At 45.8% G+C, this 60,845-nt stretch overlaps 1 protein-coding gene across 3 annotated transcripts; it reads right to left on the bottom strand.

Annotated features, from left to right (window-relative positions):
• Window positions 1-4,865: 4,865 nt before the first annotated feature.
• On the bottom strand, window positions 4,866-29,223 carry Mapk6 (mitogen-activated protein kinase 6). Of its 3 annotated transcripts, none has more exons than XM_021631624.2 (6): window positions 29,086-29,223; window positions 14,696-15,870; window positions 12,751-12,895; window positions 10,442-10,606; window positions 8,858-9,059; window positions 4,866-7,191 (listed from the first exon to the last, which is right to left on the bottom strand). In XM_021631624.2, the coding sequence occupies exons 2-6, from the start codon at window positions 15,248-15,250 to the stop codon at window positions 6,090-6,092; spliced, it is 2,169 nt and encodes a 722-aa protein (XP_021487299.1). In that variant the 5' UTR covers window positions 15,251-15,870; window positions 29,086-29,223; the 3' UTR covers window positions 4,866-6,089. The 3 variants fall into 3 exon arrangements, with proteins under 3 accessions (XP_021487299.1, XP_021487300.1, XP_021487301.1); XM_021631625.2 differs by lacking the exon at window positions 29,086-29,223 and adding an exon at window positions 28,409-28,706; XM_021631626.2 differs by lacking the exon at window positions 29,086-29,223 and adding an exon at window positions 28,440-28,706.
• Window positions 29,224-60,845: the final 31,622 nt, after the last annotated feature.

Below are 60,845 nucleotides of genomic sequence, written 5' to 3'. Positions count from 1 at the left end.
TCCCATCACCTGGCCTGCAGCAGTGCCAGGGTGGGGGTGGGGCTCCAGGTGCTGACAACTTGCACATAGGGGCATGTCTCCTTGGGGAGGCCAGGGGCACCTGTACACATCACGGCAAAACCTCTGTACAGCAATGCACAGCGCAGTAAGGTGGGTGATGAAATACCACCCCTTCCCTCAGAAACCCCATGACTACCCCATGCCTATTTAAGGAGTCCGTCTCAGGCCTGTGAGCCTGGAGTCAAGCTTGACAAGGAAACCCCTGCGGGTTCCAATACTTTTCTTCAATCGGCGAGTCCTGGTGCACAGAACGGAGAACTCCCCGGTGGGTTGGAAAGGTTTGAGTCTAGCCCTAACCCAGACATCGTAGAACCTGTGAGCGTGGTCTGCCGAGGGCTTTTGCGATGTCACAGGAAGGAATGAAGGGGCTTCCTCCCTCGGAGTAGCTTAGACCAAGAGTGAGCCGAGTGTAAATTCTACTCCTCTCCCTCACTGTGGTTCGTGGCCCTGTCTGAAGTCTGTCTGTCCCTAACAGATGGTTTTGCTCTGTATTTATTGAACAGCATAGAAAACATGGTATGGGAAAAGAACAACAACAAAAAAAACCTTTTACAGAAATCTTTAACGGGGAGCGGGTGGGGTGGGGGAGCCGGAGAGATGGCTCAGTGGTTAAGAGCACTCTAAAGCATCAAGATGCTGGGTTCAATTCCCAGCACCCACATGGTGGTTCCCAACAGCCTGTAACTCCAGTGTAATGGATATCATCACCTCTTCTGGCCTCTACAGGCATCAAGAACACATGTGGTGCACATGCAATCAGGCAACAACACACATGTAAAATTATCCTTTAACAGTTTTATCAGAAGTTACTGACCCCGAATAGCACTCAAAACCACAAACACATTACCAAACCATATCATCCATGTTACTTCCAGTATTCATGATAGATACTTGTTTTAGATTTACTTTCAGAGGCTAGAGAGACTGCAGTTAAGAGCACTGGCTTGCTAGTCCAGAGGGCCCAGGTTCAGTTCCAGGCTCCATGTGGGAAGCTCACATCCACCTGAAACTTCAGTGCCAGGGATCCAATGCCTACTTCTGGCTTCGGTGGGCACCAGGCACCCACATGGTGCACAGACACCAAACACCCGAACTAATATTTTTTTAAATGTATTTGTTTTGTGGGTATTGCACATGTGTCCAGTGCCCACAAAAGACAGGAGAGAATTGTTACGTTCCTGGAGCTGTAGTTTCAGGTGGCTATGAGCTGCCCCATGTGGGTGCTGGGAATGGGTCCCCTGGAAGGGCAGCGAGTGCCCTTAGCTGCTGAGCCAAACTTCCAGCCCCTAGAATTTCTCTTGGTGTGATGGCCTATACCTTTAAATCCTAGCACTCAGGAGGCAGAGACAGGTGGCTCTCCTGAGTCTGAGGGCAGCCTGGTCTACTTAAGTGAGTTCCGAAACAGCCAGGAAACATGTAGAAAGACCCTGCCTCAAAACAAAACACAAAAAGTAAAATAATAATAAGCCGCTTTCAATCTACTGGCCGTTTGCAGCACATGATTATCACACACATCCGTGTCACGGTGGGTCAGGGTCATGGACCCGAGTCCTTAAACCCCGAGTCTGCACTGAGCTTAGGTTGTAAAAGCTGACTCCAATGCATAACGTTGCTTATATTGGTCTCTTAAAGGCAGGTTAGACTTAAAACAGGCTGAGCACCCAGTAGGACAGCACACGGAGAACACAGCATTAGACGATCAGGACATTATTACTTGGCAGCAGGGCCCAGCGAGCGGTCAGTCTCTTTAAAGGGGGAAGCCACTGAAGGAACTGCTCCCTCAAGGCTCGACGCGGTGCTGTCACAATTGAACACACCATCCTGGTAGGTGCGCCCGGGTCGGATGGGTCGGCGGGCCCAGGCGCTTCCCCTCTCCTCGCCCAAAAGGAACTTTGAGCCAGGTGTGGCAGTGCCCATCAATAACCTTGGCACTCAGCAGGCAGGAGGCTCTCGCAGGCCAGCCTAGGCTGTCTAGATCCTGTGTCAAACAGAGACAAGGCGGCTCCACCAAGAGCCAGTGACAGGAAACGGTAACCCAGGACTCGGCCCTCCCTACCCCACGTCCAGTGGCCTCTACTCAGACCACAAACAGGCATGGGGTGAAATGACTGGAATGAAAATTGCCGTGCTTGGCACATCTGTGTAGGGGTGAAGCCTTTGCTGGTTCTGAACAGCAAACGGGAACTGAAAGGGTGAAATGAACACTTTGGGCTACTTGACTGGAATCAACTGTGTTCTGCATCACGCCACAGCATCTGTGTTTTTTAAAAGTTCTTTTGAATGGAGTTAACGACATAAGGAGCAGTCCTGTGTTGGCTTTTAACTCAAACAACAGCTAAGATGCTGGTTTCTATTTCTGTTTTTAAAACACCATTTGACTCACCATACTGATTCCTTAGACAATGGGTTGCAGTGTCAACTGCATGTCACACATTGCCTAATGACAGCGTGTTCTGAGAATCCACGTCGCTGGACGATTTCATCACCACGGACTTACAGAACTAGACGGGACAGGCAATCACTGTCACCTCTTGGTACAGCCAAGAAACAGGGCAATGTGCCACCACCCACAGCAGGCTGCTACATTTCTAAGTGCAGCTCAGGGCGGTGAGTAAACCATTAGCCAACTGTGTGAAGCTGGGCTGCCCCGCCTGCGTGGAGGACCTCTGTGCAATCCTTGCACGAAACTGGAGCTAAAGATTGTTGTGAGACACAGAGTGGGTGCGGGGAACCAAATTCACTCCCCTAAAAGTGCAGCAGCCTTCTCTGAACCACTCGGCCATCTTGCCAGCCCCAGAACTTCAGAACGTCTTTGTGCATCGTGGGACATACACTCGTGCCTGAGTGTGTGTCTACTACGTGGGGCAAGCACCTCTGAAGGCAACAAGTGGGCATTGGACACCCTGGAATTAGTTACAAACGCTTGTGAGCTGCCCCTGAGGGCCAGGAAATGAATCTGGATCAATGCACTAGCAGCCACTACTCTTTAAATGCGGAACCGTTTCTCTAGCTGCCAGTTGTCATCTTTTTGTTTCTCGTACGCATGAATGGTCTGTAGGCTGGCGCGCTGGCACCGGTGCACTCGGGAGGCTGACACAGGAGGGCCACAGATTTGAGGCCAGCTGGGCTGTTTAGTGAGACACTGACTCGAAGGACTAAAAGGTAGGGGCTGCAGAGATGGCCCGGGAATTCAGAGCACTGGGCACTCTTCCAGAGGACCCAGGTTTGGTTCCCAAGCGCTGGTGATGGCTCACCATCACTTATAGAATTTCAGTTTCAGGGGATCTAGCACTCTCCGGCTTCTTCAGACACCAGGCGTGCATGCAGTCAAAACACCCATACACATAAAATTCTTTTAAAATTACAACAAAAAATTTAAAAGCTAATTTTTTTTTTTTTACTCTGCTACCACAAGGATGAATGGAAGCCGTTTCTGCACATGGCGGAATCCATCAGCATTTCATACAATTCCTGTGATAACTGCAAATAAAATGCCTACAGAAATAAAAACACAAGACCTTCCAAAGGTCCTGAGTTCAATTCCCAGCAACCACATGGTGGTTCACAACCATCTATAATGAGATCTGGTGTCCTCTTCTGTCATGCAGGTATACATGCAGACAGAACTCTGTATACATAATAAATAAATAAATCTTAAAAAAAAAAAAAAAAAGTGTTCTTTAGTGACCGTAGAGTCACAAAACAGGGAAAAGTGAGAGTTATAAGACACAGAACAATAGATAAACTAATTCCCAACTAAAAGACGACATGGCCGAGTTTTAAAAATCTAATCAGATGACATATGCAAGCCTCACGCGCATGTCTTTCAAGATCCATCACTGCAGCGTGACCGGACTTTAAGTCAGTGTAGACCCAGCCGGCTTTGACCCTGCGGTAACCTACTTGCCTCTGCCTGCCTCTGACAGGACCACAGGCAGGAAGGCTGCCACCATAGCTCCCACCACAAAACTCATTTTAAACAGAGGAGCTGGGCTTGGTGACGTAGTTCAGATGGTCCTTGCTTCATATGCTCAGACCCTTGGTTCAATCCTCAGCACCACCTAACATAGGCACCTTCCTGCCTGTGACCCCAACAACTTGGGAGGCAGAGACAGGAGGATTCAAGGCCAGGCCAGCTGAGGCTACTTAAGACCAGGTCTCACAAACTAAGCAAACAAATACCCTACCTGGACTCCCACAAAGCAAGCATATTTTCTATAGTTTCAAAGTAATTATACTGTCTTCCTCCTCCACTCATGACTTTAACAGATCAAACAATTAAAGTCCAGCCACTACTGATGCTAAGGTGACCTTAACAAAATAAGCTCAGGAGCAAGTTTCCCAGGAAGCAAGCAAACCTTGGCTTCCCTCAGATGAGAGCATTTTTATTTACTTACAGACACGTGCTGTTGTGGGCCAGCTTGGCCTTCTAATCCTGATCCTCCTGCCACTACCTACTGAAGTCTGGGTCAGAACCATGTCAGTATGACCAGCTTTCAGGAGGTGATCTACGGAAGAACAGATACAGGTTTCTCTGCAAGGTTCAAAGCTTCCCCAGGCTGTAACAGCTCCCATTTAAATGTGTGAAGGTACACCAGCAAAAGGTTTTTTTGTCCAGACAAACTACCTTTTTGTCCTAGCCTCTTGGGATGAGCACTTCCATTAGGGATGACTAAGCTTCTGACTCTGTGATCTTATCTCCTGTAAGTGTTGCCAACGTACAGCATCCTGGGACATGTGTGGTCATGATGCAGTTTGGACACACCTGATGGTAATTTCCCTTCTAAAGAGTGAAACAGGAGCCGTACCTGCTGGCCATCTTTATTTGTCTTTTTCCTTCAAACAGGATAACCAAAGATACAGACAGGATTCAGCAAAAGAAAACAGATAAAACAAACTCTGAAAGACCGAGAAGTGACATGCTACATTTAACCTAATTTTATTCATGCTTGCCTAGGGATGGGAAATAGATCATTCAATAAAAACATACAGTAAAAACGGGGGCGGGGGAAGGCTTATCATGTACAATGTTTAAACTACAATAATGATGTACCTTAATTACTTCCATGCACACAAGTCTAACATTACAAGTTTTTAAAAAATAAACACAATTAAGACTTCTAGGAGCATTTTATAATAAATTCCTAATTTTTCTTTGTAGATAGATCAAGCACCTCCAAAATACAGATTCCTATACACAGTGAGTACTTTGCTTAACGTACATGGACAGCCTCAGGGCAAGCTGACATCACCCCATCAGCTTGGCAGGCAACAAACCAGAGTGCCAAATGGAAAAAAGGGCAGTTGCAAATAAACTTAGAACTAAGTTAACTTTTATAATTAAATACAGAAAATATACTGATTTGCTAAAAATAAATAAGATGTGATGTATTAACACTTCACTATAAAGAATGAATACCAGGACATTTATAAATGGTGAACGAGTCTCAATAGTTTACTACGATCAACGCTGGCTAGATAGAAGTGCATATGCCGTGGAGCACTATGGGTGGTTTATGTTTCGCCACATACTTTTGTTACCTTGAGGTAGATAACACATGTGTACCAAATTCGGCATTCGTTTTCAGTTGCTGCTGGTATCATGTGTCTCTTAAGAAATGTGTACAGTATGAAAAACTTGAAAATACTAATGAATGAAAAATGTTTCAGGAAAAAAATAGATCTTTTCATGCAATTATGTACAGTCTCACTGTGTAAGTTTCAAGGCGAGGTTTTGTTTCCCGTAAAGCAGGTCACTGGTCTATGAGAATGTATTCATCCTAGCGCATCTCGTCTCCTCCTGCACTGCATTGTTTTCCTCTAGTCTCTGTGTGCAAATGACATGCCAGTTCAAATGAAGACTAACTCACATGTAGGAAAAAAAGTCTGCGTTTTACAAACCGAGACCTAAGAAAAATCCTTGCAAATTAATGACACCTTCTGATTCAAGTAAAAAAATGACTTAAAACATTAGTGATAAAAAAGACACAATACATTTCATGAAGAACAAAGAAATGTCTGCTGAGTGTTTAGTTCAGATGTTTCAGAATGCTGCTGTATGTCTTGTGAGGAATTTGAGGGGAAGATTTCATGGTGGAAGGTGTTAACGTGGCCTGGATGGACTTGAGTGGAGACCCCACTGGACTGTGGAACTGCGGGGTGCCTATGGACTCTAGCTGCTTGCTCAGGAGAAACTCCCCACTGCCGCTCAGAAGGCCTGCCTCCCGTCCTCTCTCCCCACGCTTCCCTTCCTCGACCGGCTCAGTTTCTAGCATTTCAGAATCTTCCTTCCTGCTAAAGAACTTGTCCAAATAGCTGGTGTATGTGCTCTCCTTCTCCACGTGTTCATCCTTCCTGACCTCACAACAGAACTGACTGATGAGGAAACACTCCTCCCCACCGTTCACGAACTGGCTGTCCCAAGAGGACTGGTACAAGGCTTCCAGCTGAGCCAAATTAGCCATTCCCTTTTCCTGCTTCTCTCGGCTGACTGACTTGGAGATCAAGCTTTTCAGTTCTAGCTGGGACACAGAGCTATTCAAGTCATTTAACTTGTCAACTACATCTGCAGACTCATGCTGGGAACTAAGCTCAATAGTCCCTGCGATGAAGGAGTCAAAGTCAAAGGCCTGGCTCTTCTCCCTCTCCTTCTCAGACAGCTGCTGGGACGCTTCCTCCAGCGCCATCTGCGCTTTCACCAATCCGTTCCTCTCACACTTTGACTTGCCTTTCTTATCAGACTTCTCTTTACTTTGCTCTTTCCAGTTGGAAAGGTCTATAATAAGTTTGGGCTCATAGTAATGGTTAACCTCGCTCTCCCTCCACACCAGGTTATCTAAGTATGATGGCGACCTTGTTTTGTAGTTACAGGTGTGGCTACACTCCAGATCACAGTACTTGTTCTCGTGGTGATCTGGGTACTGCCAGCAAGGCTCAGCAGAGTAGCTAGTGTCAAAGGCGGGATCCTCTAGATACTTCTCTCGGTCTCCATCCAAGTATTTTCGAGGATCAACTTGAACTTCTTCTTCATCGGTGACATCAGACAGAGCTCTTGGGTCAAGCTGAACCTCATCTATATCGAAGTTGTTATGAATAGGCCAGTCATGCTCGGAAAACTGACAATCATGATACCTGAAGAAAACACAGGCATTAATCCATGTGGTGATTTCATTTCCAAATGCACAGTGTGCTCTCTGTGGAAATACAGAGTGCTTTTTGTTTGGCTTAGTTTTTAAGAGTCTCACTATGTAGCCAGGCTGACCTCACGCTTGCAATCATCCTGCCTCCGCCTCCCCAATACTGGTCTAGAGGTGGATGTTTCAGGGCCAGCTCCGAATGAGTGCCTTTAAAAGCACTGTGCCGGGTCTATAAGGGGTAAGAGGAGAGAAAGCCAGGAGCGGTCTCTCTCGCCAGGGTTTATCATCCTCACCTAGAAGCCGTGTTACTATTTAAAGCACCAGAAGGCAATCTGGTGACTGCATACAGCGTACCAAGTTCAAAAGGAACGCCAGGTCCTCCATTCTTAAGCAGGATGAGTTGCCACTTCTCATTCACAGCCTTTGCTCTCTATTGTACTCTTATCCACAGGTAATTATCTAGGACGATGGCATATCTATAATTCAACCCCGCAACCAGTTTCACTCACGTGCCCCAAATCTGTACCTCCAACTGCAAGCAGGTATTTTACAAACCTTGGTACCACTGATAACAAGGTAGCTGAGGAGTGAGGGGAAGGCTGGCTGGAATCTGTCATCATGGTATGTTTGTGTGTACGTGCTGTTTCTGTGTACTGACACAGCACAGTAAGGCAACTACACCACAGCCAAAGGGAGGCAGAGTGGCACAGCAACAGAGGCTGGAGGACAGGAAGGACTCAGAGATGCTGGTGACTTAAGTACACTAAAGAATGTACAGGTGAGGAAATACCTGGGTATACTGAGCTGGGTTTAGGGGATGGAAAATGACAGCTAGCAGATGCGGTGAGCATACAAACACCTCAACATTAAGGGGAGAAACACAGTGCTTCAACTCCCTCTGTTTTGTTGGCCTTGCAGCCAGAATGACCAGATCTCACCTTGAGAGCAGGTGTCACTGTGTTCAGCTTAACCATTTCTTTTAAAACACAAACATGAGAAGTGAAATCTCATTTGTGATTCTCAGTCCTGGCTAACAATCAAATCCCCTGAAGACCTTGACCCTGGTGAACTGTTACAGGCTGTTATAGCACCCCACCGAAAGCAGGATGATACAGCTTAACATGCCCAGAAATTCAGAAATACCAAAAGGAGGCTAAGGAAAGAAGTACTTTAGCGGGTATTACCCATTCTATCCACAGTATTAGACCACACAGGCCCTTTCATGAATCTAGTCTAAAATTTTACATCATCTAGAAAATAACTATCACATGTTTAAGAAATAAAAAAAAATTTCTATTCAGACATTGAGATACCTAGATCCAGGCTTTGTAAAGAGCATGTTTATCACCAAGCCCCAGGTTTTATTCCTATCATAAAAAAGATTAGGCGTGTAATTAAAACAATTTCTAAAAAATTTTGAATGAGTTTATAAAATCAGTAATTTAAAGTCAGATTTTCAAGCATCTTAAAATAGCAGTGTTCTCACATTTCTTCACCAGTACCTAGTGCTAAATTCCAAGAGAGCTATTTAATAAAAAGTGACTTAACACAACCCCAAAGGCAGCATTATTAAAATGGTAACACATCTATAAACATAAAGCACACAACATATGGCACAGTAAAAACTCAATAGTTGTTTTTCTAACTTAGAAAGAATTTACCTTTCCCAATTATAAATGTGACTATGTGTTTCATCCATAAGCAAAATATCATCAACTTCATCTTCTATGTGGAAAGGATGGCTTGAAATGGGCTCATCCGTTGGAAAAGCGTAGATGCTCATGTAAGGATGGGAAAGCGCTTCCTCTGCTGTCAGCCGGTCCATGGGGCTGAACGTCAGAATCTGTTCCAGGAAATCCAGTGCTGAGGGGAGGACGAGAGGTTTACAGACAGACTATTCACCTGAAGACGCCAACCAGCAGCCTCACTGAAAACAATGTGTCTAGCTTGGCATGGTGGTGCCCATTTTCACAGCAGTAGCCACTTTACAAGCTTGGATGCACCACACTTAACGTCAGGAGCTGACAATACAAAGGTATAAAGGAGACGAAGGTCTGGTAACCCTCTGCTTTCAGTGCTGAGGGCTAGGCCCAGAGTCTCCTGCACGCCAAGCAGGCTCTCTGCCACTGAGCGCCAGCCCAGAGGTGGACTGTATAACCTGACTATGGGATTCTGACAGCGCCGTGTGTGCGTGCACAGAAGTATACACACTCAGGATGACACGAGGGGGTTACCAGAAGGCCTGAGCACGCTAAGCAATCGGTATACTACTGAGCCAAAGTCACATTTAACTATTTTTTCCTTTTCTCAAAAAAGCTACCTTACTACAGAGTTAAGACTTTTGAATATATCGTTCCACAGAGATGAACTATCTTAACAGTTGATGTTACTTTTGATTCTCACCAAGTTTCTATAATATTCAAGATTGCACAAACTCACATCTAGCACTTCACACTCCCAGTTCCAATACATTGTTCCCTTGGATTAATATGTGGTCAAAAACATTTTGCTTGCATTTTGCTCTTTTTTTCCCTTGCCATGAAGATCTCTGCATTCCTCTGACTCAATTGTTTTTATACCTAAAATTTAGGCCAATGAGTAAAGGTGTTTACTGCCAAGCCCAACAACCTGAGTTTGATCCTCTGAACTCACACGGTGAAAGCTGACAATTTTTTTAAAGACTCAAGTGGTTGTTTGGTTTTATTTTAGGATATAGCTTGTTTTTCCCTTTTTATGTATGGGTGCTCTGCCTGCATGTATGTCTGTGTATGACATGCATGCCTGATACCCAGGGAGGTCTTGGGGTGAAAATTACCGACAGTAGCAAGCCACCACACTAGTGCTGAGAATTGAACCTCAGTCCTCTAGAAGAGCCAGCGCTATTATTAACCCCTAAGCCATCTGTACAGCCTCATAAAATAATTTTAATAAAGTATGTCCTACATTCCTAGGCATTCCTGGTTAGTGTAAACACTGAGAGAACTCCACTGCAGCTAATGGAAAACCAGTCATCTGGTATGCTAACCCACAGTAGGGGGAAGATAAACTGGAAATGGGTTTAGAGCCAAGGGACAGGTGTAGTTTCTAAATTCCAGGACAGCGAAGAAATAAAGCCTAAGGGCCAGGTCAAAAGGGGAATGCCTGAGCTAAAGGCCTGGATCCACCTCAACAACTACAGACAACTCAAAAGGGACGCAAGCTAAAGCCCCCACGGAGCCCAAGCGGTTACTCTCAAATCGCAATACCTTCTCGACTAATTCCCGGAAGCAGCTGAGTTAGCGGTTTGTGTGGCTCAGTCATGTCGTTTCTAATGTAAACTGGAATCACGCTGAGAAGCTCCTGCCGATCTTCCTCATGCACAACAGGAATAGACTCTAAGATCAGCTGCATCTGTTCAAGTTCATGTGCACCTGGGTGAAAGCAACACACCAGCAGTGTAAACAAACACCCACACTGGCCACTTTTCCGGCAATAAATACACACAAAGTCTTTGCTATTCTTCCCTTCAAAAAGTCAGTGGCCCCCTGTACTGAGTCTAGTTGTCCTTGCAGACCTGCTTTAAAGCCTAAGGTAAAGCTGAAATGACACTGCACGACTTCTGAGGAGCGATCACAAGGTAGCTCAGGTTTATGGGTGATTCATTAATGCAGTTCATGTTTATGGTCAACTCTTCCCCTCCCCCACAAAAAAGGTGTCTCATTATTCAATTTGTAAATAAAAACCTTCTCACCAAATGGTTCAGGTACAACTGAACATCCACGAGCAAAATACACTACACACAAACACCCCCCCAAAATAAGTCCTGATCTAAATGTAAAAAGCTAAAACTAGGCAGGAGGACGGTGGTGGTGCACACCTTTAATCCCAGCACTGGGGAGGCAGAGACAGGCAGATCTCTGTGAGTTCGAGGCCAGCCTGGTCTACAATATGAGTTCTAGGATAGTCAAGGATATACATAGAAACTCTGTCTCAAAAAACAAGCTAAAATTATAAAATGCTTTGAAGAAAAGATGGGAGCAAATATTTTGACCTTAAAGTAGAGAACAAGTTTTCCCAGACACGCTAACGCTAAAGACAAATCAGTTGGCCTTCATCAGAACTAAATGTTCTGTGCTTCAAAAGACACTGTGATAAAAGGAAAAGACAGTGCACACAGTATAGGAGAAAATATAAATTCTGATAAGAGACTCCATGTCCACAGTGTGTAAAAAAAATCTTATAAATATGGAAGACAATCCAATTAAAAAGTAAAGGATCTGGACATTCTACAAAGATATTAAAAAGGCCAGGAAGAAATGGGATATGGTAGCTCACACTTGTAATTCTAGCAGGCAGGAGGCTGAGGCAGGAGGCCCTGGTGTAAGAGCCTACACCAACAAGAGTCAGTAAGCTACTGAGATACTGTTGATACTTTCTTATACCCACTGATGGTCACAGTCAACAAAGACACTTCTTTAAAGCGCCGGCTGAGAGTGTGTAGAAAGGGGCCTTCCCGCTTTGGCAGCCGCTGGGGATGCACACAGCCACCTGAGGAAGTGGTCCACCCTTCAAAAGTCAGCCTGCTACCATGCATCACCCAGCGGGCCTGTGCCTGCATACACGTGCCCAAGAGAACTGAAGACATGCTCGCAAAAGTCCACAGCACCACTGTTCACAAAAGCCAAAAGAGTGGAGACCTGACACCCACCAACTGACGACGAACCAAAATGTTGCCCACACCCACACAGGGCACACATTCCAGCATAGGCCAAGTGAAACCCTGCCAAGCACCACGTGACTGAACCTCTAAAGCACTAGCACAAAAGCCCAATGCATGGATGGCTTCATCCACATGAAATGTCCAGAATAGGCAATCCACAGACAAAAAGTAGATGAGCGGATGCAGGAGCCGGGGAAACGGAAACAACTACTGTCAGAGGTTATCTCCAGAAGGATGGAGATGTCCTACAACCAGACACAACCACACAAATATAACACAAACACAATGAACCACACATATAATTTTGAGCAGTACTGGGGTTTGAACTGGAGGCTCCAAGAGTACTTGAACACTGAGCCATAGCACCAGCCAAAACACCCATTTTAAAGGAGGAGACTGTATGGTATGTGAATTGGGTGTGTTTTCCTTAAAACATACTGGCTTTTTCCTTGCTCTTTTAAGATAACAGCTTCCACACTGAGGACACCCCCACTGTCCAAAGGAAACCTGGAGAAGGGGGACAACAGAAATCTGTCGGATTTTCAACAGTGAATTCGCCAGGAAATGACTAATGCAAATCAGATACGATGTAACACAGTTTGCCAACAAAGAGCCTGGATCCATAAAACACTGAAGTTTAGAAATAAGCTGGCACATAATAGAACACCAGTTTAACTAAACAATAGAGCAACTGAGTATGTGAGTAAATGTTCTCATTTCTTAGCAACAGAAACACCATTTCATCTTTGCATTTGAGTATTCCAGACTATAGAAGTTCTCTGAAATCTTACAGCGGCTTGCCTTAGGAATAAATGCAAAATGACCTCTGATCCACTTTTTCCACAGAATACTGACCTGCAAAGAGGGTTTTACCAGTCAGCATTTCAGCAAAGATGCAGCCTGCAGCCCACATGTCAATGGCTTTAGTATAGTTATTAGGAGAAAGTAAAAGCCGTGGAGATCTGTACCATTTGGTAACCAATCCTTCAGAAAGATGACCCTGGAAAAGAAACACACAGACTTCAATACCCTTCATTTTAGAGAGGGGAAGAATCCTCCAAAAAAGCCATCAAGTTCTCAATTACTACTGTTGCGTTCTAAGCCTTCCTTCAAGGCTCTTACCATCCAGAGGCCATAACATTCCCTAAGAGATAGCCATCTCTCGGATGACTATCACAAAAAGTGCAGGAAATTCACCATTAAGGCCTTAATGCCAACTCTAGGTCAAGTTCAACTTGTTTCAGAAGAGAAACATGTTCACTCCAAGTTTTAACACACTTAAGGAGCAGGCCTGCTTTGGGTCTGAGGGAAAGGTGAGAGAGATAGCACCGAAGCTCCTAGTTATCACGAAGAGAGACCAGATTCTCCACCCCCAACCCACTCCTGACCTGTGTCCAGAGGGCCTTGTTCGCCCTCAGAACACTGAGACACTTTCCTGGTGGCTACTGTTTTGCAGGGCAGAGGCCTGCTTAAGGACACTGCCTAGGTGAACCCACAGGCTGAAGGTAGAGCTACAAGTAAAGGTCTAGGTGTGGCTCCTTCCAGGGCACTGTCCAAACCTCACTGTGTGCAGCAGGGACTCAACCTCTGTCAAAGGTTGTTTATTAATCTGCATGGGTGAGGGAGGAGGGAAGACTGCCAGCAACCACACACCACAGTACAAGTGTCCAGGTCCGAGAACAGCTTGGAAGAATCCATTCTCTTCGACAGTGTGAGTTCCAGGGACTGAACTAGGTCATCAGGCTTGCTTTACTGCAAGGAGCCTTTCTGCTAAGCCATCTAGCTGTCTCCCCAACCACCACCCCCAGCTCTTTTTTGAATGGAGTGACGATATCCAGCAAGACATCATGCATTAACAAAGATTTTTTTCAGACATGGCTTGGTTTGGAATGCCAAGTAACAGGACTTGCTCTCAGGGGTTCTTTGTCACCAATTCAGTTCTACTTTTTTATTTTACTTATTAAGACAGAGTCTTACTGTGTAGTTCTAGTTTGCCTGAACTCACTGTGTAGACCATCAGACTGGTCTTGACTTACACAAATCCACCTGTCTCTGCCTCCTGAGTGCTGGGATTAAATTAAAGATAATGCACAACCATGCCTAGCTTACTTTTTATATGTTAAACTGTAAGATTCTACCTAAGATTTTATTTAAAATAAAATTTTATTTTATTTATTTAAAAGCCAGAGTTTCGCTAGGAAAACACTATAAAGTTCTTATATCAAAAAAGTGTTGCTTAAAAAGGGAAGTTGCTATGAGGTGACTGTATTTTGCCTGCATTTAATTGCCAGTTGTTCATGTAAATTTAAATTTCAAACTAACTTCCATTTAAAGGAGGTATAGCCTACAGTACAGTATAGGGCAGTATAGCATCATCAAAAGGAAAACTTAAAAGTTGGTAAAGTTTCTCTATCTTTCAATTAGGACACAGACTCCATAAAAATATATTCTACTTTGAAATAAATAAAAATTTCAATTACAATAAATAACTCTATATGGCAGCACATGCTTGAAATCCCAATATTTAAGAGGCTGAAGACAGTGAGACTGAGGTTAGCCTAGACTACACCAAAGTCCAAGGCAGCATGATTATACAGCAAGACCCAATCTTAAAAACCAAGACAGTGGACACTTCAGAACTTCACTACTAACACACAGCCATGCACTTTGAGGAAGCTGTATTTAAGCAGGGGTCCACTTCACCTTCAATTCGATGCCTACAGACTATGAATGAAAGCAGACCTGCATCAGGAAGAGAAACATCAGTTTAAAAATTGGGTAAAGATAGCTTCCCACATACCTTATGGGAGTAATGAGGATCCATGATCCGTGCCAGACCAAAGTCACCTATCTTCAGCACCAAGTCTTCAGTGTTAATGAAAAGGTTAGCTGGCTTGAGATCTCTGTGCAGCACGTTTGCGGAATGAATATACTTGAGCCCGCGCAGCAGCTGATACATGAAGAGCCTGGCGTGCTCTTCCAGTAGAGGGCCCTGCTCCAGCACGTTCGCCAGGTCTGTCTCCATGTACTCCTGAACAATGTAGACGCTGTTCAGCTCCGTCAGAGAGCCCACATCGTCTGTTAGCTGGCTTCCGCTGGGACCAAGAATTTCAAACACTTTCACAATGTTATCGTGGTCAAGTCTTCTAATAATTTTGATTTCACGGAGAGCATGTTTGACGCTCTGGGGATCAGTGAGGACAATTTTCTTGATGGCTACTCTTTTGTCACAGTCATTGTCTACAGCAGAAAAAACCAGACCATTGCCTCCACAGCCCAATGGTTTTAAGTCCATGTACCTACAGCCCAGATCAAAACCATGAATGTTCATGAGACTCTCAAATTTCTCTGCCATTTTGAAACCCTTACAATTGCCTTTTCCTTTCAAATTGTTGAACTTGTGTAAACAAGGAAGAAAACTGGCATCAAAAGGAAAGATCTCTCAAAAAGGGGGAAAAACAATTACGTCTCCACAGCACGATGGTCTCTTGATGTTCATTGCAGACGCCAACCAGGCCCGCTGAGTTCCCCTCAGACTTAAAGCTCAAAAATCTCTATTCATACTGAGAATTAAAAAGATTGCAGTGCTCATAGTTCAAGGAAGGGCAGCAACTCTGCAGACATTTAAAGAAAACACTCAAGAAACTCAAACGGAATGAAATGACATACTATGCACTCAGATTTACTATGCTAACTGACTTAACATGGGACAAAACTGTGAATAAATATGCACCCGGCAGGCCCCCATGGACATCCTCTCACAGTGCAGATACATTCAGTGTTGGACTGGTCCTGAGCAGCATCCTAAGGCGCTGGGAAGCACTCGTTCCCTTTGCTTCCTCTCTTCCTTCGTTGCTGTACTTCAACAGGAAGCCCTGGTGATGTTGGCTGACAGGCGGCTCTTGTTAGTGATCAGGTGGCTCCAGCTCACCACAATCACAATCAAAGCTACCGTCCATCTTACTCTGATACAACCTGAGAGGAAAAAAAAAGAGAAATCACCACTGGAGAAAACACTCCGTTTCTGTACCACACAGCAGTGAGGCATTTAGTAGGGAAGGCCTAGAGCAGGCATGGTGCCATATGCTGTGAATCTGGGGAGGCCGAGGAAAGAGCATTGTTTGGAGCTCCAGGCCAGCCTGGGCTACAGTGTAAAGTCTCTCCATCTCTGTCTCTCCCTCAACCCATTCATCATGGTTCATCACACTTACTTAGTCAAGTGTAGGTTTCCCAGAGTTCACAGCACTGAATTCTCTGGAACAGGCTCATCAGGTTGGCATTTCAGAAATGGCAACCAGGGAACCAGTGAGTAAGAAGGTTTGGTGTGCAAATATCAGGACCTGAGCTCAACTCCTTAGTCCCGTGTAAAAAGCACTGTGTCAGGAGGACTGCTGGACCTTTTCAGGGATGTAAGTCAAAGAATGATAGAACAGGATGCTCTGCATCCTCTTCTGACCTCTGCATTCACACAGGCATCTGTTTGCACAAAAAGGTATGCACACACACCACACACACACCACACACACACACACCACATGAAATGCCAACCAGTATGGGAAACTTCATAATTTTTTATTTTATTTTTTGAGACAGGATTTCTCTGTGTAACAGAGCTCTGGCTGTCCTGGACTCACTTTGTAGAACAGGCTGACCTTGAACTCACCAAGATCTGCCTGCCTCTGCCTCTGGGATTAAAGGCACGTGCCACCACACCCAGCATCTTCATATTTATAAAACTATTTACAAGTAAAATTCTCTTGAAAGGTAAAATTCTAGCAGCACTTTCATAGCTGGAGCACTATGTCACTATCGATCAACTGTGTTGGCACCCAGGACACAAAGCCTCGCAACACAGAATGGACTTGTAGAGCACGCTCCGAAGTTGGTCAAGAGTGGGCAGCTCACGTGGGATGGACACCACTGGCTGCCAGGGAATTCAAACTACCTTAACATTTCCCCTGGACAAACTGGAGGCGAGGTGCGCTGGCCTGCACGCTCGTGTGCCCCACCATGCCTGGCTTTTACATGGGTGCTAAGCATTGGGCTGTTTCTCACGTTTGCACAGCAAGCACTTTATTCACAGCCATCGCTCAGGCCCTGAAAAAACATTTTAATATTCCATTAACATCAAGTTTGAAGAGGAATGCAAAAAAATATTTTTTAAACCACAAAAACAAAGAACTGGCAAAAACTGATTATTGAGACTAGTTTAAAATAGTAAAAGAAAGCTGGGCTTGGTAGTCCACACCTGTAATGCAACACTCAGGAGACAGAGGCAGGTGGCTCTCTGAGTTCAAAGCCAGCCTTGTTTAAATATCAAGTTCAGTCCAGCCAGTCTGAGATTGTCTCAGAAAATAAAAAATAAGTAACAGTAAAAGAACTTTAAAGCACCATGGCATAAACACACGAAGAAGAAATGAACAAGTAACACCCTTGGGCCCGACTATTTTCCCTTCAGGTAAGCTCCTTGAGAACTGCCTGCTTTCTTTTTATGTTGTTGGGTTGTTTGTTCATTCGGGTTTTTGTTTTGTTTTGTTTTTGGTAATGCTCCCATGCTATAGGAACTGGACTTCCTGTTCTAACTCTGGTCTGGAGTGTCTCGAAGGGCTGTACTGTGCAAGCTGACTTGTGAGCTAACAGCCTTAAAGGCAGAACTAGCTCTGCACGAACACACAGCTGCAAGCACACTGCGGCTTCTCAGGGTCAAGGAGTCCCCTAACCTGTCCACAGTGACAGCCTCTGAAAGCCACTGGGCTACTCCGCTCTTCCCCAGAGTCAAGTGAGCAGCCTGTGTTAACTGGAGCTCAGCGCCCTGGGAAGGAATGGGGTGAGACTGCTCTGTCTCCTCGGCTGGTACAATGGCATTGTTATCAAATTCACCCTTGTCTGTGATCAGTGCCTCAGACTCTCCAGTTACTGAGTTCCCAGGGCATAGGAGGCCACAACTTAGCTGCCTGCCCACAGGCAAGCCCTTGCTCCTCAGCCTAAGGGAGGGTCACCTGAAGAGTTATCCTTTCAGGAGCTGGATCTCAAGGAGGCCAGAGGTGGAAGCCAGTATTGGTGAACCATCTAGAAAGCAAGAGTCTCTTGGCTAAGTAAACATCAAGGCCTAACAGACTTGTTTCATGTAGTAGCAGTACTTAGCTACCATCCATCCATCCATCCATCATCTATCTTCCTCCTGTCTAAGACATCATGGGGCGAGGGGGCCACAGAAAGCCTCATTATGTAGCTCAGCTTGCCTGAACTCACTATGTGGACCAGGATGGCTTTGAACTCACTAAGTGCTGGGATTAAAGTTCTGCACCATCATACCTGGCTGGACTTTGCTTCTAAGATGCCATATTGACCTAAGACTAAAGAAACACTGGAACAAACACAGGACCACAAAACATTTGAGCAATTCTTCTTCAGATACCTTTGATGCCTAAGGATTCCCATCAGATTTTTGGGGCAGTTGGGATAGGTCAGTTGGGGCAGTTGGGATAGGTCAGATACCCCCAAATGTGGCGACTTATTTTAAATCACTATGCCACAATCCAACAGACTTGTTATCTAAGCTAGTGAAGATGCCACCTTAGCACCCACACTCGGTACACCACAGAGCTCACACTAGTAGCTACATGCCTCATCCCATGTCACATTTACCAACCTATTACAGACCGAAGCAGGTCACACATCTCACAGACACTCCCAAAGGAGTTGAAGTGTTATCTCAATCAGGACCCAGAAGCATAGAGAACCAAGACATGAACAGTTCTAAGAGTCTAAGAGTCAGTTCTTCCAGCTAGACATCTCATTCCGACAGAGAATCCTGAAGGCTCACAGCATGCCAGCACTGTCTTCAGACATTAAACTGTAGCTGAGAGAAACAAGAGAAACAGCCTGCTTTTGGGTCCTGACTCAGAGAAAGCCTGAGTCTGAGCACTCCCACTCCTGCTGTTTCCTACTTCCTTTCTTCTCTTCTACAGCATTCCCATTCTTCCCAAGGTTATTATTCTTCAGAGCCTCTACTCATTCTCTCCCGAGACACCAGCCCTCCCCCTGCTCTGGTGGCTGTCTGCTTTAAATTAAGAGGTTTTCAGACAAGGCAGTTTTACCAGCGTTTTCTGAGCAGAGCATCTGGCAGTTACTTACATGCCCTATCAACTGTACTGAATGAACAAAATGGCACTTCCAATGAGCTGATAAGAAGTTTTGGGAGAGATAAGCCCTATTCTCCTGTTTTTGCAGGATCAGAGGACTAGCCTGGCCACTGGAGACTGTGAGGGGACAGCCCCAGCATTACACTTTCAGGCATTCCTTCAGGAGCCTCACCCCACCGTGAACACGTCAACACGCTTGTCAACAGGAAAAAGCAAACGCTTTCAACCCCTGCGAGTGCAGAAGCAAAAACCACTTAAGCCTGTTACATTCCCCCTTTCCTGTGTGGAGGTGGAAGGACGGACTGGGTCAGAGAACTGTGCTCTCCATAACCACAGAAGCAGCCTCTGAAGGCCCAGGCAGCACCAAAGCACATGTCAGTCAGGCCTTCCTTCACATACTGTGACCCTAGCAGGGTCTAAGCCACCTGGACCCTCCTCAAACTTCAGGTGAAAATGACCACTGCTGCCTTGAGCTAAGCCTGTTTCTGGTACAGGACCTTACAAAAATTGTCTAGAATCAATGCCCTGACTCACACCAACTTGTATTCCCACCTACTCACAAGGCTGAAGCAGGAGAATCAGTAGTTCAAGATCTACACAACAAAACCCATCTCAAAAAATGTTAAAGAGACTGGAAGTATGGCTTTGCAGTCAAGCCCTCGCCCAGCACTCAGGAGGTCCTAAAGACAATTCCATCCTTAACTTCCGCTCCAGGGGAGCCAGTGAGCTCTTCTGACCTCCAGACACCAGGCACAAATGTGGGGCACACATTCAGGCAAAACAGCCAAACATAAAATAAATACAAAGTTTAAAAGATTCATTAAAATGTCAAGCCCTTCAGAAGAGAACATTTCATGGTTGCCTTGTGCCTGGCAACAAAGCAGAGCAGAATTTTCCACTGACAGGATTAAGGAGAAATCAAACTTCTAAGGAACAGTTAAATGGCCGCATGTGAAGACACCAGAGGCCGACCTGCACATGCCCTTTTCTATGGGTTATTAGTGAGTACAAAAGACTAAAGGCAAGTCATACGTGCTGTAACCGCACCTCTAAGCCCAGCACTCTGAGAGGCCCAGAAAGGACGACCACTGCAAGTTTGTGGCAGCCAGGCTACATATGGAGACCATCCTCAAAAGAAAAGGGGCTGGAAAACCCAAATGCAGCTCCCCTCTCAAAGTGGGGCCAAGACATGAAGTTGAGATAAAAGCCTCTGCAGTATTCCACATCTTCAGAGTAACAAGTTCTTCTCCTAAGGCTCAGCCAAGGAAACATGGGCTGCAAGGGAAAGAAAGAGAATAGCTCCTACAGTCAACGGAGCCAGTAGCTGGGCTAGAAGCAGAGAACTCCAAGGTTCAGGAATCTAATGGGCCTTCAGAGATACATGTCAGAACATTTCCAAAATAGATTAAAAAACAAACAAAATTAAAAGAAAAAAACACCAACTCACAAATGAATTCACGTCAATAGGACACACACGGACGGACACACACACACATACATACACGAACGGCTCTTAAAGCCAATCACAAAGTGTGTATCAGGGAAGAACAGAAAGACTAAGGGGTGGACATCACAGGAATGATACAGAAGCCTAGAAGAGGGACAGAGAAACAAGGCTGTCACCAGAGAAGAATGTGAGTTTATAAAGCTTACCACGGTTCACAGAATTTTCTGTGATGTCTACACTATTCTGCCCTGCAGGGTAGCCATAAGCCACAGCTGGTGACTAAGAAACTGCAATATGACTGACTCCACTGAAGCCTCCATCCATCCATCCACTCATTCACTGGCTTTTATGGTACCAGGGATTGAACCCTGAGCCTTGTGCATGCTAGAGAAGCAAAGCATTTTATCACAGAGCTAAAGACTCACTTCCATTAATTAAAGGGGAATGCTGTTAGTCCAGCACTGGGGAGGCAGAGACAAGTGGATCTATGTGAGCTCTTGGCCTGGTCTACATAGTGAGTTCTAGGACAGCCAGGCTACACAGAGAGACCCTGTCTCAAAATTAACAACAAAAAAGTTGGGTTTTGGTGATAGGTGCAGCTCAAAGATAAACTGTGCTTACCGAACACAAAGTCTTGTGTTCAACCCCAATTAACAAAATAACATGAATTATTAAAATGCCAACCTGTGGCTACCATGTTGTACAACTCTAACATATTTGCATATTCTAAAAGACACTTAGCAGGAAGGTGAAACTCATGATGCAGGGAAGAAAGAAGCCTTTGGAACCCAAGAAAAGGAATCAAGAACAAGAACACACAGGGCGGATACAACCGGTAGAGAGCCTGCATTAGGCTTGGTGAGAACCAAAACCCAGGGTCACACCCAGAACACAGGAGCCAAGCAGAAGGGAGGCGCCTACCTCGGCATTTACCCTGTCTCATTTATGTGCCAGGCATTCTCTTAGTGACAAATACCTCATTTTACAGATCCCAGATGCCCCCAAAACTGAGGTAATGCCATACAGCCACACAGAGTACAGTAGAGAAGATCTGGGCACACCAGTCTGATTCTGCAGTGAGAAGCTTCTATTTGCATGCTTAAAAAAAAAAACTTTTACAGCATAATGACCAAACACCCTGAAAACAGGTTAAAAGAAGCATTTATTTATTTTGACTCAATTTCAAAATGTCATTCTATCATGGAGTCCAAGACAGGGCAGAGCAGTGACCTATGGAGACTGAGGAGAGTTTGGGGCCAGGGCAAGGTATCACTCCAAAGCCATGTCCCTGATAACCTACTTCCTTCAAAGACCACCTCCCACTTTTAACCAGCTTCCAAAAATGCCACCAAATTACAAATCAATCAAGGGATTAAGATCAAATCAGAGCCCTCCCGTACATACCCAGATGTATGCTTTAATAATCTCCCAGGCAATTTCTTTTTTCTTTTTTGGTTTTTCAAGATAGGGTTTCTCTATGTAGCCCTGGCTGTCTGGACCCACTTTGTAGACCAGGCTGGCCTCGAACTCTCACAGTGCTGGGATTAAGGCGTGCGCCACCACACCGACTGCTTCTCTGAGTGTGCCCTTAAGTCCTCCCCATTTCTGCGCACAGCAAGCAGGCCAGTCTGCCAGGTACCTCCAGAACCAACAAAACCTGGAGATGAGGCCAAGGGCAAGACTACTACTGACCAGAGTAACTCAGAAAAACCTTGTTCATTTGTATTATTTTGGATCCAACTGAAAGAAACAGGAAGAAATGTGCAAAAATTCTTGCAACTTAGATTATCCTTTTTGATACAGGGCACCGCTTTCTAACATCCATTAAAAGAATATCTAGGCATAAAGTAAGTTAGTAAAAATCCTACCATCTCTTCAATTTGTACATAAAGAGAGAATTACCAAAGTTAGACTCATTATTATTTAGTCACAAACATCTAGATTAGGCTCGGAATACAACTCAGTTGGTAGTGTTTGCCTAACACACAGAAAGCCCCAGCCTGGGTCTCCAGCACCACACAAAACCAAGTGCAGTGGTGCATGCCTGTAACCTGACAGAAGCAGGAAGATCCAAGTTCAAGGCCAGCCTTGGCAACATAGTTACTCTCCAGTCACCAGGGTTACAACTACAACCTAAAAAAACAGAACAGAATAGAACAGAACAGAACGCCAGAGCTGGACTCCTTTAGTCCCAGCGCTCAGGAGGCAGAGGCAAGTGGATCACTGAGTTTGAAGGCAGCCTGATCTACAGAGCGATTTCCAGCACAGCCAGGGCTACACAGAGAAACCCTGTCTATAGGTATATAGATGATAGCTAGATAGACGATAGATAGATAGACAGACAGACAGACAGACAGATAGGAGTGGGAGAAATAGTCTTCCTCAGGAATGAGCACACGAGTTGGTTATTCAATACCAAGTGTTCAGCCCTGAAAACAGACATAGGAGTGACAGAATATAGACAGAATATAGAGCTATAGGTGCATAGATAGATAGATAGATAGATAAATGGATAGATATTCATTTCTCAGGGGCATCAGTCACTTGTCAAATACTTACTCATTACCACCCTGACCAGTTGCACCCTCACTGGACAGCACAAAACAGAGCTATATTCCAGCCCTATCACACAGACCCAGAAGGTGAACAGAACAGCCATGTTGCTCCTTCATCACACAAGTTCTAACCAACAGTGATTATATTCTCACCTTTAAATTCACTTTTTTTTTCAGGAGGGCTAGGAGACAAAACAACACACAAGACTTGGGTTTCCCAAACCAGTCACTAAGTAGCCGAAGGCCATTCATGTCTCTCTCAGCAGAACCTTTCAACTGGCAGTGCATTCAAATCACTGAGAATCTTGCTAACATGTAGCTTCTAATTCACTGGGCCTGGATTAGCAAACAGTATGAACCTCTAACCAGCGCCAAGTGACAGGGTCTTAGTTCATACCAGGCCTCAATTTACTTAACTGTCAAATGATGCAGCTGCAGCAAAATGCCCATGCCACCCTTTCAAACACTCGAGGGTAGTGTTATGGTTGCAGAGGTAGAATCCTTAAAGTAAATGTTAAGGTTCTTAGATCCTAAAACCTTTGTTACTTTTGTATATACGATCCCTCCATCTGTGCATACATTAGAGGTCAGAAGACAGCTATGGAATCGGTTCTGTCCTGTCACCCTCACATGAATTGCTGAGATCCACCTCAGGTCACCAGGCTTGCTCAGCAAGCACCTTCACCTGCTGAGCCACCTCATCTGACTAATTATTCTAACAACTTTTAAACCACTGAATTTAAATGAAAATCAAAGAAAAAACTTGATGTACTAATTTACTTTCTAGTGCTATGATAAACAGCATGGGATAAAAGCAACTGGGATGAAAGGGTTTATTTAATTTTAACTGCTCATAGTCTATCTATCATGAAGAAATGTCAGGGCATAAACTCAAAGCAGGATCCTGGAGGCAGGAACTCAAGCAGAAGCCATGCAGGAACTCTATTTATTGGCTTGCTCTCCACGGCTTAATGAGCCTGCTTTCTTGTTTGTTTGGGAGTACTTTGTGGTTTTATTTATTTAAAGACTCACTGTGTAGCCCAGGCTAGTCTGGAACTCGGGCATCTGCCTGCCTCTGACTGGGGAATGCTGGGAGATTAAAGGTGCACACCACAATGGTGGGCTGAGACTGCTTTTCTTTCTTTTTTCAAGATTTATTTATTATGTATACAATGTTCTGTCTGCATGTACACCTGCACGCCAGAAGAGGGCACCAGATCTCACTATAGATGGTTGTGAACCACCATAAGGTTGCTGGGAATTGCTCAGGACCTCTAGAAAGAGCAACCAGTACTCTTAACCTCTGGGCAATCTCTCCAGAACCCCAACTGCTTTCCTTATACCCCCCAGGACCACCTGCCCAGGGTTGGTGCTGCACCCAGTAAGCTGGGACCTCCCACACAAATCATTAATCAAGAAAACGCCCTACAGACTTGCCTACAAGCCAACTTGATGGAGGCGTTTTCTCAATTGAGGGTCTTCTTCCCAGATGATTACTTTGTCAAGTTGACAAAAAAGAAGGACAAATGATTTACTACATAAACATTCAAATTTCTAGAGGGTTGACTTGTTTAAAAGATAAAGGTTTAACGACTGCAGAAGCAGAGGAGGCAGTCCCTTGAGTCAAGGAGTTCAGAGCCAGCCCAGCAAACTTGTTCAGATCCTGTCTTTTAAAACAGCAAAGAAAGCAGGAGGCCGGAGAGATGGCCCAGTGGGTAAAGGCTACTGGACAGGCCCAGAGTTTGAGTCCCAGCACCCAAGTTGGGAGGCTAATAACTGCACATAATTCCAGGACCAGAGGATCTGACACCCTCTTCTAACCTCCTCTGGCACCTGCACACTTATGTGCAGGCATGAACATGCAAAAACAAAATTATAAAAACAATTTTTTTCAAGACTGGGTTTCTCTCTGTGTAGCCTTGGCTGTCCTGAACTCACTTTGTAGACCAGCCTGGCCTTGAACTCACAGAGATCCACCTGCCTCTGCCTCCTGAGTGCTGGGATTACCCAAATGCTGGGCATGAATGTGTGAGCCACCACACCCAGCAATAAAACTTAAAAAAAAAAAAAAAAAAAAAAAAAAAGGCAAAGCAAACAAACTCCAGCAGCCAAGCATGGTGTCACATGCCTATAATTTCATGAGGCTAAGGCAGAAGGATAACACATTTTTGGCAGGGCTGGGCTGTGTAGAGAACAGTCTCAAAAAAAAACAAAACAAAAAACAAACAAAAAAAGCAAAAAACAAAACAAAAACAAAATTGGAAGGGGTGCCTTATCAGAAGGATATACTATATTTTCCCAAACACACGATTCACAGAAAAGAGTGACGCTGGGTTCGCGGGAGTCACTGTCACCTTCATGGCATCAGCTCACATGAGCAGCTTGCTGGCAAAAAGCCAGGGTACAGTAGTGTCATTTTATATTTGTAAAGTCTGAGTACTCAGCAATAAAACTGACCGAGACCAGATACTGTACGCAGGTTACAGTGTAAGAGTACACAAACAGCCTGCCAGGGCCGGCAGAGTACTGCCAACAATGTCACAGAGAAATGACTTTAGAGGCATCTTCCCCATTTAACAGGGGCCCTGAACCCAAAGGAGCAGGGCAAACAAGGAACTGGAGAGCAGTGGAGGGCAGGCTCACAAACCTTAGAGAGAGCTGGTTCCTAACTCCTGATTATGCGCATCAGTTAATTACCTGCATTTAGAAAGCCCACACGCCCAACTTCTAAGTAATGGGATGCTTTCAAAATCAGTTGTAGATTCTTGTTTCCTTTAATAGGAGATACTAAGTATGAATTTATCTTTGTATAAAATTTATCTAAGTATAAAATTACCTGTGTAAAGCATGTAAGGCAATTTCAAAATATCTCCATAGACTTAATCAAATCCACAATACATTTACAGCCCAGGACACTTCCCAAACAACTTTCAGAAAATGAAGAGGACAGAGAAAATAACAAACGCGTGGGGAGATGGCTACTTACTTCCTCACTTAAGAAGCAAGCCTTCACCTTCAGGCAGTCGTGGTTTTAGGCTGGTCTCACTGTCTGGCTCCTGACTATCTGGCTCTGTAAGGCACTCTCCAGGTCGACCAGCTAGCTAGCTGCTCAGACAGCTCTGCTGGGCTCCGACTCAGGAGGGTTGGCTTTAAAGGTGAGCACAACCCCCACCTGCCCTCTGGCAATCTTGTTTTAAGCCAATCTGTTAAATGCAGGCCATGAAATATGTCCAAATATCTATTTTATCACCAAGCCTCAGCTTAAGTCCTAAATTTGGAACTATTCATTCAGTTTCTCTCTTCAAAATGATTAAAAACAGGGCTTGTAACAATGCCTGTTCCAACCTGTCTTTATTAAAATAGAAAATGCACAGGGCTGGAGCCAGGGCTCAGCAGTCACAAGCACTGGCTGCTCTTCCAGAGGCCCCAGATTTGATTCCTAGCACCCACACGGCGGCTTACAAGCCTCTGAGACTCCACTGCCAGGAGATCCAATGCCTTCCTTCTTCAGGCCTCTCTGAGGGTACCAGGCAAATGGTGCAAAGACACCTGTGTGCAGGCAAAACTCTCAGAATGATGATAATAACTTTAAAATACAGAAGATACATAGATATCACAAGAAAGTGTGTTTAACGGCTTCTACTCAACTCTGGTGGCATTTGTTCAACACTTAAACCAATACCTTCCAGACAAAGCTACTTTTACATAATCAATGAAACAGTCAAGTCCCACCAAGACTGAACTGTTTGTTCTGTCTGTCCTTTATAGATAACTTCCTAACAAATATCTCTTAATAGTAGCCAAAAGACCTGTTAGTATCAAACATTTAATTTCAGCAACTAACCAGCAACTAACTATCTTTTCTCTCAATAAGCGTTATACAATTGTACCTCTGCAGGATGGTGGATATCCTCTTAAAAGGCAAGTTAAGAAACTATTACTTTTTTTTTTTCCCAGAAAATCTATTCTTCAGAGAAACGAGAATTGCGATATGGGCAGAAACACTTTAGACTACTATGAAAAAAAAAAAAAGAAAGAAAGAAAGAAAAAAGCCACGTAGTAGCGGCTGTGGGCAGGGAGAGTCCCCACTCGGCCGGAAACTCGCAGTGCCGAGCCTCCTCCCACTGGCCCCGACCCCTTCCCAGGGCAGCCTGAGTCAGCAAGCCTACTAGTTTGTCAGTTAGGAGTTCCCACGATGCCTACACGAACTTATGTAAAATGCTGCAGCGCTCTCAGCTCTTACGCTCGTCATTAACACCGTTGTCTTTTCTACTGCAATACTAAATGTTCAAGTCAGTCCTCTCCAGATTCTTTTTTAATCGCAGAAAGTGGGCAGGCTGCTTTTCAATCCTCTTCTGCAAATGACTAAACTCCAAAATATCCTCGCTTAAAGCTGATTTCAAACAATGTTTCCTTTTCCAGGGTCTTTTTTTTTCCTGAACAGTAATACTGAAGCGATAAAACAGTCAACACAAAATCTGGCAAGCTTCCGAGACAATTACTGATTAGGACATCAGTAAGCAAGGTTTATGATGGAATTACACTAACTAATACAACATATATGTTAAGGCACCTTACAAACAGTTTTTTTTAACAACCACACGCTAAAGACGTGCTTCTTTCTACCCAATTCAAAATTATTTCTGAGCACTAAAATGTGTCATCTCTAAGAAGCTCTGCAGCTCATAATGGTGCACACGTGTTAAAACCCAGCAGGAAGCCGAGGCAGGGGACTCGATCCTCAGAGCCCAGCGGAGACGAACTACGTGGCGAGACTGTCTCAACAAACAAACAAAAAACCCTTTGCGGGCCGGACCCTGTTTAGACCCTACGTTCTCCTCTCCTCGGGTCGCTCTTTCCGACACACTTCCTCCGATGCTGAAGAGACGGAACGTTAAATTAGGGCCGAATTTTACCAAAATAAACACGCTAGAATAGCCAACAATTAGAGGGTCGTTCGGAAGCTGGCTGCTCTTCGTTGGGTGGCCCGTGAGGGCTCCCCGCACCCACCCACCCAGCCACCCCGCTCTGACAATCATCTCCGTCCGTAAAAAGTTAAGGCTGAGAACCTAACTGCCCCGGGACTCCCGGCAACGAGCGCCGACTGTTGAGACCCAGTGAGGAGACCTCCCAGCGCCCCCTCGCCGGCTCCCTCCGCCCCGCCTTTCCCACTCTCAAGGTGGGTCACGACACGGAAGCGCTCTCAGGGGGCCTGCCGCACGCAGCCCACCCCGGGGCACCTGAGCCTCGGGGAGCCCATGCCGGGCGGGAACAAAAGGCGGCCGAGCAGCCCTCCGCTCCACGCCAACTCCCCGAGCCCGGCGGGAACAGGCTCCAGGCCAGGAGGCCCGGAACCGGTAACGTACGTTTTCATCTGGGTGTTTTTCCGGATCGCACCTTAACGTCCGGGGAGATGTCAGGAGCCCCGTCTCAGGCCGGCCCCCGGCACCGCGTGGACCGCCTGCCACAAACTTGGGCGGACTTGAGGGCTGGGGCGGGCAGGGCGCTACGCAACGCGCCGGAGACTTTGCCCGGCCGGGAGTCAGCTGAGGCCGAGTCACCCGGGCGGGCGAGGGGGGAGGAGACAGGGGAGCGTTAGGGAGGCGGGCGAGCCCGGGAGGCAAGCCTCCGCAGCCCCAAGCGCTCCCGGACCACCGCCCTCGCCGGCGCGCCGCCGGGGACTCGAACCCGCGGAGCAGGGCGCGGGCGGCGGGGACTCGAACCCGCGCAACACAGCCCGGCGCAGGCGGCGGGGGCCGGCCTGCTCGATGCCTGCGGCCGGCGGCCCCGGCGAGGGGCGTGCCGGGTGGGAGGGGCGCGCCGGCCGCGCCGCCGGCCCCACGCGGGGGACCCGGCCCTCGCAGGCGGCCGCGCCGCCGGGGCCGAGCGGGCACACGGAACAAAAGCGCCTTTGTTGAGCGGCGGCCGCCCGGAGGGTCACACACAATGGACGCGGGAGCCGGCGCCGCCGCCGGGCCCTCCGCCGCCCCCTCCCGCGCCGGCCCGCACACGGACGGACACACACACACACACACACACTCACGGGACTCCTCCGACTCATCGAGAGAGTGCGAGGCCCGCGGACAGCCCCCAAGGTCGGCTCAGGTCTCCGGCTGTGCTGGCGGCAGCGGCGTCTCCGAGGCTCTCGCTTTGCCGCAGTCGCCGCCATGTAACCCCGACCCGCGAGAGAGGGCGCGGAGAGGAGGCGGGGCCTCGCCGCGGCACGCCCCCTCGCGTCACAGGCTCACTCCACGGCGGCCCCGCCCCCGCCCGGCCGCACGCGCCGGAATTTCCAACGCCCGTGACTGCGAGCGCCGCGGGGGCGGCGGGGGCCGCACGCGGCCTGCTGGCGGGTATGCCCCGGCCTCAGCTGAACCGCCGCCCGGGCCGTCGCACCGAGTGACCCGGCAGGGCGAGCCTCTGGACGGCAGCCGGGCCGCAGGCTGTCGGGAGGAAGAGGCCGAGGGCGAACGCGCTAGGCCTGGTGCTGGGCAGAGGAGCTCCCGCGGTGTAGGGAAGCTCCTGGGGTCGGGGCCGTCGGGGCCGTCGGGGCCTGCCCTCCGCCTCCGGGAGCGTCCGCTGTATCCCGGGAGGTGAAAGGGGCGAGGGGGCCTGAGGGAACCCAGACGGCAGAGTGGAGTAGTTGGGACAGGGAGCGCTAGACGGAGGTGTGCTGGGGAAGGTGCCCTTCCCGGGCCGAGGTGAAGCTTAAGTATTTAGGAAATTCGAGAGTGAAAAAACACAGGGCTTGCCTGGCAGCGGTCGTGCATGCGAGAGTTTCTCTACGAGTTCGAGGCCAGCCTAGTCTACATAGTGAGTTCCAGCACAGCCTGAGCTACCTGATAGACCCTGTCTCAAAAGGGAGTTGGTGGGGGGGGCATTGTTGTATCTCTGCAGCTCCGGAAGTGGAGACAAGAAGTATCAGTAGACAAGTAATCCTTGGCTGCAAAGTGAGTTCAAAGCCAGCTCGGCAACATGAGACCCTGTCTCACAAAGAGTAAGATAGAAGAAATTAGATAGCCGAGCGTGCCTTTAAATCCAGCACTACAGGAGGCAGAGGCAGGCTGGCGGATCTCTGCGAGTTCGAAGCCAGCCTGGTTTACAAATCGAGTACAGGACAGCCAGAGCTGCACAGAGGAACCCTGTCTCAAAGAAATTAGAGATTTGCTTAGCCCTTGTTATCAGTAATTGAGCATCCTAAAGAAAATCGGACCACGGCAGTCCATTTATCCACAGAATGCAGCAAGCCCCTTCAGAGATGATACAGTCACTTGAAATGAAGAGCCTGAGATGAGCTTCAATGCTTTCTGCTACAGAGATACATTAAAATATATACTTAGTGAGCTAGCATCTCACCATATAGCCCAGCCTGTCCCAGCACACCTAATCCTCCTGCCTTAGCTTCCCCAGTGCTTGGATTATAGGCTTAGGCTGCTGAGCCCAGCTCTATTATATTTAAAGCAATACCATCTGATACCAGGTGTGTAAAGGAGAGGGTGAGTAATGCCCAGGAGAACAGCATGGTTTCCAGCTGGTGACTGCAGCCTGCACTGTGCTGCCTAGCTCCACCGGCCCTGCTGTGTTCTCCCCTCAATCTTCCTCCAATGTCTGAACACCTGGAGGTGGTGAGAGCAAACAGTAAGCAGTATGCTTTCCCTCAAAAAGTTTATGTCTCCCCTGACTTCCATTAAAGCCAACCTTTTTGTTTTATAGCAATCAAGGAAGTCCATGATAAGTCTTTGTAGTATCTTAAAAGAGAGGTCAGGGGTGAGCTAGTTACAGGATCTGAGGGATTTGGTTTATGGCAGATCTTTCAGCGAGGGGACTTGATGGGGATTGAGTGATGTAACAGTTCAGGATGGGAAAGAGGAGAGTTTTGAACGAAGCCTAGGAGAGTGTAATGTTGAATAAACCGAATAATCTTGCTGAGGAGGTGGCTGTTTACCCTGATGAGTTTGGTCACTTCTGTATTCTGTCACCCTCCTTCCCCCCCAAATATAGGCTTTGAGGAAGTCCCTGGCTGAAAGTGCAATAAAATATTTGCAAATTCATCTTCCTGGATGACAATTTCTTGAAATTAGTCATGCGTACAAACCAGGTGTGGTGGCGAACGCTTGTCATCATAGCATTCTGCAGGCTGAGACAGGAGAATCTTGGGGTGAGGCCAACCCTTGGGGTTCATAAGACCTTGTCTCCAAAGCAGGCAATCAAGCAAAGAACGAGAAAGGGTAGTGGGGAGTGAAAATGACATTTTATCACATACATGTGGAATTGTCACCAAATTTATAGAAAGTAAAAGGTTTATGTGGCCGGCTGAATTGCATTCCTGTTAACACAGCTGGGCTTAGTTCTCAATCCTGTTGTCTGAGTGTATGTAGTCCAGTTCCACTAAGGTTTGCTTTGTTTTGAAGGGTGGGTTGTTTTGAAATATGGTCTGTCTGTGTAACCCCAACTGGCCTCAAACTCACGGTCGTCCCCCCTCAGCCTCCCCAGTGCTCCACACCTCAACACCCAAGGAGTTTTTGAAGTTGCGTTTGACAGTCATTTAATGGGTAGGGAAATCATTTCCGTGAGTCATGACCAGCAAATTTCATTCCCAGAACAACAAGAAACTGAATAAGAGAACATCCCCTATAACAAACAAAAAGGGTAACAGCGAAGCTTTCAGCTTTGTGCTGCATTTCAGTAGATCAAAATGCTGCCAGCCATGTTCTGAATTAAAATTCCTCTACAACCAGACATGAGCCAGGCCATTATTATGTACTGCTAAGAATGGTAAAACCAGGCCCTGTGGGCTGGAGAGATGGCTCAGTAAAAAGCACTGTTCTTCCAGAGGACCCAGATTTAATTCCCAGCACTCACATGGCAGCTCACAGCTATCTGTAGTTCAGGGGATCCAACACCCTTCTTAGCACATGGTACACAGGCATCTAAGAAGACAAAATGGATGCACCACCCCCCTTTTTTGTTTTCAAGACAGAGTTTCTCTGTGTAACCTTGGCTGTCCTAGAATTTGCTCTGTACATCAGGCTAGCCTTGGAACTCACAGATATCCTTCTGCCTCTGCCTCCGGAGTGCTGGGATAAAAAGTGATCACCACCACTGCCTGGTTTGGTGCATTCCTTTAATCCCAGAATTCAGAGGTGGGTGAGTTCAAGACCAGCCTAGTTAACATAGTGAGTTCTAGGACAGTCCAGGCTACACACAGAAATCCTTTCTAAAACAACAAAAAATTTTAAATCTCAATTTTAAAAACAAAAAAATAGCACTAGAAATTTCAAATAAAGTTTCAAGGTAGTGAAAAAAAACAATGAGGGAAATAGAGAAATGATTCAGAGGTTAAGAGCATTGGCTTTTCTTTCAGAGTACCAGGGTTTGGTTCCCGGCATCCACGTGGACATTCACAACCATCTTTAACTCCGGTTCCAGAGCTTGCATCATCCTCTCTTAGCCACCAAAGGCACCAGGAATGTACATGGTATACAGACATACATATAGCCAAAATATTCTTACACTTTTTTTTTTACTTAAAAGAATGATAAACTCAAAGCCAGACATGCCTTCAATCCCAATACCAGTTAAACAGAAGCAGGCAGAGCTCCCTCCCTGAGTTCTAGGCCAGCCTGGTCTACACAATGAAACCCTTCTTCAAAGTGAGAGGACAGGTCTGGCCCCCTCATCCCCCCCAAAAAAAGTCATCAGTTACAGGAACTAGGCCATAGGTCACCAAAACCAGGAATAAGAAAACCATAAAATTCACTACCCAAGGAAAAGCCTAGCGGTAACCACAAGAATGGGAAGGTATCTTATCTCAGGCTGAGGCATCTGTGCTGGGCAGCCCACCCACCAGACATTCTGAGGTCAATGTTACTCAGCCAATCACTCTAACAAGGTCGCCCTTACTGAATGTCATCCAATCTTATAACTGCTAAGCTGGGAATTCCTGATTCTTGCTCAAACCCCAATAAAAACCCTGCCATGCCCCTGCTCAGGGCTCACCTCTCTTATCCACTGTGTTGGTGATGGTGGAGAGACAGCTTAAGCCTGAACAAAGCTCTTTGCTCTTGCATAGGTGGTCTGGTTCCTGGTGGTCTTTGGGGATCTTAAGATCTGGACATAACAAAAGAAGCAATAAATAAAACCTTATCAAAATGTCTCATTGCTATGTTCTGATTTCAGAACTGTTAAATTGGGAGAACACAACATTGAAATATAAGGCATAAATAGCTGTGTGTAATGGAGCTCTGTGTGAAATGAATTTGCTTTTTTGCTCATGCTAGTTTGAAAGTCATGGTCGTAGAAGTCTGCAGGAGAGGCTGAACATGGCTGAAGGTGGCAGAATCACTTTCTGTACGGGCTACGTACAAGTTGAGCTGTTATGGAAGGCACAGTGGATGAGAGCCAGGGACAGCAAGGAAAGCTCAACAGGAAGAGAGCATTTTAACTGGCCTCAACTTGATCAAGTAGTAGCAGGGACAAAAGACATTCCCAAGTGAAAGAACAGAATGTAAGAAGGCATGAGCCTACAGTGTAGAAGAATATTAATTCAGAATATGCTGGTTCTGGCAAGAGATCACATCCAAAGACTTTCTAGGTCTGTGTGATCTGGCTAGAATGAAAACACGTTTAAAATCCAGGAGACAGACAAGCAGATCTGAGTTCAAGGCAAGCCTGGTATAGAGTAAGCTTCAGGTAAAGAAAAGCATAGATCCCGGCATGGTGGTACGTGCCTTTAATCCCAAATAATGAAGGAAAGATAGTTTACAGAAGGGAGCACCCGTGTTTGAAAGTGATGTCAAATTAAGTGGCAGAAACAGTGATGAATCAGAAAAAGACTTGACAAAACAGGGTAGCCCAACTCTCAAAAAAGAGAGGAAAGGGAAGCCACTTCAGGGGCAATGCAGAGAGAGGAAGCAATTTTACTAGGACAGTAACAGAAGGATGGGCTGCAGAGAACTCCAGTGAAAACTGGATGAGCCAGAGAATGAGAAGGAGCCAGATTAGAGCAGATTGTTGGTTGGAGTTAGTTTGAGGCCAAAGAAAGCAATTCAGAGGCGGAGATTGAGTAAGATAATTAGGAGAGAGTTTGATCCAGAACAGCTGAGTTGAACCAGCCAGCCCAGAGCTCAAAACGAGAAAGGGTGAGCTTATTCAGCAGTAAGTCTCAGAGGCTCCAGACATTCTAGGCCTAGGTTAGATGGTATGGGGGCTAGAAGCTTCTAGGACTAGGCCCGGGTTAGGAGACAGAGGCAGTAAGCCTCCAAGATGACAACTGAACCAGGCAAATAAAAGTTCTTTTTATACTACAGCCCACACTGAAAAACTCAAGTACAACAGGTCTGAGAAAGTTGGCGCCAGAAGGAGAAGGCTTTGATGGCCCTGCCAACAGTTTTAGATTTCATGCAAATGACACCAGGCAAGGAATTCAGCTGGTGCAACTGATTATCACTGATGGTGACGATGATGGCAATGTATGTGTGATGGTACCAATAGAACCCAAGGCTTCTGAACACTAAGCAGGCCCTCTGCAGCTGAGCTGCAGCCCCGGCCTGCACCTAGTTCTTTGACCTGAAATGGCTGATACTAATAGGAAGGGCAAATTGATAAAAGACTGAAGACCCTGAGAGAGCAGGAGGATCTACTCTTTCTGCCCAACTTGCCTTATACTATTAATGGTAGATGCTCTGAAAGGTGAGTACTTAATGCTCTGCCACCTGACTTTCCTAATAATTCCTGTTTTGGAGTCAGGTGAGACAAAGGAGCATGGGGTGAACAGATGAGAAGGAGACCATATATGCCCTATTATCTTACACTCCCCTCGTTAGAGCATTCTCCATGCCCACAAGCATAGATTTCTGACCGGCATCAGAGTTCACAGCTGTTAAGTCCAAGCTAAGCGCGCTGGCCGCAGATGAGTGAGTAGGGAGCTGGCAGCTCCCAGAGGCCAAGCTTTCCAGCAAAACCAGAGCTTGAAACACAAAGGAGCAGCTCGCTCTTCAGAACAAAACATACAAAAATGAACTCAGAAACTGTCACGTTGGTGAGTCGGGTGCTTATGTTTGCATGTAGAGTTGCTTTCCTACAACATAAAAATAAAACTTTTTTCTTTAGAACATACTAACAAATTGAAAAGGAAGGAACCTTATATTTTACTACATTTAGTAGCACTTCTTTTTTTCTTTTCTTTTCTTTTTTTTTTTTAATTGCAAGCACTGACCACCACATCTAGCTTAGTGTTTCATTTTTATGCTTTTTCAACAGAGGGCTTCAGAAAGCACTAGCATCGCTACCGTTAGGAAATCATCAGCCCAGCCTGCCATTTCCCCAGCCCCTGAAGAAGGTGGGTCAAAGAAAAACTCCCCACCTACCGGCACCCCCTCACTTCCTGAGCAAGCCAGAAGACACTAGCTCAGCTCTGAACTGAGGACCCAAGGCTGCTTCTAAGCCAGCTGCCACGCTTGAGACACCCTTCCTGCAGTAAACACACGCTGGCCTTCGTGATTCCTGGCCTTCATGATTCTGGGAGTTAGGTGGGGAGATAGGAACCAGTCAGTACTTACAGCACGGTTGCTGTGAGGGGCACAAATTAGAAATCAACTCTTAAGAACTCATCCCAGTCACAAGCAAGGACTGTGTGCCTTCCGAGCTCAGGAAAGCCAACAGCATTGAGAAAAGGAATAAGATTGGGACAAATACATGTTTACACAGAGTTTTTGTCAGCAATAACTTCACTCTGTCTCCTCGGAAGAGTCCAGCCCTCTAGGGTTACAGCTCAAAAAAGCTGATTCCAACTAGACTGATGGTCTCTGGCAACCAGTACTGGGCAGACTATGGTTGGCTAAACAGATGGTAATTAAGAACTCAGAGATGGCAGCGAGTGGTGGGACACGCCTGTAATCCCAGCACATGAGGCAGAGGTAGTCAGATCTCTGAGTTTGAATGAGTCCAGGACAGCCAAGGCTACTCAAGAAAAACCCTGTCTCAAAAACACAAACAAAACAGCAACAGCAAAACTCCGAGATGGCCAGGCAGTGGTGGCACAAGCCTTTAATCTCAGCACTCAGAAGGCAGATGAAGGGGCATCTCTAAGTTCTAGGCCAGCCTGGTCTACAGAGTTCCAGGACAGCCAGGGGCCACACAGAGAAACCCTGTCTTGAGGGTGAGGGAACCTCAAAGATGACTATGCTGAGCTGCACCCAAGACTCAGCCTGACTGGTATTCTCTGGTGATGTGTATAAAACTGTGTGTTTGACTCACTGTGGCTCTGATATTGGCTGTAGTAGGTTTTCGGTAAGTGTTGAAAATTGTTGACGGATATTACATTTGCCAGCTGTGTAATAAACTTAGGGATTTGGCAGCAATTGCTGCCACAGGGCCATCTCAGTCAGCCCTTAGTCAGTTTCTCATGGATGTAACACAGCGCAGGACACAAATCATGGCAAGTTACTTTGGCTCATGGTTTCCAAGGTTCCATGACCATCTCACTCTTGATCTAGTGTTTTGAGAGGCAGAAGGAAGAAACCAGGGACGTGATAGATCCTTGTAACAACACTTCCATCCCCAGTGGCCTACTCCTTCAAAGTAGGCCCTATTTTTAAAATTTCTAGCACCCCACATCCCCCCACCCCCAGCATCATCTACTGTGCTCCCTCAGTGGGTGGCTCTGTGCTGACATCAGAACCCTCACGGTCTAGTCATCTTCCAAAAGCCTGCAGCCTGAGAGCCTTGGGAACACCTTCCATCCAAACTGTAGTGGGGATCTGCCTGGTTATTTTATAGCCCCGGTGAATCTGTTATACCCTCTTTTATGGTTTCCCAGAAGAATTCAATGCATGATTCCTAGTGATGCGCCATCACTGTTTTGAACAAAATAATGCTTTCAGTTGCGTGTCTGCCTTCTCAGTAAGGAGGCTGTGGTACGGACTTCAGTGAACAGTCAGTATTAACTCAGGTTCTCTTCTTGGAACAAAGCATGGCTTCCCACTCATCTTGAGTACACGTCACATTAATGGCCTAAAAGAATTGTGGAGAGCTGCTTTCTTATTGAGTATTCAGGGGGAAAAACATGTTCTCTCCCTGGCCCTCACCTGGAGACAGAGATAAGAAGATGCTTCACCAAGTTTCTTAAAATTTGTTTGTGTGACCTTGGGCCATATCTGCCACAGGGAAGTGGTTTAAGAAAACAAGTTTGGCAGCTCCATGAACTTCTTTCTTGTATTGATATGACTTGATCTTGCTCTGCCTATAAAAAAGGAACTGTGGAATAAACTCGAGGCTGCAGTTGTTACTGACAGTCCTCTCGGGCTGATCCCATGTGACTTGTGTTATTTATTTCAATCCTTACTCGGGTACTATTCGACTCTGCCAGCGGGCTCTGGCAAAGAACTATTCCAAACACTTACAAAATAGAACTCAGCTCATTCGCGGCTCTCATTTCCGTTTCCACTCACATGACTTTGTGCAGTTTACCCATTCTTTAATGTGGATACATCCCCTTGGAGTATACATCACTGTGCTGGAGAACTTCAGGACATTTCCAGCCCAGTTACTTTTGCTATATGAGCTCATTTGCGGTCTCTGCAGCAGTGATTCATGAGAGCTCTGCTCAGAAAGCACCAGGAGCTGCTGGTGTTCATCTGGTGTCCTGACAGCAACAGCGATCACCATACCTGAAGATTGGCCCCACTCTGTGACTCCAGCCAAGCCATTTCATCTTATCTTAGGACAGTATAAATAGTGCCTGCCTCTCTTCTCTTGCAGAGTCATACTGAGGCTTTCATGAGCTACTGTGTAGAAAGCACCCTGGAAATGTAGAAGGGAAACACCTGCAGTGTTAGGGTCTCTAGCCAGAAGCATGTTCTTTCCACCATGGCTTCCTGACTAGCCAGATCTCTCTCCCCTTGCTGTATTCACTCAACAGCTACTTGAGTTCCTACTTTACCTAAGGTAGAACCTTTTCCCAGAGCTGGAGATTCGGTTCTGTGATCCAGCACCTGCCTTATATACATGTGGTTTGAGGCCCAGCAATGGGAGAGGGCAGATAACAACACAGCTTTCTCCAAACTTTCTGGGTAACATAGTTGGGAAGTTGTTTTCAGTGTTTAATGCATTGATTGACAGCAACATTTTTAAAGCATGGTGTGCATTGTTTTGCGCTTAGTTATTTCTCCAAGACATGATGAAATAGTGAAGCCTGACACATGCCCAAGCATGTGTGTGTCAGGGACAAAGGGCCTGCGTGTCTTCTTGGAAAGGAGATATGCTTTCTGTTCCCTGGGAAGCGAGTATGCCTTCTGCTCTTGGCCAGAAAGAAGGTCACAATGGATAGGGCTAAGAAGACTGGAAAAAGGGCAACTGGGGTGATGCCAGGGTGACTGACGACTTCTTCATTACCAGCACCCAGCACTGTCATGAGTGCGTTCACTTATACAAACTCAGCTTCCCCACCCCCACACACTCTGTAGCTTAGCCTGGGGTCCATTAGGGCAAAGAACAACCTCTCTTCCATCTGGAAGCCTTTGCTAAAGGGTTATAGATAGTGCTTCCAAAGCAAAGACGGAAGGCTAAATATTCTTGGGGGAAAGAGCAAGGGAACATTTACAAAGTGGCTTAGCTGGATAGCATAGCATGAAAGAAGGAAAAGAAAATAAATGGCTCCTTACTGCCTCCCTCTGTGACTCAGAGATTGCCCCTAAGAATAACCCCAGTCCCAGTTCCGGGATACTGACGAAGGCTCATCTTCAACGCTGTAAGTTCCGTGAGGGCCCAGGAACGGACAAGGACAAAGGCAAGGAGATGGAAACTAATTTTTATTTTTATTTTTTGGCCAGCAGAGGGGTGGTGGTGCTTCGCCGTTGTTGGTTTGTTTGAGACAGGATCTCACTATGTGGCCTAGACTAGTCTCAAACTTCAGATCCTCCTGCCTCACCTCTCCAGCGCTAGGATGACACGTGTGCTAGCTCCGCCCACGTCCCATCCCCTTTGGGAAACAGCAACTGTGCGTGCCAACAAGGGTGCTACCACCCGAACTGTATCTCCAGCCTTCTTTTCCTTTCGAAACAGGTTCTCTAATAAGCTTTCCAGGCTGGCCTTGAACTCTCTCTCTAGATTGCTCAGGTCTTGAACTTGGGACTACCCGTTCTTCAGTCAACGAAATTACAGGCCTGTGTCTCTAGGCCCAGTGGAAACTGTTTGTGGTCCTGGGGATGGACCCAGACCTCACTTATGATTGGCTAGGGCCCTTACCACTGAGCCCTCCTTCTGCCCGAGAACAGTAACACTGTGTGGAAATTCAAAAGACTGGCATGCTCAGTGGTGGGGCACAACCGAAGGCTCAGTTAGCTGTAGGGAAAGACGGGTTTCCCACTCTTCCCCCACTATTTACTTTTTTAAATATGAGTGTTTTGCCTGTATAGCTATCTATGTACCATGTCCATGCAGTGCCCAGAAAAGGGTGTTGAATCCCTTGGAACTGAGGTTACAGATGGCTGTGAGCCCCCATGTGGGTGCAGGGAATCTATGCTGGCTAGTTTTAGGTCAACTAGACAATCTAGAGTCGTTGGAGAGAGGAGGGACCCTCAGTTGAGAAAGTGCCTCAGTAAGATTTGCTGTAGGCAGGCCTACAAGGCATTTCTTAACTAGTGATTGGTGGGGGAGGGCTGAGCCTGTTGTGGGTGGTGCTGACAGGGTTGTGGTCCTGGGTTTTATAAGAAAGCAGGCTGAGCAAGCCATGGGAAGCAAGCCAGTAAGCAGCACCCTTCACGGCCTCTGCATCAGCTCCTGCCTGGTTCCTGCCCTGCTTGAGTTCCTGTCCTGACCTCCTTGGATGACCAACGGTGATGTGGTCATCACTGAGAAGCCCTTCCTCCCCAAGCTGCTTTGGTCGCGGTGTTTCATCACAGCAACAGAAACCCCACGACAGAAGTGAACCCAAGTCCTCTGGATAGCAGCCAGTGCTCTTAACCACGGAGCTCTCTCTCCAGCCACTCACGCCATTATTCTTAAGACTTACACATTTTATTGCCTCAGGAAAAAACGAAAAACAAGCTCAGCTTCCTGTTTTCAGGCTTGCCTCCCACCGAGTCTCTCCTAGAGACCCACGATGTGCAAACTCAAATGGATTTTCATCTTTTCAATATCAGCAATGACTGGCTCTTTCCTGTTTCTTTAGTCATTCAGTATTCATTCAAGCTTTTTATTTTTAATGTATTTCAGACCTTCAGCTGGGGATGCGGCTTACTTGTGGAGTTTTTGCTTAGCATGCAGGAAGCCCTGGGTTCAAATCTTATTACTGTAGAAGAGAAAAGGGGGCAGGGGCCTGGCGAGATGGCTCAGCCAGTAAGAGCAGTGGTTGCTTCCGCAGGGGACCAGGGTTTGATTCCCATTGCCCATGTGGTAGCTTACAGCCATCTGTAAGAGAGCAGGCTATGCAGTAGGCCAGTAAGCTGCACACCCCTGTGCCCTCTGCTTCAGCTCCTGCTGATCCAGCTCCAAACCCCTTCTTCTGAATTGTCTGTCCCAGGCATACACAGAGTACACGTATATATGCAGAAAAAACAAAAACCACTCATATACATAAAATAAAATAAATAAGGAAAAGCTTTTCCCACATAGAGTGATTTTCCCCCATATGTGTTTAAGAGAGAACCTGTGTTTCATTTCAGGGCTCTCATGTGCTGAACAATTAGAGACTAAGTTGCCTACGTGACCCCTGTGGTGGACATTCAGGCCGCTGGCTAACTCTCTCTTTCGGGTGCGTAGCTGCTCAGATTGTGATTGCACATGGCTGTCACAATCATTTCCTTCAGGGTTTGTCTTATCTGCAGAGAGCAACGCTGCCCAGAGAGAGACACCTTTCCCCAGTGGCCACAATCCACTGACAAAGTCACGGCAAAACACAGCAAGAGCCAGGGATGTTAGCCTGGGATGCTGTGGGCCTTTCTGTTTAAGGGCTCCCTGGTGGGGTTAGCTCAGGCCATCAGTCTGCATCTCACTGCCACTCCTCCTTCAGCCCAATCCTTCCCCCTCCCTCCCGTCCGCAGACGTAGCCCAGCAGCTTTCTCTAATAGATATCTGTCTCAGTCTGCTTCCTGACAAACCCGAACTCGGAGGAGGTGTGGCAAGTCATCGACCAGGCAGGGGTTGGAGCCAGCCCACTGACCTCTGGCAAGCAGACCACAGGTACCTAGAGTGATGCGTGCAGCACAGAGAGCCTTTGGTACAAGACAAGCAATGAGAATGATACTTTGAAAGCATGCTTTTGCTCACTAACATATATATATATATATTTAATTGTGTGTCTGGGTTTGTGCCTGTGAATGCTGGTGCCCATAAAGGCCAGGTGTCAGGTCCCCACACCTGATCTAGGTGCTAGAAATCAAACTCAGGTCCTTTGCAAGAGCAGTAAACACTCTTAATCCCTAAGCCATGTCTTCAGCACCCTCAGTCTTATCTATCTATCTATCTATCTATCTATCTATTTATTTTTGTAAAGGCAAGGTCTCAAGTAGTTTGGGCTAGCTTCAAGCTTCCTACGTAGCCAAGGATAAGCTTGAACTCCTGATCCTCCTGCCTCCACTTTCTGGGTGCTGTAGGCATGTGCTATCGTAGCCATCTTGAAAATCCTTTTTTCTTTTCAACACCAAAGAAGAGAGTACTGGAGGAATAGAGAGGCAAGACAGACACAAGGAATAGACAAATGGCAGCTATAAATCCCTCATGTGAAATGACTCAGCCAGGTGGGTCAGCCTTTGTCACCTACCACACCACCAGGGGGTGGGGGGCAGGGCACAACAGCTACATTACCGTGTGGCGTGCTCTTCCGGGCCCAGGAGCACAGGTCCTCACTTATCAGCACTTAACTACTTATTCCTTCTACCGGTGTCCAACCTGACAGCAAGAGACCAGTGCGAGACTGGGTGTGTGTTTTTATCACACCCCCAAGAAACCATCTGGTGACAAAAACTGGATACTTTGGAACCCTTCTTTGGCGAGTGATTCATTCTAGCAGGAATGGACATGTGTTTGGGTGAGTGTTTTGATTGTCTCACCCCTCAGGCGTCACCCTGAGGTTCTGGAGTATTCCACTAGCATAGAATCTTGCAGAATGTTGCATCAGGCATGGAATCCACTGTCTACATCGCTCATGAGCTGCATGAGCACTTGCTTGGGCGCCTTACCCTGCAGAGATGGAATGCCGCTTTCCAAGCTGCGTGGGGACAGAAAAAATAAAAAAGAAACGTTTACTATGGATGCTATGTCTCCAGCAGGGAGAGCACGTGGGCCTAGGAAGCAAACTATGGAAGTAGGGTTAAGCCTGCCTTGCTATCACTCCCCTGAGTCCCAGATCCACCCCCGAGGGGCAAAGGGACCTGTTTCCTGAAATGGGTCTTTTTCCACCAGGTGATCTAGCAGAAGTCCCTAACAGTAGCGGTTGCCTGGGCACTTGTGTGCCTGGTATACAGAGGGAAGGGGACAGTCCCGTTAAGGACATTACTCTCAGCATCAGGTCCCTTCACATCCAACAGCTCTAAACTCAGGCCTGGGCCAGGAAGATGGCTCAGCTGGTAATGTGTTTGCCTTGGAGTCTGAGCATCGGAATCCATGTAAAAGACCAGGCGTGGCAGCAAGTGCTTGTAATGGTGGAGCAGGAGGCTCTCATGGAACTCACTGGCCGACCAGCGTAACCTACTAAATGATTTCCCAGTCAGTGAGAGACCCCATCTCAAAAGCCAGCACAGCCAGGGATGGCGGCACACACCTTCAATACCAGTACTCGGGGGAGGCAGGAGCAGGCAGATCTCTGTGAGTTTGAGGCCAGCCTGATCCGCAGAGCAAATTCCAGAACAGCCTGGACTACGTGAAGAAACCTGTCTCAAAATACCAAAAAGCAAAACTAAAACAAGGTAATGTCTCCTGAAGGACAAACCTGAGGTCCTCTAGCCTGCATATGCACATTCGTATATGAGCACACATGTAAATATGTACACATGTAACACAATAAAAAATGAATCCCAGCCCTTTCAGCCTGGTTTGGGGCAACGCTGAGTGGCTTTGTGGTTCTGGAGCTCCTCATGGGTCAATTAAGGCTGCCTCGTCCTTAGGGCTTGTGCTTGCTTCCTCCTACCCTTCCACAGGTGTCCATTTCAAAGGCATTCTGTAACAAACATCCTGGATGCTAGCCTCTGACTCAGAGGCTTCTTCCTGTGGAGTCAAAGCTCTGAAGACGCCCTGCTGCCCCTAGGACTGTAATGTGTTTTTTCTTACTAATGAGAACACTCAGAGCATTCCAGAAAAACCATCGAAATCAGGAATTAACAAGTTTGCACCTGATCCCCAGGTGCCACTGAATCTGTCATAGGTCTTAATAGTACCCTGTGTGTTTGTTCCTGGGGGGCTTTCTGTCTGTGTACACAGGTCATCAGGTGTCACCTTATTTTGAGACAGGGTCTCTCGCTGGCCTGGGAGTCTCCAAATGGGGGAGGCCAACCGGAGCACCTCAGGATCTCCACCTCCCCAGCTCTGAGATTACAAGGGGACACCACCTTGCCTGGCTTTTCCACACGGGTCCTGGGGACTGAACCCATACCCTCATGCTGGCAAGGCAAGCACTTTACCCACTAAGCTGGCCTTCTAGCCCTAATAATATCTTTCTAGTGAACAGATCCTTCCAGAAATCACACCAACATTTAGAAGGCATGATTCTCCATTGTTTGCTGTTTTGTTCTGTTTTTCGATTCTACGAGCAGAAGCATGTGTATGCACATGCGCATGGAGTGCATGAGGACAGCTTTGTGGAGTTACGGCATCCCTTCTCTCCTTCCATCTCTCTGTGGGTTCTGGGGACTGCATCATGAGCAACACTATCCACTGAGCTACCTCTCCAGTTCCTCTGGTCCTTTTCAACATTGAGTAGTTCCTTAGTCAATCTTTTACTTTATATAATATTTACATACGCAGTGTTAGAGAATATTCACCTATGTAGCAGTCCAGGATAGCCTCAACTTCTGCCTCTACTTCCCAAGTGCCACAGGTATACACTACCATGTATGGCCTTTTTTTTTTTTTTAATTTCATGACCCTACAGTTTTCAAGACTATAGGCCATTTCTTATAGAATGTCTTTGAGTTTAGGCTTATCTTGCAATGGAGAAGCTGTGAGGGCAGGTCTCTGGCAATGGAGTTCACTGACTGTACCATTGCCTTTTTTTTTTTTTTTTTTTTTTTCAGACAGGGTTTCTCTATGTAACCTTGGCTGTCCTGGACTTGCTTTGTAGACCAGGCTGGACTAGAACTCACAGAGCTCCGCTTGCCTCTGCCTCCCTGAGTGCTGGGGTTATAGACAAAAACTGAAGTTTTATCATGATTAGGTTATGGACCTTTTTCCAGATTATCAAAGAAGCCATTTCTCGTTTCATCCTAGCAGGTGACACATGACACTGATTTCTTCTGTCACAAAGATGGGTAACTGTGGTCACTTGATTAGCTGGAGAGTGTCAGGCTTCCCCACAGTGAAATTACCTTTTTCCTTTGTAATTAAGTGTTTGTAGGGACATATATTATTAAAACTATCTAAATGTCCTACTCTTGATGAGACTTTCAGTGTCTCAGTATCTGCAGTGGTTGGGGCCTCTTCTTTCATTCAGCAGCTCATTTCAATCTATCACTTCATTATTTTATTTATTTGTTGATTTATTTGGTTTTGCTTTACTTTGTTTGTCAAGACAAAGTCTCTCTGTGTAGCCCCGGCTGTCCTAGAACTGGCTCTGTAGGCCAGCCTGTCTTGAATTCACAGAAATCTGCCTGACTCTGCCTCCCAAGTGCTGGGATTAAAGACGTGTGCCACTCTGCCTGACTTACTTCATTGTTTTAATTTTCCAGACTTTCCACCTTGGGCCAGCAGTATCCCCTGCACACCGGCCTCCTTCAGTCAGGCATTTTCTAAGGAGTTTTGGTTTTCTTAGAAGCCAAGAACCGAGCCTCAAATGTGTTACTTACTCTTCTGGCTGTTCGTGGGCCCACCGACACGGAGAGGGAATATAGGAAATACACGAATGTATGTGCCTATAAATAATAATGCACACATTTAGAGCTATCGCTACTTCTAGACTCCTCTGTGTGTATCCAAAATAATACCACTGTCACCTCCAAGTCTAGTCCCTCTCCGAGCAGCTTCAGTCCTCTCATTTCCTATGCAGGCAGTGGCTATCTCTACTGGCAAGAGGCCCAGGACCCCAAGACTTATCTAATCAGTGATTCCCTGTGTTAACCGCCTCCCCTGACAGCCTGTGATATTGTCAAATATAGACTTGGCCATGACAGAGAGATCCACAAACCTCTGTAATTTCCCGAGTGACATGGCTGCCGAGTGAATCTTTTGTTCTTCGTATTTGGTCATTGACCCCGGTTCCTGACTCAGTGATCTTCAGACTTCTGTAATTTCCTGAGTTACTGGCACATCTAACCCAGGGCCCCTAAATCCTTGGGAATTTCCCTAAGATAGGCACATTCTCTTTTGTAAAGAGGCAGCTCTTGACATGTTCCCGGATAGCCTCGAGATGGGGCCGGTTGCCAGGGGAACCAGCCACGTGATCAAAAGGAGCAAGAGCTGCTAAAGGTGGAACTGGTCGAGAATGGCCAGTGCTGTAAGCAATACTGCTTCCTAATGAAGCATCCAAAAACTTCGGAGGACAAAGCCTGGGAAGCTTTGGGTAGCTGACCAAGGAGGTGGGGACTCAGAGGGCACAGCATCACTGTAACCTTCTGTCTTCCGTCTAGCCATCAACTACATTTCTTGTTCTAGGCTTTCTCACACATGGACAGTCATCAGCAACGTGTGCTTCCCTGAGCACGTGAGCTGCCCTGACTCAGCGAAGCCAACCTAAGGAAGACCCGTGGGAACTCGAAGCAACCCAGGGACAGCTTGAGAAGGGGGATAGTCTACGGCGCCGCACCTTCGGCCTGTGGGTTTGGCCTCCTATTGAAGTGTAGGAGTCGCAGTCTGTGTCCACTGAGGAACCTGCTGTCAGAGTGTTGAATGTGTGGCGGGGAGTTGGAAAGACACAGTTCTTTCTCCTATGTCTTGCACTGTGTCCATGTTCCTTCTTTTCCCTGCCCCTTTCTTTCCCCCACGTGCTTACTTCCCTTGATTTCCAAAGACTGACAGGCTGACTCTTCAAAGGGACTCCATTCTTCCTTGTCTCAGAATACTCCACAGGGGTCCCTTTCCTGTGGGGGATGCCCTCTCCATCCCAGTAAACTCATCTTCTACACAGAGTCCTTCTTATCCCTCTTGGCCTTCATCTCCTCTTCCAGACCAATTTCCCACCCAAACTCTACACCACTATGGCTCCCAAACCTCCCCTTTGCTGGGTTCTACCTCAGTTTGTTTCCTATTGCTGAGGTAAAGACATAAGGTATTAATTAAGTCACAGTTCTGGAGACTGACACTCTGAGATCAGGTGCTTCTCGGTAAGGAAGTCCTTGGCTACCTCACACCACACCCGACGCATCATGGCAGGAGTACAGCACACACAGAGAAGCCGCGCGGCCGAGAGGGCCCTTTTACAGCAGCGGCACATGCTCCTCAAAACAAACTTCTTCCACTGGCAACATCTCTGATGTTTTAACAGGAGCCCTGAACTCCAGCTGTTAAAGTTTCCACACCTCCCAACACCACTGAGGGCCCAGCTGAGGGCCCAGCTCCCAACCCCCAAAGCACGCCAGCCCTGCACGTGGTTGGATCTGTGAGGGAAGGGGAGGGAAGAGCAGAGAGGAAAGTAGAAGTGACATTCTCCTTTTTAAGTTTTTTTTTTTTTTTTTTTAAGACAACATCTCATGAAGTTCAGGCTAGCCTCCAACTTGCTACACAGCTGAGCATGACATTGACCTTCTTATCCTCTTGTCTCTACCACTGAGTGCTGACATTGCAAGCGTGCCCTGTGCCTGGCTCAGGCAATGCCGGGATCAAACCCTGGACCTCCTACATACGAGGCGAGCATTCTGATAACTGAGCCACACCTCAATTCCTCAAGCTCATGGCTCTGTCTTGGCTTTCCCCTCTATCTACAGTATCACTTTGGTTAAATTAATTATCACAGCGGTTAAACTTACATTTGCCAGGGGAGCCAAAGCTGCCTGCCCAACTCATTCTTTTAATTTTTTTGTCTTTGTTCTTTTGAGACAGGGCCTTACTAGCCCAGGCTGGCTTCGAACGCAGTGTTTCTCCTGCCTCAGTTTCCCAAGTGCCCCAATTACAATCACAGGCCACCATATCAACTCTACCAACTCTTCATGATGTCACTGCCTGCCTCTTCTAGCAGAACCTCCTCGGCTCATGCAGGGCAACAGATAACAGTTGACCCAAAAGTCTCCCTGTCACCATTTCTGTCAGCAGTTGCTTCAGAACAGATAGGGGCATGCTATTTTGGGAATGGGCAGCTGCTTTAAGCACTTTGAGCCCCACCCCCCTTCTGTTCTTCTGTTTCCCACTAGAATGTTTGCTAATCTTTCTAGATTGTGTGTGTGCGTGTGTGTGTGTGCTCGTGTGGTGTGCCCATGTGTTCCTCCGTGAAGGCCAGAGGTCTATGTTTCTATGTTGGGCGTTCTCCTCTATTGCTCTCCACCTCCTTCACCCCCTTTTTTGGGGAACAGGTTCTCTCACTGAACCTGGAGCTTGCTATTTTGACTAGGCTGGCTGGCTGGCCGGGGAGCCCCCACCACCACATTGTTGTCACAGTGCACCGTTTCTGGGGTTACAGATGTGTACCATCACATGTGGATTTTTCTTGTCAGTGCTGGGAGCACAGCAGATACTTGACTTACTGAGCTGTCAAATCCCAAGCGCCTCTAACTTTCTTAGTTTTGGGAATTATATTTATTCATTTACTTGGGTGGGGGTGTCTGTATCATTGCATAGGTGTGGAGGTCAGAGGATAACTTTCAGGAGTTAGTTTTCTCTTTTCACCATATGGGTCTGGAGATCAAATTCAGTCAGGCTTGGTGACAAGATCATTTACGTTCAGAGCCATCTCTGCCTATAAATTTATGCTAGATTTTCCCCCCATGGGCAGATTACTTCAAATGTCCTAAAGCCATGTAGGCCAGGTTCACTTTTCCTGGTGCACACCCCAAGCTGTATTCCTGCAGATTCTTCTCTCAGGCTGGGCTTCCCATTGCAACCCCGAAGATCACCGCATTGGCATCCCTAAAGGCATCTCATATGCCATCCAAAGCCTTGCCAGTCTTACAGCTCTGGACACTGGCATCTGTGTCATGTCTTTTCCTGTCTTATATTCTAATTACCACTGTGGCGATTTGAATAGACACGGCCCCCTTAGACCTGTGTGTTTGAATGCTTGGTTGATAAGGAGTGGTACTGCTAGGAGGTGTGGCCTTGGTGGAGTAGGTGTGGCTTGTTGGAGGGCGGACTTTGAGGTCTCAGGTGCTCAAGCCATGTCCAGTGGGGTCTTCTCTTTCTGCTACCTACAAATCCTCAGGTAGAGCTCGCAGCTTCCTCTCCAGTATCATATCTGCCTGCATGACACCATGTTTTCCACCATGATGATTTGATGATGGACTAAACCTCTGAACTGTAAGCAAGCGTCAACTAAGTATTTTCCTTTTTAAGAGATGCCGTGGTCATGGTCTCTTTTCACAACAATAAAAACCCTAAGAACTTACTGTTCCTTATGGAGACAGGTTGATACCTGTCTTTCTCACAGTTTTACTCCCCAGAGGCCTTGTGCATAGTGTGGAGGTTAGACATATTTGTTACATTGTGTCTTAGTTAGGATTTCATTGCTGTGAAGGACACCATGACCAAAGCAACATTTATAAAGGAAAACATTTAAGAGAGTTCTACATTTGATCTGCAGGCAGTGGGAGGAGACTGTGTGTCACTGGGCTTAGCTTGAGTTTATATGAGACCTCAGAGCCCGCCTCCACAGTGATACACTTTCTCCAACAAGGCCATACCTTCTCACAGTGCCACTCCCTATGAGCCAAGCAGTCAGACACATGAGTCTATGGGGGTCCATACCCATCAAACCACTACACATTGACACATCAAAAAAGATTTTGTATACATATATATGTATATATATATATAATCCCCTCTGAGACAGGGTCTTACTTCCTCCAGGCTGTCCTGGAACTATGTAGCTCAGACTGGCCTCAAACTCACAGAGATCTGTTTGCCTCTGCCTCCTTAGTGCTGGGATTAAAGGCAAAGGCATGTGCCACCATACTTGGCCAATAAAAGTCGATACTTTTTTTTTTTTTTACTAACTCACTCTTTCTTCTTCTTCTTCTTCTTTTTTTTTTTTTTTTTTTTTTCTCAATTTCTACCTTAGGGAAGATAAAGATACTTACTTTCCTCATCTAAAGAGCAAGACAGTTAAAATGTTTACTTGCCTCTCCCAGGATGCAGCATGCTGTGTGAGTAGAACAAGAGGTAAAAGCCACCCACACTGCAAATCCAGACTTCCCTGTGTAAGTCCACACTTTTGTCTTGCCGGAGTGGTATTCCATTCTATCCTCTTAGAGTTATGAAATATTGACATATTTTCATTTCCCACAGAATATATTATTCGCGTTACTTTCCTATTGCATAAAATCCTATTTTCATTTGCAGAGACGTGGCCCCAATTCCTCACTCCTGGTAGGAATTACATAATGACAGCAGGAGAGCAGCTGCTTTCTTTGTGCTGGTCTTAGCCTGGAATCCCATAATCTGTTTCAAAGCAGGGCATTACGGAAAATCTGGCAGGGCTGCTCTGGCAAAATGGCTTCTCCATTTAACTATTTAGAGCAAGGGGGGTCATTTGGTTAGAGAGTCTTTATCCAACAGTGTCCTTTAATGCTTTGAACCCTCCTCCTCACACTTGGCATGACGGGGCACGATGGAGCTGCAGAGCGGGGCTCCTTCCCCGCGTTCGATTTTGAGTGTGTCACTTCTCTCAGTGCCATCTGCTGCTGATCTTGCTCTGGTCCCCAGCTGAGAGTATAGACCTCTGGCATTTCCCTCATGCCCAGTCATACTGCTTTAAACGTCTGTTTGTCCCTACTGACCTAATCACGAAGTTATTAGAATCAGCCGTTTTAGGAATTTTAATCTTTACATAGAAGAGAAATAAGGGCTGGAGAAGAAGCCAAGACTTTCCTGCGATTCAGAGAAAGGCTTCCTGCCAAGGTCCTTATCCTTGTGATCTGTGAATGTGACCTACATGGCATATGTGGGTAAGTCAAGAGTTTGGAGTGGGAGCATAGGCACATGGCATGTGTCCTTAGAGGACAGAGGCAGAGGGGCTTTGATACACGGCAGAGAAGGCAATGTGACCACAGATGGAGCAATTCTGCCGACGTGGCCAGAGGCCAAGGAGTGCTAACTGCTCTCAGAAGCCCAACAAGACAAAGCTCAGGGTCTCAGGTCAGGTGAGCAATGCTGGAAGGATGGCAGCTCAGCTGAAGCCATTTTCCACCAGTGAGACTGAGCCTTCCAGCCTACACACTGCCAGTGGTTACATTTCTGCTGAATTCATCCACCAAACTGTGGTCAGCCACAGGCAAACAAAACAGTAGCTTATCCCCGAAATGTTTCTATCTTTGCTGCTTTCCTTTTTGAGCTTGTGTTATTTTAAAATCCCATTTTATCCTTCATAATATGTTTTCTCTGAGATAATAACTTTCCATGTGCTTTGCAATTTCCTTAGATGTTGAACTTTGAGCTAACTTAACATTTAGCAACCGTCCATTGTGGCCCTGAAATGTTTAAGCACTGTAGTGGACACAAAGCAAAGGCATACAGCCTGTCCCTAAGTTTTAATGATTATCAAACCCAATGTATGATAAAATGCAAAGATAAGAGCCAGAGTCAGGACAGGCTGGAGTAATAATCAAGAAGGATGGAAGAGCTGTGAGAGGCCTGGGGTTCCAGGGCAGGGTGGGGAGGGGTGGGCTGCAATGAATGAGCAGACCTTGTTGGGAGAGACACTGGAACTTCAGAATTTATCGTCTTTCCTCCCCATTTTAATTTCTCTCTGCACTGTTCAAGTCACTTAGATTCTTTTTGTCCAGTGCTATGGGCACTGAGCTACACTGCCAGCTGCTCTTACTTTGAGGCACAGTCTTGCTAAGTCACTCAGGCTGGCCTGAAACTTGGGATTCTCCTGCCCTCCCCTCCTTTCCTGGGGAGCTGGGGTGATAGGTGCGTACCGCCAAACCCCACAGGACTTCTCTTGAGGCATTTCAGAAACATAAAAACTGCAACAGAGACACCTCTGTAATCTCATGTTCCCAGAGCAAAGCTTTTCCAACTATTTAAAGTATATTCTTTAGGCCAACCTACACACACACACACACTCACACACACACAGTGATATAGTCAAGTAATTGTTAAAGGAATGAAATCACACTGCATGTATTCTTTCCCTGCCTGCTGTGAACAGAGAAAAGGGCATTTAAAGAGAACTCATCTTTTGGCAACACACACACACACAAATTTCCCTAATCATATTCTGATCACATGCTTTAGGAAAAAAAAATCACGCTTTCTAACTACATAATGGACTGTGTTGAGGAAAGAAAATAATCAGAGGTGAGAAGGAGGGAGAGAGGGTTTTTTGTTGTTGTTTGTTTTTGATAATCTGGATAAACATAGGATGGGGAGGGTGTAATGCCTGGACCATTAAAAGCACTTACTGCTCTTGCAAAAGACCCCAGGTCAGTTCTCGGGATCCACATCAGGCAACTCACAGCTGCCTGTAACTCAGGCTCCATGGGATTGGACGCCCTCTTCTGGACTCTGTGGGCACTGCACCCACATACATACAGACATGCACATGTACACACAACTAAACATAAAAAATTTTAAAGTTAGAATCAGGGTCTGAGGGCATAGCTCAGTTATCACGTGACATTGGGATGGCACTGGGTTCAATCCCCAGCATGGCAAAATTGATTAAAAGCACCATGTGGTGGCTCACAGTTGTTACCCCAGCACTTAGAAGCTGGGGTAGGGAATCTATGAGTTCAAGGCCAGCTTGGCCTTCAGAGAGATTTCCTGTCTGAAAAAAAATGAAAGGAAAATTTATCAAGTGAAATAAATACAAATTAGGGTAGGGTACTGATAAAGTTGAAAACATGAAAGATTTTTCTCCCACTATTTCAAGATCTTGGTCCATGTCCATGAGTCAGTCTGCTTTTCACCTCTGAGAGGCAGAAGATGTTTAGAAAATAGTGAAAAATTTAAAGAGCCCAAACCACCCATCCCTCAGCTACAACCACACATACATTTTGCTTTGTTTCCTTGTTGTAGATAATTGAAAAGTATGGTCTAATCATGTCTATTGTTAGCCTTATAATCACTGCAGTGGTATTATCTAACCTGCTATTATAATCAGTGAAAGAGACGGACACCTGGAAGATTTTAGAAAAGCCATATTTCACCTGGGGAAGGCAGATAGTACCTCCCTCCTAAGCTACCTTTACCTCCCCAGCTCCCATGCTCATCATCTGCTCTAATAATTTCTGTCTGGGCTATTTCCCATTCACAATCTCAAGATCTTTGCTAGTGCTCTTCATCTGGGCTGCTTTCCTTCACCCACACCTCTCCAGTTACGTGCTCCTCTCCCCGATAACCCACGGAGGCTCTCAGCTTGCTTCTTCTTCCTGTCCCTAGTAAGATCTGTCTGTCCCCGAAGCCCTCCGACCTTAGCCACACCTACCTCATTTCTGCCCTGCCCAGGAGTAGGCCTTTTCATCAGCCAGTCAGGGGTAATTGAGAAACGCTCCTTATCATCTCTTGGGTACAGGAGACAGTATAACATTAATAACAATGTCCATGGCAGGGCCGTAAGCAGATCTCTAGGCAATGAAATCAGCATCTGAAAACACAGTTGGACCTTCCTCCAGCAATGCCTTTCAGACACTTTCCTGTGTAAATATGTGTATACACATCTATTTACCAAACTAAAATTGAAGGTTGGTGAGAGTTCTCAGAGGAAAATCAAGAGATGCTCAACCTAAAGAATGACCTAAGTTGGCTGTCTGGAATGTACATGGTAGAAAATGGCCCCTAGGTGAGGAGAGGGTGGGAGAAAAGAGTCAGGCATGGGGATCGGGAGGAGTTTTACACCCTAACTGACTGGCCTCTGGGTGCTTCTTTATTTATACAGAATATCATAGGCAGGGATAGATGCATGTTGTTCCAAAACATAGATTGTATAATTTTTTTTACCCCAACATGTGTTTTAACTTCCACTTGGTCATAGCTTGGTCATTATTGAAGAACCATGACAGAACAGAATTATCTTTTATAATCAAATTCCCTTCTCAATCCCACAACCCAATTTTAACAATATTGTAGTTTTAAGGGCATATTTTGCCAAAGCGTGACAACCTGTTCTCAGGCTGATAGCTCTTGTCGTTTCAAACAGACTAGACAGAAAGAAAACATCCAAGCCAGCCTGGGCAGATTGTCATGTCCCAAGCAGTACATTATCAACTTTTTTTGTTAAAGATCTACTTATTTATACAGCATTGTCTGCATGTATGCTTCCATACCAGAAAAGAGCACCAGATCTCCTATAGATGGTTGTGAACCACCGTGTGGCTGCTGGAAATTGAACTCAGGACCTTTGGAAGAACAGACAGTGCTCTTAACCTCTGAGCCATGCTTACAGTCCCCTCTTATCAACTTTTAATAGAGTACTAACTATCATTAAGCCCAAGAAAAATCTTCAGGCCAAAGCTGCTGCAGTTATTATTCAATTTCTGCGATAATAAAATGTTTATATTTTATTTATTTGTAGAATTTATTTATATATCTAATCTTGGTATTCATTTCTTCCTTGGTCATATCACACCATAGTGGCCCTGTAGGAGTTAACTTTCTAAGAGAGGACTTAATATTTTATTCTTTTATCATTTATCCACACCATTCTTTGTCCATCAGTAGTAGGAAAAGGCTTTTAATTTGATCTGTTGCCAACTTGTCTATCCTACTGGATATTTTTTACCTTTTCAAGTTTACTCTGTTTTGATTATTTTGTTCCTGAGTAAGTGCAGGGGCAGATGTGCCAAGAGTATCTTGAATCAGAGCCTCATAAGGAGGTCTTTGACATAATTATTTGAGTTACAACTTCTAGGGCATAAGGTAGATCTTAAAGTAGGCCCAGATAAAGATATCTCCCTAAAAGTGGGAGGGTATTATGGTCAGGACATTCCTGGGAAAGCACAGAAACAGTACTCTTGGTAGGAGGCATACATAATTCATAAGAAATTTTCTATCAATCCAGTGTCCTCAAGTTGTCCCCAAGCATGTGACATGTAGAGATCAAGGCCAAAAGAGCGAGAAACTGCACCACAGCGATTGTATCACTAGGCTCAGCTTCGCTGGCTCTTTGTCAAGCAGCTGGGCTGGCTTTATGATTTTCGTTGTTCCTATTAGATATGGCTGTGCCACAAACTTATATAAACACAAACATGAATAAAATGTAAAAACTTAAAAAAATAAAATTAGAATAATACAAGGCATTTTTGTGACATATAATGTATGTGAGGTGTGTGGTATGTGGTGTGTGTGTGTTTGTATGTGTATACTGTGTGTATTTATTGCTTATGATATGTGCGTATTTGTGGTCCTGGGGAACAAACCCAGAGCCTCAGCCATACTAGTTACTACTGAGCTACAAAGTATCCCTACTTAAACTACTTTATAACTTGAACAATTGTTTGTTTCAATTTCCAATTATAAGAAAGTCTCTGACAAGCCTGTGGCACAGGCCTTTAATTCTAGCACTCAGGAGGCAGAGGTAGGAGGATCTCAGTCCGACCCCAGCCTGGCCTACAGAGTGAGTTCCAGGACAGCCAAGGCTACATAAAGGAATCCTGTCTCAAAACAAACAAAAACAAAAACAGAATCCACAATTAGTTAAACAAATAACAAAACAACAAAAGAAACTTTCTGTGAACATTTTGTCCATATATTTGCATATATGTCAATATTTTTCCTCAAATTAATAAATTAATTTCTTTCTCTCTTTCTCTCTCTCTCTCTTTATTTTTTTCTGGTTTTTCAAGACAGAAAAAAAAATTGCTTTGTAGACCAGGCTGGCCTAGAACTCACAGAAATCCTTCCTGGTTCTGCCTTCCTGAGTGCTGGAATTACAGGTGTGTGTCACTGTGCCTGGCAAAAATAAATTTAAAAATTTACTTGCTTCTGTCTAGAAAAACAACCTGTAATGAATAACAGTTAAACAAAAGATTTATGGTTTTGGTGGCATCATCTGTATTCTGTTTCCCTTTGTTTAGTTTTTCTTGCTATTTTAAGCCCAAGATCATAATCTATTCTTCCATTCAAATTTTGATTCTTTGTTAAGTAGTAGATTATGGTGTATGCAGATGTAGCTCATTTGGGAGAGAACTTTCCTTTGCTGGAGGCCCTGGATTGATCCTCCGTTCTCACACAAAGCAGCAGTAGCTCAAACTCACGTGTTCCCACATTTGAAAGCCGAATTTACCCACACGTCAGTATGAATCATAATTAACCTAAAATGTCACACCCATTAGCAGTAAGGGACTATCCCCGACAGTCATTTCCTGATAAGTAAGGAAATAAGTTCCAGCAAAGGAAATAAAACCACCAGTGGACTCTTTAGGGGAAATTTCCCGTTTTATGGTACCCAAGAAAAAACATTTTCCTAAAAGCGTAGCTGTTGTTATTTAAACGGAATCATCAGGTGTAGTGGTATGTGCCTGAAATCACAGTTCTTGGAGGTTGAGGCTGGAGGAGCATGAGGTCCAGGCCAGCCAGGGCTACATAATGAGAGGCTATCTTACAACAAAATAAACGAAAACAACAAACAGAACCAAAAACTATCCCTTTGCAGGGCTCAGAGAGAGCTTCACTACCGTCCTACTTATTGAGAGGCAGAGGTAAGATGATCAGTTGAGCCAAGGAGTTCAAGGCCAGTCTGAGGACTTGAGTGAGACCTTCTTACTCTTAAAGTCAGTATCTAGCTGAAAATGTATTTCTGTAGTGTCTGTTAGTATTTAAAACAAAAACTGGTTTTAACTGTGAGAAAGAGAATAGTGGAATATGGCTACATTTTGCTTTAGAGGTTATAAAGAGATTGTTTCTTCAGTCTGTCTGCTACATGTTTCCACACAGGCTCACCTAACATCTAGCTTTAAAAAAAAAAAAAAAAAAAAAAAGACTGGTTAAAGGGTGGGGGTCGGCTGCTCCTCCCACCTTCACAGGGCAGATGACAGATTTCTTTATCGTACCATCACCATCTTGTGGCCTTTTGCCACATTACTGTTAAGACTTCAAAGCATTCGTAATTGAGCCTGAAGAAGCCAGTCTTGTCCTAGACAGGCCTGTGTGAGAGAGGAAACACACAGGGCCAGCCAAGCAGGCCCACCAGTTTCCACCCTCTGCTGAGACAGCATCTCAGGATTTTGTGTTTGTGCAGGATTCCAAAATAACCGGTTAAATAAGGAAATACACCAGACAGACTTAATTCGAGTAGGGTCACCATAAGGAGAATGTTTTAGTTTTGTCTTTGGGCCAAGTATATTTTATTGTTTTTTGTTTCGTTCTGTTCTGGCTTTGCTTTTGTTTTGAGACACGGTTTCTCTGTTGTAGCCCTGTCTGTCTTGGAGCTTGTTCTGTTGACCAGGCTGGCCTGGGACTCAGAGATCTACCTGCCTCTGTCTCCAGAGTGTTGAGATTAAAGGGTCGCAAAACCAGAGTTCAAGGCCAGTCTGGTCTACAGGGCCCACAGCCAGAGAGCTACACAAAGAAACCCTGTCTCGAAAGACAAACGAATAAAAAAAAAAAAAAAGGGAGGAAAAAAGGAGGAGGAGGTGGAGGAAGAGGAAGAAAAACAGCAGCAGCACCACCACTTTCTCTTAACCACTGAGCCATCTTTCCAGCCGCATGTCATTTCCTTCCTCCCCGCCCCATTTCATTAGGCGCTTTAAAGGTGTTCTTTCATCTGCTTATTCCCGCATTTCTACTGTCGCCTGCTCTCTCCTTCCGGGTAGCCGGTTTCCGTGGTTTCCTCACGCTCCTCTCGGCAGGCCCCGCCTCCTCTGCGGGTTCCCCCTCCTCTCCACCCCGCCCTCAGCCGCCAGTGCAGCCTCTGACCTCATTCGAGGTCTTTCCAGGACACAAGTCTCTGGTAACCCTGGGCAGGCAGGAAGTAACTAAACCCAGCCTCCTCCCAAGCCCCTCTGCGTTGGAGGGAAAAGCTCGCGACCAACAAAAGGTCCACCTTATTTCTCTCCTAAGAAATGCTTTCTGGTTTAACAACTTTCCTCTGTTTGATGTGGTTGTTTGTTTTTCTCTTTTCTCCACATAAATACACATTTTCATAGGGAGTGTACCCAAACCTTTTCCACATTCATCTTTCCTTGCCCAAACTCTCATTTGCATAGGGAATTTACCAGGGCTTTGAAGTTGACAATCGAATCTCCTAAAAACCCAGTTGATACATGACAGTGAAGGTTAAGGACAAAATAGTTGTCATTATTTTAGAAAACAGTGTAACTTAATTTTGGGAAGTGTATTTTCTGTCTGTTTCTAAATACCCGGGGAACTCTTCCATATGGAAATTAGCTTCACATCCAAATAAACTTTATAATGCCAAGCATGTGTACACACACACACACTCACACACACACACACAGAGAGAGAGAGAGGAGAAGGCAATCAACTAATGTGATCCTCAGTTTATACTCTATTATTCATTTTCCACTACAATTATAAAAACAGTTGTCAGAATCCTCCATACCAGATGTCAGTTTACTTTCTATTGCTATGACAAAACACTGACTAAAAGCAATTCGGGAGGGAAAGAGTTTATTTCACCTTACAGTTTACATTCCATCACGAAGGGAAGTCAGGACAGAAACTCAAGGCAGGAACTGAAGCAGAGCCATAGAGGACTGCTGTTCCCTGGCTTCCTTCCTTTCCTTCTTAAATATTTATTTTTATTTTATGTGTTCTATCTGCATATACACCAGAGGAGGGCATCAGACCCCAGTCTAGATGGTTGTGGGCCACTGGGTGATTTCCGGGAATTGAACACTCAGGACCTCTGGAAGAGCAGACAGTGCTCTTAACCACTAAGCCATCTCTCCAGCCGTCAGCTTGATTTCTTTTATATGACCCAAAGCCACCCTCCCAGGGGTGGCACTTTGAATACTACTCTGGGCCCTCCTACATAGATCAGTAATCAAGAAAATGCCCCCACAAACTTACCTACAGGCCAATCTGATAGGTGCAGATTCTAAATTGTGAGGTATGCTGGCCTTCTCAAGAGAGAATGGGCAGCTGGGCTGTGGTGGTGGCACATACCTTTAATCCAAGCGCTTGGGAGGCAGAGGCAGGCCAGATGACTCTAGCTTACATCAAGTTGGCAAAACAAAACCCCAACCAGCATGTCAAATTAGTAGGAAAGCCATAACACCGTCTGTCCTACTAGATTAAAAAAAAAAATGTTCTTGCTTATTCTACTATATTTCCATTGTAGAAAAATTTAGAAAACAGAATAAAATCTTTGCACCCAGAGCAAATTAACCACCACTGGCATTTGGTACCTTTTTAGTATTTCTAAATTTGACGTTAATTTTAGAGGATACTTTATACAAAACCTAGAGGGCATAAAAAGGGCAATAATGGAGCGGGAGAGAGCTCAGCAGTTATGAGTGTGTAATATACTGTGAGGGTACCTGGCATCACAGTTAAGGGGATCTGTTGCCCTCTTCTGGCTTCTGCTGGTACCTGCATGTATGCGCTGCATGTAGAGACAAGCAGGCACACACACATACAGATAAAAACAATCTTTAAAAAAAAATAATGAAGAACTTGAAAAGGAAAATGAAGTATTCCTCCCCTCTCTGTCTTCCTGTCCTCAGGTTCCTCTCTTAGGAGGAAGCCACTGTTTACAGCTCCTAGTAATGGACTTTTCTGGAGACAGTTGGTCAATTTCATGCTATACCCACAAGTTTTGGGTCTTGTTTTGTTTTTGCTCTTTTAAAACAGGGTTTCACTATCCCTGGCTGTTCTAAAACTTGCTCTGTAGATCAAGCCGTTCTTGAACTCACAGAAACCCACCCTTCTAAGTTCTGGGATCAAGGATGTGTGCCATTGTGCCTGGCTCACAGAGTTTTAATGGTAGCTTTATATGTATGCTATTCAAAAATTTTTTCCTTAACCATATATCTCAGACAGTTCTTTTTCAATTTTTATTTTTTGTTTGGTTTTTGAGATAGTCTTTCTATGTAGCCTTGGCTGTCCTGAAACTCATGCCATAGATCAGGCTGGCCTGGAACTCAGAGATTGTTCTGCCTCTGCCTCCCAAATGCTTGGATCAAAGGTGTCCACCACCATGCCCAGCCAACTTATTTCTTACCATCTACTTTCTCTTGAGGAGCCAAGCATACCTCATATCCAACTGTTCTCTCTCTCTCTGTCGCTCCCCTTTCCCCCCTTACCCTCATGCTTTATTTAATTCATTATTTAAAATTCTCCCAGGATATATTACTTACTAAAATGATGGATATGTGTTTGTTATATTTTAAAAGTCAAATACCAAACCAGATGTAGTGGCTTAAATACAATCCTTGCCTTAAAAGAGGTAGAGACAGGAGGATATTGGAAGTTCAATAGGCCAGCTTCAACCACAAAGAGAGTTTGAGGCCAGCCTGAGCTACATGAAATCTTGTCTCAAAAAAGTAAAAATAATTAAAAAGTTAAATATTACGTGCCTATGGTCCCAGCAGTCAGAGGATTCGGAGTCTGAGCTCAGCCTTGTTTCTGACACCATGCCAAAACCCGCACACCAGTAACACAAGTCAACACCTCTGATGAGTTTTAAGTGCTTGTGTACATTCTGACCAAGCAGAGCATATTGGCTATGTGATCAAAAGAGCCGTTTAGCTTCGCTATATTTCCTTCCATTTTTCACACTGAAAATAGTAATAGAGTAGAATACATCTATAGCAGTGGTTCTCAACCTTCCTAATGCTACAACCCTTTAATACAGTTCCTCACGGTATGGTGACCCCAACCATAAAATTATTTTGGTTGCTACTTCATAACTGTCATTTTGCTACTGTTATGAATCGTAATGTAAATATTTATGGAGAGAGTTTTTCAAAGAGGTGGTAACCCACAGGTTGAGAACCACTCCCTGTCTTTTTCTTACAGGGTTGTTGATCCACAATCTCTTATCCATAATTCTAAATCAAAGAAAGCTCAGAAACGGGACTGGTTACGAACACTGGCTGTGCTGCTCTGGCTTGTTCTTCCAGAGGACCCAGGTTCGATTCATAGCATTCACATGGCAGCTAACAAGCGTTCTAACTCCAGGCCCAGATATGTCCCTTCTGATCTCTTCAGGCACCAGGCACATATGTGGTGCACGGATATAAAAACAAGCAACATACCTATGTGCATTAAAAATAATAATAAAATTAAAAGTTTTTTTTTTTAAATTAAATAGTTCAGAGATGGGCAAATGCTGCCAGAAACTAACCTGAAAACTTTATCCTTCCTCTTTTTTTTTGGGGGGGGGGGGGATTTCAAGACAAGGTTTCTTAGTGTAGCCTTGGCTGTTCTCCTGGACTCACTTTGTAAACCAGGCTGGCCTCGAACTCACAGAGATCTGCTTGTCTCTGCCTCCTTGAGTGCAAAGATTAAAGGCACGTGCCACCACGTCCGGCTTAACTTTATCCGTCTAGGTAGCCCAGGCTTTGTGGCTGGCCTCAAATTCTCAGCTGTCCTCCTGCCTCAGTC

This window comes from Meriones unguiculatus, chromosome 6 (genome assembly GCF_030254825.1).
Source record: "Meriones unguiculatus strain TT.TT164.6M chromosome 6, Bangor_MerUng_6.1, whole genome shotgun sequence".
Classification (NCBI taxonomy): domain Eukaryota; kingdom Metazoa; phylum Chordata; class Mammalia; order Rodentia; family Muridae; genus Meriones; species Meriones unguiculatus.
The sequence above is the reverse complement of the archived record's forward strand: the minus strand, read 5'-3'. Positions and strand labels throughout refer to the sequence as shown.

Coding starts and splice junctions, on each gene's coding strand:
- Mapk6 (XM_021631624.2), bottom strand. CDS start 15,250: ATGGCAGAGAAATTTGAGAGTCTCATGAACATTCATGGTTTTGATCTG. Junction 10,607..12,750: donor TGGTAAAACCCTCTTTGCAG/GTCAGTATTCTG, acceptor GCTTTCACCCAG/GTGCACATGAACTTGAACAG. Junction 9,060..10,441: donor TCCGGGAATTAGTCGAGAAG/GTATTGCGATTT, acceptor TCCTCCCCTCAG/CACTGGATTTCCTGGAACAG.